At 51.2% G+C, this 70,250-nt stretch overlaps 2 protein-coding genes and 1 long non-coding RNA gene across 3 annotated transcripts; 1 reads left to right on the top strand and 2 right to left on the bottom strand.

Annotated features, from left to right (window-relative positions):
* Positions 1–20,795: 20,795 nt before the first annotated feature.
* Fgf4 (fibroblast growth factor 4) lies at positions 20,796–23,772 on the bottom strand. Its single transcript, XM_034487900.2, has 3 exons — positions 23,362–23,772; positions 22,869–22,972; positions 20,796–22,416 (listed from the first exon to the last, which is right to left on the bottom strand). Exons 1-3 carry the CDS (start codon positions 23,687–23,689, stop codon positions 22,240–22,242), a joined length of 609 nt encoding a protein of 202 aa, XP_034343791.1. The 5' UTR covers positions 23,690–23,772; the 3' UTR covers positions 20,796–22,239.
* LOC143434731 (uncharacterized) lies at positions 23,651–42,864 on the top strand. Its single transcript, XR_013104462.1, has 3 exons — positions 23,651–23,737; positions 29,442–29,711; positions 38,492–42,864. It is a non-coding gene; the product is annotated as an uncharacterized LOC143434731 (long non-coding RNA).
* Positions 42,865–42,878: 14 nt separating this feature from the next.
* On the bottom strand, positions 42,879–47,326 carry Fgf3 (fibroblast growth factor 3). Its single transcript, XM_034487736.2, has 3 exons — positions 47,107–47,326; positions 45,193–45,296; positions 42,879–43,300 (listed from the first exon to the last, which is right to left on the bottom strand). The coding sequence occupies exons 1-3, from the start codon at positions 47,324–47,326 to the stop codon at positions 42,887–42,889; spliced, it is 738 nt and encodes a 245-aa protein (XP_034343627.1). The 3' UTR covers positions 42,879–42,886.
* Between the last annotated feature and the right edge of the window lie 22,924 nt (positions 47,327–70,250).

Below are 70,250 nucleotides of genomic sequence, written 5' to 3'. Positions count from 1 at the left end.
TGCTTGTCCTAGAACTCACTCTGTAAACCAGGCTGGCTTTGAACTCAGATTTGCTTGCAGTATATATGTAGGTAGAAGTCAGAGAAAGACCCTAGGGGGTGTTCTCAAGAAAGTTGCCAACTTCCTGAGATGGGGTCTTTCACTGACCCAATGCCAGGCTGCCCAACAGAGAGCCCTAGGCATCCCCCTGCCTCTGTGTGTGCCACCACGCCTGGCCTTTCCAGGTGGGTTCTGGCATTGAGCTCAGGGTTTCATAGTTGCCTTACAACCACTTTACCCCCTAAGCCATATCCTGAGCCTAATTTTACTTTTCAAAGATCTTCATGCAAGTATGGGGGATGGAGGAAGACAACTTAAAATCAACATTTGGCATTGTGAGGTACACATGGCGGTCCATTGGCTCCGACTGCCACCACAGACACGTCCTTCACAACCGAGGAATCCCAAGTTCTGACATCACTGTGACCCCAAATGGGTTCTTAGAGGAAGCAGAGAGAAATAGACAACAGCAGTGTGGAATACTACACAACAAAGAACAGGAATAGTTTTACACCCATAGGAGTGACTCTGAGAGATGAGGAAAGGGCAAAATATGCACACACAGACAGACATACAGACACACCCACAGACACAAAGATATACAAACATATAGACACACATAGAGAAATACAGACACAAAGACATACAGACATAGATACATATGCACAGACACATGGATATACAAACATACAGATGCACACACACATAGAGAAATACAGACACATATAAATACACACAGAGAGAAACACACATAAAAACAGACATACTCACACACATCACACACACAGACACCGACACACAGAAATGCATAGAGACACATGCACACCACACACAGAGACACTGACACAGACACACAGATACACACACATACTACACACAGAGACATAGATGCGCGCACGCGCACGAGCGCGCACACACACACACACACACACACACACACACACACAGAGAGAGAGAGAGAGAGAGAGAGAGAGAGAACATAAAGATGAAAGGCCACTCTCTAGAGAGGTGTGTCTGGGCTGTTAAACTACAAAGCAAGCTGCAGTGAAAGGGACAGAGGAAGGTTCCCTGGGGCAGGGAGGCCAGGCTGGGGTCAGGAAGGGCACAGGGTAGGGGGCTCAGGTCCTTCCTGGTGTTGGCTGCTGTTGTCCTGTGGGCATCTGCTTTAGATGACTCCCAGAGTCCCCCTCTGTGCTGTCACCCTGTGCTCTGACCTTCCTTCTCAGTGTCCTGAATGCTGGGTGAGTACAGAGGGGTGGGGCCAGTACTTTCCACTTGGATGTTAATAGATTGGAGACCAAGCTTTGCAGGGCTATGGCTTAACAGCTGGCCTCTAATTCCCACCTCCAAACAACTCTGAAGAATGTCATTTATGGTCCTTGGTCACACCTGGAGGTCTGAATCCAGGGAGGGGGGCCTCTTTCCTGGCCACTTTGCTCTGAGCAGTGCAGGACAGTAGCCATGCTTGCTCTGGTCTTTGGTGCCAAATGGCTGGGCCACTGGGGCTCTGAGGTTGTCCTGGATGAGGGACTGCTCTGTTCTTCCGGGGTGCTACAGGCCAACTTTAAAGCACTTGAGGCCACCCACATGCCACCAGGAACAGAGTCACAATCTCAAGAGGGTTCAGAGGCCCAGAAGCTGCCCAGCAGTGATGGCAGCTATGGACACTGAGGGCCAATTCATAGGGGGCTGCTACTTTTCTGAGGTGTGGCATTCCACAAGGTGATGGTCTCAGGGCCCCTGGATTGGGGACCTGGACTGGTCTTGGGCTTTAAATGGGTTAAAGGTTGGGAATAGGTTGAGATTTCAGAAGCAGCCATCAGAGGGGCCATCCAGGCACCTTCCAGGGGCTGAGTGGCCTCTGCAGTCTACCAGAGTGGATGTTGGCTGACACCTGCCTACCCCCAGCTCTGGGCATAAACACCATGTGAGACTGTCACCTTCAGTCCCACAGGGATCACATCTTCAGGCTTCTTCTGCCACTTACCTATTATATCAGAGTTTCTGGGAGTTTACACTATACAGGGAGCCTATGTGCCATCAGGAGAACGGGTCCTGCATTTCCCATGGGGAGGGAACTGAGGCTGAAGCAAGGCAAACCCACCAAAGGCCAGGCAGGGCCAGGAACCAACTGCTTTGCTCTTCTCTGAGCTCATCCATAAAAAGAACTTGTGGGGATGTTCCAGGGGACACAGTCTGTGACATGCCTCCTCCTAGGATGGCTTCTGGTGGTTCTTGTTATTTATGTTATGTAATGTTTGTTTCTTTTCACTGTTGGGAGTCCAACCAAAGGTACAATACCACTGACGTAATCCACAGCCCTCGTTCCATTTTATTTGAGGCAGTCTTACTAAGTAGCCCAGGCTAACCTTGAACTTATCCCGTTGTCCACACAAACGTTCCATCCTCCTGCCTCAGCTAACTCACTGGGATAATATGGCCTGCTGGTTGTAGGTGTTTTTTTTTTTTTTTGTTTGTTTGTTTTGTTTTTTGATTTTCTTTTTTTTCCAAGACAGGGTTTCTCTATGTAGCCCTGGCTATCCTGAAACTCACTCTGCAGACCAGGCTGGCCTCGAACTCAGAAATCCGCCTGCCTCTGCCTCCCAAGTGCTGAGATTAAAGGTGTGAGCCATTACTACCTGGCTTGGTTGTAGGTGTTAAAGGAGCCTCAAGTTGGGTGTTCATCTCTAGCCAGCTCAGTGGTCACATGACTCCTTCCTCAGTTGCCTAGTAGGCCACCTGCTGTAGTGGTCAACTCATAGGTTGGTGCCAGATGGATCTCTGCAAAAACCTTCTTGTTCCTGTGGTCAGCCTGGCCTGGTCTTGTGGGTCATGCTCAGGGAACTGGAGATACCATGAATTCTATCTGTGTGACACATCACTATCTGCCCCTGCCTGCCTCTGGTTGGGGCACACTGTAAGAGCTGACAGCCCCAAAATCACCATAGTTGATAAGAGAGCTGGAAAGAGGGGCTGGAGAGATGGCTCAGTAGTTTAAGAGCACTGACTGCTCTTCCAGAAGACACGGGTTCAATTCCCCACACTCATATGGCACCTCATGACTATCTGTAACTCCAAGATCTGACACTCTCACACTGACAAGAAGGCAAAACACCAATGCACAGAGAATAAAAATATTAGAGATGGGGGGGAGGGGTGGAGAGAAGTGGAGAGACAGGTGTGGGGAGTAGAGGCAGACAGCCAGCACCAGCCTTTCAACATGGTAGGCACTAGCCCAAAGGGGGGGAGTTGACAGCTCTGAAGTCTTGCCCACCGCCACAACATCTGTCCTGCAGGGAAGAAAGCCACTTGCACTGGGCTCACAGCATGTCAAACAGTGGGAATGCTGGGCAGAAGCCAGGAGTCCTGTGCAGGCCACAACCTGCACAGCTGTACAAGGCCTGCCTGCCTGAACAGATGTGTGGGATCTTGCCCATCTGTGTGCATGCATACAGATGCAGACTGTGCAGAGACACATAGGCACATGCACATACATGTACACGCATGCTCACACAACCTTGTGCTGGGGTCCAGGATGAGGGCGGATAGACAATGAAAGCCCTGGATGTTCCCTGGGCCAATTAAACCTGGTAAATCTCCCTAGAGCAGTGGTTCGTAACCTCCCTAATGCTGCAGCGACCCTTAATACAGTCCCTTATGTTGTGGTGATCCCCAACCTTAAACTTATTTCATTGTTCCTTCATAACTGTAATTTCACTACTGTTAGGAATCATAAATATCTGATATGCAAGGCAGCTGATATGCCACCCCCAAAGGGACTGCAATTCACAGGTTGAAAAATGCTGTCCTAGAGACTGGCCTGAGGCCTGGGAGACCCAGCTGACCACCTAGGTAGGAGCTGGGTATAGCTGTCTCTAGGACAGCATTTTAGCACTGTGGAGGCTATAGCTGACCCTATTGTCAAAGCATTGGTAGGCTTGTCCAGGTCCCAGTAGCAGGCAGGAGAAGTGTTCTAGACATAGTATCTTTATGTTGCCTCTGGCTGGGCTGCACCCTGCAGAGCCCAGGACATGGAGGCACAAGAGGACCTGACAGAGAAGTCTGTCTACCACTCCATTCCCTGGCACTGTCCCGTGAGCCACTGCCCTGAGTCTCTCCAGTCTCAATCTCCACAGTCAGGTTTACAAGCTGAAGTCAGAGGTCATCCAGACTTCTTTGCCATGCCAGAGGGCTGACCTTTTTGTAACCAAGTCAGAGAAGCCCTAGGACCCCAGTGAGGAACTTCAGACCCCTTGGCCATGTCTGAAACACTGCTTGAGGGTTGATCCTAATCACCCCTAATTTAGGGGACAAATGGCCAATTAAGGGACCATTTGAGAATCAGAGAAGCAGAAGGCTAGTAAGGAGACAGAAAGACTCGGACACAGCCACCCCACCATCACATGGTCAGAGAGTCTGCCCACCAGCTGTGAGGAGGGCATAGCCTCCTCTCCTGACATCAAGGAATGGGGAGGGGGTACCCTTAGGGCCACCAAAGTTCCCATTACAACGTCTTCCAAGAGCCCTGCAGCTCAGATAGCACTTGATTCTGCCTCAGACACTCAGTAATAGAGATGCCCACTCAAGGTCCACACTGGACACTTGGCAGGGAACAGCTGAGGTTCATGTGCAACCTTTGTATGTGTAGGGCTAGGCTGGAGGACAACAAAGAAGAAATGAACAAGCAGGTAGACAGATGCAGGGCTGGAGCAATGGCTACTGCAGAAGTGTGAAGACCCAATCCCAGTGCCAAGTTGCCATATAAAGGCAGATGTGGCGGCTGTGTCTGTAATGCCAGAAGCTGGAGAGTCTTCTGGACAAGACCAGGAGATCTGGGAAAGGACTGACCACTCCCCAAACAGGCCTCTTTTAGGACGACTCCATAAGTCCTTCAGGCCCTCCCAAGACTTTATTTTAAGTGCACCTCTGTTCTCAGGTCAGATGTCCACTGTGGACAGGTGACCTTTAGAAATGCTCCTACCTTCTCACTGATCTATGAGGTTCTTCACAGTAGGATAACACTTCTCCCTCTGATGTCTCTGGCTGGGCCCAAGGTCGACTGGTACCTAGAGTGCCTGCTGAACAGATGAATAGGGAGCCTGCTGTCCACTGAGGTCTGTCTAGAATAGATACAGAGCAGTGAGGCAGGAGGCTAGCTAGAGTAAAGTCTCTTTTCTCCTGGAAACCCAGGCAGGTATGTGGGCAAGGACCCTCACAGGAATTTGCACACCAGCTCACAACTGTCTATAACTCTAGTCCTAAGGGATCCAATGCCTTCTGAAAGCATAGACCTGCATGCAAGCAAAACATACACACATAAAATAAACAATTAAAAGGAAAAAGATGAGAGGGAGGAGAAAGAGAGAGAGACAGGCAGAGGGAGACACACAAAGGGAGACACAGAGACAGAAAGACACACAGACATAAAGACACACATACACACAGAGAGAGACAGAAAGAAAGAGCGAGCTGCCTTTAGCAGTGCTGCACTGTGTCTGGAGAGGAAGAATGGGGACTTTTCATGGCCTTTGATGGCAGAGCCTCAACAGAGGAATTCCAAACCAGTGACCTTTGCGGGAACATGCCACTCCTCAGCTGCCCAGGACTCTGCGGACCTTCCCTGTGGCCTCTCCATTCCTAGACCACTTGTTTCTCCAGCCCTGGCATCTGAGGACAGCTCCAGCCAGGGGTCAGCCGTGGCTCTCCTTCCCGAAGGACGGGATAAAGTGATGACCACTATGACCTCTCTATCCAACAGACTGAGCCCTGGCTCGGCTGCTCACTTCTACCCAACCCAAAAGAGGTTTGGGAGGGTCTGTGACTGAATCTGCCAGTGAGCAGGCAGGACACACTAAGTGGCAATAACGAGACTTTGCTTTGATTTCATGACCAGTCTTTTGGGGTATTTGCAGGGTGGTCAGTTTTTTTCTGATCTCTTGCTATGTGGCCTGCCCCCCACCCCATGCTTGGCTCTAGACATCCACCTTGGGACTGAGGAGATGGTTTACTCAGCAATGTGTTTGCCACACACATTTGGGTCCCCTGCGCCCATGTAAGACTCTGGGAGTGATAACGTACACCTGAACTCAGCACTGGGGAGGTGGAGGCAGGAGGAATCCCTGAAGCTCATTGGCCAGTCAGCAAAGCTGAATCAGTGAAATCGGGGGGGGGGGGGTCAGAGAGAGAGAGAGAGAGAGAGAGAGAGAGAGAGAGAGAGAGAGAGAGAGTCTCTCACTGATCTTTAGCTCCAGTTCCAGGGAATGTGATGCCCTCTTCTGACCTCTGTCAGTACTGCTTCATGAATATGGTGTGCAAACTTACATGCAACACACATGCACACACACACACGCACACACACACACACATGTGCACACACGCACGCACACACACACGCACACACATACACACGCACACACACATGCACACACACACGCACACGCACACACACATGCACACACACATGCACACAGAGCTTGTGTTTGCTTATCTTTCTACAGGGCCAGTTCCTCACTCCTTCTGCCCCAGGAGAAAGTTACCATAAACACTGGGATCATTTGTATCTCAAATGCTGCCCATGGGCTCATGTTTTGAACATGGGTTCCCCAACAATATTGCTATTTTAGGTGGCTGTGGAACTTTTAGGAGATGGAATCTAACTGGAGGAAGAAAGTCACTGGAATGGGTCTTTGGGGGGACATATTATCCCTGACCCCCTTCTTGTCCTCTCTCTGCTTCTTAGCCACCATAATATGAACCAAATTGATCTGCCTCAGTTTCCCAGGTGTTAGATGACAGGTATGAGCCACCAGGCATGGATTCCAAAGATGACATTCTTAGGCTCCATGTAGACATGAATTTGAAGGATCACAATTCAACTGAGGTTTCGCTTGGTGTTTTGCCTGTGTGAAGGCCTGTGTTTCTACACAGAGCTGCAAGCTTCTCTGTTATTCCTGACCACAGTTCAGAAAAGACCTAACTAGACAAAGCATTTGATTAAGAGCTCACACCAAACAGGTAACCGACAGAGATGAATTAGGATTCTCACGCAGAAAGTGACTCTTGGGCAGATCATCCTGGCCTTCACAGTCATGGCCTCCACTGCAGGCCAGGGCTACTGCTGGACAGGGTCCTGGCTCCCTGGAGTGTCATCCCAGAAAGAGGTGACACTGCAGGTGTCTGCCCTGCAGGCCCCTCCAGGTGGGCTCCATGGCCTTCAGAACACAGTAATGATCAGGAGTGTTCTCTATCACATCCCTCTTAATGGTCCATTAAAAGCAAGTTGGGGCCTAATGATTACAGGGAAAGTTGTACTGGCTGTGCCTTTGAAATACACAGAGGCTTACAGGCGCTGGGCGGGACTGGGTGTTTGAAGTGGCGGTCTGTCCAGGAGCATCTGGAAGGCTGCGTTGCCCACACTACAGACACACTGAGCACAGCCAGCCCTCAAAGGGGCCCTGGCCCAACACTGGGCCGGGCAGGCTCTGCTTTTCTTTCTGGTTTTGACTTGCCCCAACCCCCAGGATCCTCCTTTGCGCCTTTGTGTGTGCGTGTGCGTGTGCGTGTGTGTGTGTGTGTGTTGAGTGGGAGGCCAGGGAGTGGGTAGGGGAGAAGGAAAGGGTTCTTTTCTTTTCTTCTCTTTTCTTGTTTCTGAGCTGAACAACAAAGAATATTAACTTCAAAAAGTCAGTCCTAATTTTTTTTTCTTTTCCTTCCTTCCTCTTCTTTCTTTCTTTCTTTCTTTCTTTCTTTCTTTCTTTCTTTCTTTCTGGCTTTCAAGACAGGGTTTCTCTGTGTAGTCTTGGCTGTCCTAAAACTCATTCTGTAGACCAGGCTGGCCTCAAACTCAGAGATCCGCCTGCCTCTGCCTCCTGATTAAAGGTATGTACCACCACCACTTGGTTTATTAATTCAGATCAAGTCAAGAGATTACTACAGATTCTGGTAACAGTTTAAAACAAATGAGGCATCCCCACCTTGATTGAAGCCCTGGGGCAAGAGGTTGTATTTTGGAGACCCAAAACTTCCATTTTCCTACTTATCCCATCCATTCCAAAACTACTTATCTAACACCTATTCTGTGCTCTCTGATGGGGACAGTGCCACAAGACACTCTGGGGCTCAGTGCTTGGGGGAGTCAGTTGGTCACTATGAGGAGAACCTAGGTGAGTGCTGACTTGGGGTGCAGACAAGAGTGCTATGAGGAAAACCAAATAGGCACTGGCCCAGGTTGTGCTGAAAGTTATAATCTAGGGAGGAAGGTAAGGGAAGTCAAATGTACACACAGATCTCCTGGAGATGGTAACCTGCCTTGCAGAGTCGGGAGAACCGTCAACAAGTGCGAAGGGCCTAAGTGCATGGAGTGCTGCATATCAGTCTGAGAGAGCCGTGTGACTGGGAGGAGACATCACAGGAGGGGCCTGGCTGCGGTCCTGTGCCCGGGCACCATGGGAAGTTTGGGTGGATAACCACGTGGGTTGGAAGCTTCTTCCTTGAAGTGTCTACTCTCCCTGCTTGCTGTTTTAGGGAGCATCAGCAGGCCAGAGCTCACAGCCTGGTCTGGCATTTTCATGAAGTTGAACCCAACCCTATCAGGTCCCGCTTGCTGCCAGGGAAAGATGTTGTACTGAGTCCTGCTGGGGGTCTCCCGGGATGACAATGGTCAGATGGGAGAAGACACAGCCCTGCCAGGAAAAAAAAAAAAAAAAAGACCCCTGCCGCCAGCACCTGCTGTCGCCACGTGGGAAATCCAGCACCTGCTGCCTCAAGACCTAGGGTCTGGGGAGGGATGGCGCTGATTCAAAGAGCCAGACCTCCCCTCCCCTCTCAGCCTTTCACAGGAGCCCGTGTCTGCACAGGTGCCTGGCAGGTGTGAGGCCCCACCGAGTCACACGGGAGTGAAGTCAGATTGGCCAACAGGGGCGGCTCTGAGCTTCTCCAGTCTGGTTCTCTAACCCTTCCTGGAAGAAGCAAGGTGGCTGGGGGGTGGGGGGGTGGGGTTGATAACAGATGGGGATGGACAGAACAACCCGGTTCCCCAGAGGTATCTGGGCTCCAGGGCTGGGACTTATGCTTCTGGGGCCTATGTGGGAAGTTATTTGCTATGTGATTTTGGCAAATATAAGAAAAATTGAACTAGGCCCCACAGGTGTGCCCAGGAAAGCCCTCTGCCAACCAGGTACTGAGAGGCTCTGAGTCCAATTTCCACCTTTCAAGTACCTTCTCTTCCCCCATCAGACGCAGCCACCCTGCTTGTTTACTCCTTCTGTCCCGCACCCCCCAGCTTCCTTTATTCCTTACTCCCCTTTTTGTGTCTTGTCTTGTCTTGTTGTTTTGGAGACAGGGTCTTACTATATAGTTCTGGCTGGCCTTGAACTCACTATGTACACTAAGCTAACCTCGAACTAACAGAGATCCACCTGCCTCTGCCTAAGGAGTGCTGAGATTAACTGTGTGTACCCGGTGCATGGTGGGTCTCCTTCTGTAGCCCAGGTCTCAATTTTTAAATCCTCCTGCTTCAGGGCCTTGCCCAGCAGCTGGGATCACAAGTGTGGGCCACCATTCCCAACTCTTGGTTGGGAGCATTTACTTTGCAGTTGTTTGAGTTTGGGGTGTTTTAAGACAGGGTCTCGGGGAGCTCATGCTGATCTTGAGCTTGCTATGTAGCCACTGATAGTCTTAAACTGGCTTCAAAAGACAGCAGGAATTAGGAAGGAACAGAAGTCAGGACACCAGAGCGGGAGGACAGAGGGAGGGACAGCAATTCAGGCAGGGATCTGTAGTCAACAGTGGTGACACACTGCAGTTCCAGTCTCTGCAGGAGGCAAAGTGAGGGGACAGGAAAGGGGTGGCTTCAGGTAGTGTGGCTCAGAGACACCTCTTAGGGTTTGACACTGTCCCCACCTTGTGTGAATGGTCCCAAGGCCCAGCATTCTCTAAGTAGAGCACCCGTCTCTCTTACTGACTTGCAGCCCTGCCTGGGCCAGTGTGCTTTGTACTTCAATCAGCCTTTCATCTGAAACCCTACGACCATGCCAGCTGGCTTAATTAGGGGCCCAAGCCACCTAAGTACTGTTTTGTAGCTGGACAGAGCACAGAAGAGAGGGATTAAGTGATTTGTCCAAGATTATACTGCAGAGATTCGAAGACCTCTCTTTTGGGGGAGAAGGGTACCCCAGCTTCTGCCTGCCACCACCACTTTGCCTGTTGAGTCTTGTCCTATCAGGGCTTTGAGCATTCAGCTGATGACTGGAAGCCTAGGGATATCGGGGAGGGTCCCTGATTCCTGGCAGCCACCTCAAAGCTGAAGAGTGACTGCCCAGTGATTGAGGGATCTCTGAAAAGGTAACTGTAAATGGCAGAGTCCAGAATCAGCCCTAACGGGACCCTAGGGACCTCCGTTGGGGCTGGTGCTGGCTCTAACCTCGGGGTGTTGAGCTGGCAGGGATGAGGGGGCCGGATGGAGCCGCCTGGCTGTGAGGCTGGCTGCCTATGGGCCCTTGTCCTGCTGGGAAATTCCTATCGTTCTTTCTTTGGTTTGTGAGCTCATGACAAGGGAGGTGGGTGCCTGTTATAAGCTGGAAAATAAACTGCTCATTGCAAAGAAACAAACAAATGCCATTCTGAGCTGAAGCAGCGTGGTCCCTATTACCAAACTGGGGCGGTGGTGGGAGGGGTTGTAAGGGATTCGGGGTGGGTAGGGGGTGTCAATTGTCCTCAGTGGTACTTGTAAAGTCCGGTATGGCCACTCCCTACTTGCTTCCCTGCATTTCTTCCAGGGAACCAGGCTGGTCTCTTTGTCCTGCCCACAAAGCCTGATCTCAGGGCAAACTCTGCCTATGAAGTAATCAAGACCCCTGCCCTGCTTCAAACAGCTTCACTCCTGGCAGAGTTCAGGGCTTGCCAAGCCCCAGACCCTTGACCTCACCCCAACATCCCTCCCGACTGCTGTCCTGGGACTTTTCTGATTCAGCCCCACTCAGCAGGCCTTGACTGCTCTGGAAGTGCTTGCTGACTCCCCACTGGTTTCCAGACCCCTCCTGAGCAAGGCCCCTTGGAGCTTTGCCTTAAAGCTCCATATTCTCCTGGCCATCCAACACCGGAGCATTTCCCAGAAGCCCCCTCTCTCCTTCCTTGATCCCTTTATTACCTTCTAAGACAATGCCTCATTTTTTTCGTTTTCTCTCTCACCACCAGATTGCTGCCAGGAGCTCCGGCCCCACTCTGGGAGCAGGTGTGGCCACTCCTCAGCTTATCACAGTCACAAGCTGGAAGCAGAAGGGTAGAGTGTGCTCTGTGGGCCATTATGTCCAGTGTCAGCATCTAGATGCTTCTACTAGACCTGTTCCTTCTGACCTATCCTCAGATGGCTCCACAGACCCTGGACAACAGGAAACAGCCAACTCTCCTAAGACTGGACAGACACACACCCCCCATACACATTTTTCTGGGCTCCCTAGAGACGCTTCGTTCCCAGTGCCAGCCGGAAGTAGCCAGATATCACGACGACCCTATTCCTGCTTCACCACCACCTCTTTCTAATTTTTTAAAAAATTAAACCAAAATGGGTGAATGTTGGCATTCTGTCTAAACTCCACCCCCACAGTTACCTGGCAACAGCCAGGTAGGACTGGCCCACTATAAAAGGGGCTGCTGGGCCCTCCTATCTCTCTTACTCTCTCTTGATCCCTCTTCTTCCTCTCCCCTTCCCCCTTCCCTTCCCCCTCTCTCCACATGCTCATGGCCTGCTTCTACTCTACTCTCTCCCTCTCTGCCTCTCTCTGCCTCTACTATCCTCTTAACTCCCCTCCCCATGCCATGAATAAACTCTATTCTATACTATAAGGTTGTATGACTGGTCCCTCAGGGGGAAGAGATGCCTCAGCATGGGCCCGCTGAAACATCCCATTCCCCCATACCTCACCACACCCCCATAGAACATATCCCATATCTCTTTATCTTTTTATAAACACATCAGCGACTGTCCATGAGAATCATAGATCAGGCAGGACAGGACTCTAAACCCCTGCAGGAACAGGTAGCCAGCCTCAGTTATTGGGGGAGGAGATCACAGAAGGAGGCAAGAGAGATGCCAGGGCCTCAGCCTAGGTAGTGTTGGCCACCATGCCCATGTACCCATGCAGGAGGCACCTTCCAATCCCTCCCATGTCCCCATGAACAGTAGCATAGCCCCTCAGCCATGACTAAGCTCCAGCTGGGCTTCTCACCACTTCTAGCCCCATCGGGAGGGTCACTATCCCTCAGCAATACAATCCCTGGAACAGGAGCGTGGGAGAATCCTTGACTCCAGAAAGAAGAGTTGAGAAACAACTTCCTGGAGGCTGGAGGGTGCGGGGAGAAGTATCAGGAGGCAGGGCTGTATGTGAGCCTCTGATAACCCAAGCAACCTGTTAGCATAAATGTGTCCCATGGTGGATTGGGACATGTTTATGCTGTTTGGTGTCTTATGTAGCCCAGGGCAGCTTTCCACTTGCTAGGTAGCTGAAGTTGACCTCAGATGCTCGAACATCCTGTGTCAGTGTCCTGGGTGATGGGACCCACATCAGCAGCTTGTTAGAGCTAGACCACTGGTTTGAGTCAGCACTGACAGCAGTGGGTGGAGCAGTGCTGGAAATTGGGGGCCACTTCTCAAAACTCACACAGCCAGTCACTGAAGACAAAGCAAGTGGGTTCGTTTTACAGGTAAGAAAAGTGAGGCTGGCTCATGGACCTGGTTGTTATCAACAGCTAAATTGGGGCTGAAATTGGGCTACTTGAGCACCATGTGACAACCTGGCTGGAACAACTAAGGCCCAGAAATCAGTGTGAGGGACCAGAGATCTGAGACCCGTGGGCTCCCTGCAGGGCAAGCGCTTGTGGAAGAGAGGCCTCAGCCCCCTAGCTGGCTTCCTGGCCAACCTCAAGCCTCTCTGTGCCCCTTCTGGTTCCTGGTGTGGCAGCCATTGGGGACTAGACCCTGTGTTAGCACATGAATAGCCAGGGATTTCCTGGGTTGAGTTGCGTGAAAATGCACATTTCTCGCCAAAAGGGCCCTAGTTGGGCACTGCACACATCAGCAAACGGTCAGCCTGGCCCCTGCACCAGGCGTGAAGGCAGCTTGATGCACCGTGGGGGTGGGGGTGGGGGGACTGCTTGACTCTTACCTAGTTGGAATGAGCCAGCCTTAGCTCTGCAGGAACAACACCCTGAGTCCCCAAACAGACCTAGGCCTCCCCGCCCCCCCCCCGCCCCCCCCAGGAAGGAAGGCAAAGTTTAGAAATACTTCCCCAGACCTGCCTGTGACCGGATCCTTGGCCTCCTGTTCACACTCACTCTTTCACTTCACAAACATTTGTCCTGTCCTTCTTGCATGCTGGGTTCTTTTCTTGACACTGGGGGTGTCTCAGAGAAGATGACAGGTAATATGGGATCTCATTCTTACAGGCTCAGAGTCTGTGGTATAGACATAAAGAGTAGAGAAATGGCTGTGTGGGCTTGGGAGAGCTCAGGAAAGGGAGCTTTTGAGGCAGTGAAGTGCAAAGGCCCTGGGACCAGGCTGAACCAGGAGAATTGCACAGCCTGCTCTGGCCCTCCTGAGTCCACTGTTTTGGGATCCACTTGAGTATGGTGATGTCTCTGTTCTAATCCCAGGCACTTTCACATGGGACCAGGTCCTCTGTCCCTGTGCCTGGTTTATCACACTGGACAGGGCTGAAAGGCCAGTGCCATGCCTGATCCATGCACAGCCCAGCCAAGCCTGTAGAGCTGGGGGTGGGCAGTGTTTCCTTCACTGTCAGAAGCAGGATGTGCATCCTGCTGCCCCTCCACCCACCCCCCCAAAGATGGGTCTACCTTCTAGCTTCTGGAACCTTCCTTGGAAATGGACTCTCTGCAGAGACAGCCTAGCTAAAGTTCTCAAGAGGATCATCTTGGGTTCAGAGTGGACGAAAATCTAGCATCAGGTTGCCCTTTTAGAGAAGAGGAGGGGACAGAGCAGAGGACTGGAGGACAGCCACCATCACCCACTGCCCAGAGCCCAGGAACTGTAGGAAGCAAGAAGGAATCTGCTTTGAATCTAGGGAAGGGACATGCCCTGCTCAGCCTACTGCCAACTGCTGGCTGCCAGAACTACGAGAAAGTTAAGTGCAAGTGCGTGTTCTTCAGAGCCACCAACCAACTTGAGCTGCTTCATGGGAAACACACACATGTCCTCAGAGCCCTGTTCAGCATGGAGGAGCCCCAAACATCTGGTAATCTCTTTCAGCTACCATTTCAGACACACATCACACAAGTCCTTTACCTACTAGGAATGAGTCTCAGGCATCCGCTGTAGGCCCCACCTGCAGGGAAGAAGAGGAATTGGTGTTGGGTGGAGAAGACAGTGCCTCAGTACCTGCTTTTCCAGGGTCTTTCAGCCAAGCTGAAATGCTAGCTGAGCCTGAGCCCAGGTTCCTACATCATTTTGGAGCCCTCAGCAGCACTTCTGTGTCTGGGGGAGGCACAGCAACCTAGGTTGGCCTCTCATTGCCCCTCTGTCCATCTGGAAGGTAATTAGGAGCCATTTAAGGCCATCGGCATATTCTGGCAAATGTAACCTAAGGGACATTAGCTCTGAAGTACAAATAAGCCTGGCCCTGGAGAGGTTCAAAGGGCCTCTGGAGGCCTGGGGTCTTCTCCAGGTCTGCTTGCCCCTCTGTAAATCTTCAACCTCCTGGGCTGGAGTCAAGAGGCTTGGAAGAATCAGAGGCTCCCTGGGGAATGGGAGGGAAGGTAACACCACTCCAAGGCAGGTCTGGGGGCACTGCCCATTGGCCCCAGGGCCTGAACCTGTTTTCATGGCTAGTCCAGGCTGGCCTGGATTGAAATGTTGTGTTGTTTTGTCTCACCTTTCACATGTCCGCCCTCCACTCTGCACGTCTAACTTGGGATGTGGGCAAACTAACAAGCTCTGATGGCTTGAGGAGAGACCAGAGGGTGACTCTGTGTATGACAATGTCCCCACACTGCTCATAAGAAGGCTTTGTTATAGGGGACTTCATCCCCAAGTCTGTTGCTGCTCGAGGCCTAACCTATAGTAGCTCAGATCCAGGTAAGAGGAGGTCACTATTGTGAGATTTGACCCCACAGGGCTCATGTCCTTATAAGTAGAGAGAGATCAAGGCACAGATACAAAACAAACAAACAAACAAACAAAATGAACATATGTGGACACAGGGAGAAGACACAATCTGGGACCTGTGGAGTGAGGAGCCAGCCCCAAGGTAGGGGCCTCAGCTGTGAATTTCCAGCCTGAAGAAATGGGACAGCTGACAGTGGCTATCAAAACCACTGCCTGTGGAGAGCTGCCACAGCAGCCTGAATCTTCCTCCAAATCCCTTTCTTTTCTTTTTCCTATTTTATTTTATTTTATTTTATTTTATTTTATTTTAAGACAGGGTCATACTATTTAGCCTGGGCTGGGCCTAGAATGCACCATGTAGAATAGAGTTGACTCAAACTCGTTTTTTTTTTTTCCTCGAGACAGGGTTTCTCTGTGTAGCCCTGGCTGTCCTGGAACTCACTCTGTAGACCAGGCTGGCCTCGAACTCAGAAATCCACCTGCCTCTGCCTCCCAAGTGCTGGGATTAAAGGCGTGTGCCACCACTGCCCTTGACTCAAACTCGTAAAGATCTTTCTGATTCTGTTTACCAAGTTCTGGGATTAAAGGTGCTCACCACTACTCCTGTTCCTTGTCTTTCCTTCCTTCCTTCCTTCCTTCCTTCCTTCCTTCCTTCCTTCTTTCTTTCCTTCCTTCCTTCTCTCTCTCTCTCTCTCTTTCTTTCTTTGTTTCTCTTACTCTCTCTCTTTCTTTAGGTTTTTTGAGACAAAATCTCATGTAGCCTAAGCTACTCAGTTTCTGGTTAAAGATGACAGTGAACTTCTGATCCTACTGCTTCCAATACGTACACACATATATACATTGTTTTTTTTAAAAATCTAGCCTGGTGTGGTGGCTCACACCTTTAATCCCAGGACTCACGAGGCAGAGGTAGGTGGATCTCTGTGATTTGCTAGGTCACCCTGGTCTACACAGTGAGTTACAGGTCAGCCATGGCTACAGACTGAGACACTGTCTCAAAATCAATCAACCAGCCAATTAGTTAAGTAATACTCAATTAATCAGGAAAAGGTAGTGGCTTAAAAATACAAGTACAGGGCTGGCATGTAGCCCAGTACAGGGTGCTGGCCTAGCATGACAGAGGCTCTCTGAGTTGGATCCTGTCTTAGTTTTAACAGTTAATTTGACACAGCCTAGGCTCACTTGAGTCTCAATTGAGGAATTGCTAAACTCATCATGGAGTGTAGTTATGTCTATAGGGGACTATCTTGATTATTAATTAATGTTGGGGAGCCCAGACCACTGTAGGTGGCACCATTCCCTGGGCAGGTGACCCTGGGTAATTTTTGTTTGTTGTTGGTTTTTTTGTTTTGTTTTGATACAAGGCTTCATTATATAGTCCTGGGTCTCCTGGATTTCACAGTGATCCACCTGCCTCTGCATTCCTAATGCTGGGATTAGGCCTATCCCACAGGGCCTGGTGATCCTGGACTGTATAAGAAAGCTAGCTGAGCATGACCAAGGGAGTCAGCAGGTAGCTAACCCTCCATGGTTCCTGCTGCATTTCCTTGGCTGTTGGTGGTGAGTTTTCTTCTTAGAGGTAATGCCATGTGGAAAAGCAAGCAGGCTTGCCTTCAAGCTTGTGCCTGAGCTCTTGTTCTGACTTTTCTCACTGACTGGACTTGGAAGCAGAATAAACCCTTTCTGTTCCTAAACTGCCTTTGGTCAGGGTGTTCAATCACAGCAATAGATTCTGCTTCTGCCAGAAGACCCTGCATGTTCCACTTGTCCCCAGAACAGCCATTATTAGCACTGGGCTGACACACAATAGCTAACCAGGAGCCAAAGCCAGAAGACTCCCATGGTATAACACCTCTAAAAGTTCCTTTTTTTTTTTTTTTTTTAAGTCTTTGATACAAGGTCTCAAGTAACCCAGTCTGGCCTTAAGCTTACTATGTAGCTTTGAATGACCTTGAATTCCTGATCTGCCTGCCTCTAGCACCTGACGGTGTGCATCACCATACCTGACAAGCCCTGACTGGCCACCAACTCACTGTATAGGAAGATAACCTTGAACTCAAGAGCCTCTTGCCTCTACTTCCCCACTGCTGGATTTCTGGTTTGTTTGGTTTTTAAGACACAGCCTGAGTGAAAGCCGGGCTGTCCTCATGTAAAACTCCAGCTCAATAAGGGCTCTTAAGAGAGCACTCACCTCCTGAGCTGCTCTGCATAGATCTACTCCCTCCTGGGACAATAGACACAGGACCTTGGTTGCCCAACCCTGTTGTAGCTCAAAATACTGAGGGTAGCCTGCCTCAGAAGTCACATAGAGACAGTTCTGCCAATGATGCCATGAAGCAGAGGGTCATGAGCTGTGCCTAACACTGTAGGACTCCAGCAACGGCCCACACATGCAGGCTGTTCAGAAAGAGATGCTCTGGGCTTGGCCAGCTGCCCAGGGCCCCTGTTTTTACATGCTACAAGTGGTCCTTTAAAGGAGTGAGGCCACCTGCCAGGTGCCATCTTCCTTCTGAGTTACATGCTTTCCAGACTCCTCCAGAGAAGGATGCCACACCACTTTGGGAGGTGAAAGTGGAGACAGCCTTGGCTGACCACACCCTGTGGTGTGTCTCTTCCACCCACCATTTAAGTGACAGTTGAGCACTCCCAGTCTGGCTCATGTGGTCACTTGGGGAAGCTTCAGGTGGCCTACAGTTCATTATGCCTTCTGGCTTCTCTTATAGACACTGTCAGCAGGAGAAAAGTCTCTATTTGGCTACAGTAACTCTTTAACATTTGAAAGTTTCCCCGAAGAAAGGGAGTCGAAGAAAGGGAGTTGTAGGAGCTCCAGGCTCCTCCACTGCACCCTAGATGATCCCAGCAATTTCCCCAAATGTGAGAAACTGGACCACATAACCTGAGATAGTGAGGACTGTGTCAAGAGCTCCCCATAAATTAAAACCCCAAAATTGCCAGGTGTGGTAGTGCATCTCTTGAATCCCTAACCTTCAAGAGACAGAGGCAGGCAGATCTCTGGAAGTTTGAGGCTAGCCTGGTCTATTTGAGATACTATCTCAAATAAAACAACACACTAAAAACAACCCAAACCCCCTAAAACCAGGGAGAGAGACAGAGCTTAGTGGACAAAGGCAGCTGCCAAACCTTATGTATGACTGGAGAGTGATGGACAGGAAAAAAAAAAAAAAAAAGATATGGTCTTACTTGACTGGCCTGAAATTCAATATGTAGACTGGGCTAGCCTCAAACTCAAGAGCCCCACCTGCCTCTAAATGCTGGGATTAAAGTGTTCTATCATGCCTGACCAAGAACTGACTTCTAAATTGTTCTTTTGGTGCGTATGTCCTATCCAGAAGCTCATACACAACAAATAAATGTAAGAAAAACTTCAAAACTAAAACAGAACAAAGACACACTCAGCCCCACTCAGTGACTGCCAGAGACTCCTACTCCCACAATCTTTCTGTGCTAGAAGCGACCAATCCAAAAGCACCAGTAAGCCAGCAATGGTCACCTTGTTTAGCTAGAACAGCATTGCTGAGGAGCCCAAGAGCCAATAGGACAGGTGAATACGCAAGCTTCTAGTTGCTTCCGACCATCTATGAATAACACCTGCACCAGTCTCTTGGGGTACTGTAATTAGGTGGCTTAAGGCCTGGGTATGTGGAGTTAGCCTGAAGGCTGGGAGTTTGAATGGGCCAGGTGGATCCTTCAGAGCTGAGCATGCTTGAAGAGTTTCTCTGGAGCCTGCCCCGTGCCTGGCCTCCTTTGCATGGGAACATGTCATATAGTGGCCTGCCCAGGTCACTTACTTCTGCTATTGAGAGGGGTTCTCACATAAGCCCAGGCTGACCCCAAACTCACAATGTATTGAGGATCACCTTGAATTTAGGATCCTCTGCTTTGGCCTCTCAAATGCTGGGGTTACCGGTGTGTACCACCACACCCTGCTTACAGAATCGGGAGACCCAAGGCAAGGCTCCTGTGTGCTAGACAAGAGCTCTGTGCCTACTGAGCCACATCTCTAGCCTCTACTTGCTTGTTTTCTTTACAAGACAGGATTTCTTTGAATCAGCCCTGAACTCTGTAGACCAGGCTGACCTCAAACTCAAGAGAGCCACCTGCCTCTGCGAGCTGAAAATAATGGTGTGAGCCTCCACCATCCAGCCTACTACTTGGGTTAAGTAAGAGATAGTGTCTCATGTACTCCACCGTGGGCTAGAATCCCATCTTAAAAGCAAAGGGCAAAACAACTCCAAAAATCTAAACACATCCTGATACAGACAAGTTATAAATATATAAGGAAATTTAAGACCAACTTTCAACCAGGTGTGGTGGTACAAACTCATAGTCTTAGAATTTAAGAGGATGAAGCAGGAGGATTAAGTTTTGAGAGCAGACTTTGGACTGGAATACTTGCCCCGTGAGATCCCATCTCCCAAAATAAATGAACAAAAACATTACAAATCAGTCAACCTGTGATCTGGTACCTTTTATGGCTTGTAATTTGATCCCATATCTTCACTGGGAGCAGTTGGCTGAAGTCAACCACATATATTGACTGTTCTCATCCTGACCAGCTTCTTTCTGCCTCATGGTGCTTCATGGGGCAAGTATTCATGGCACGGACAAAACTTATAGACCCGGGTTAGTGACCGGGTAGGCAGCAACAGCACCCCACTGGGGGAAGACACTAGGATGTGGTGAAACTCTGACACCTTTGCCTCTGGGACTACTTTCCAAGTCACATTTATGTGGACACAGCTGACTAAAACTAGGCTCCCCGATCCCATCCTGCTCAGCTGCAAATAGAAAAAGATAAAGCAGACACAGGTGCTTCCAGACGTTTTCCATTTTAATATCTTTCCCAACCATTCCCATCAGTCTGTGGGGCTCTCTATACAAGATTGGATGCTTCTCTGGGATGGAGCATCCAGTGTGCACAGCACATACTATCTCTGGGTCGACACCTGTACTAACTACGGACCAACTCGGTAACAGGGGCGGACACAGAAATCTCAAATTCATTCCCGTAACAAAGTTTCAAAGATACAGTTTTGTCCCTGGGCACAGGAAAGGAAGCTAGTGGGCTTAAGACACAGGTAATAGGTGCCAGGTAGGACCACAGTCTGACTGAGGCAACATAGCTGCAGAGAATCCCCCACATTTCCTCCCCCACTAAAAGGAGGCATAGCTCTGTGGAGTGGCCCAGCGTGCACTTGATTTCCATTCCCAGCACCTAATGAGTGGGTGTGGTGGGCAATGCCTGTAACCTTAGCACTTGGAAATGGGTCGAGGATCAGAAATTCAAGGTCATCTTTAGTGACACAGCAAGTTCAGGGCCAGTCTGGGCTATGATACCCAGTCTTTTTTAAAAAAATAATAATAATAACAAAAACAAAAGACCTTCAACTATCTTCTCCCCAACACTCTTGGAGTCTAGGGCCAGACTTTAAAAACACAAAATCTGTGTTGTCCTGTGAGCCATCAGTCAGAAAGGGAAGTTTGGGACGTGCTCCCACCTCAGCCTTGGGGCGTGGCATCTTCCTCCTTGGGCTGTGCTACAGAATAGTATTTTAAGTATCCCATTAGCATTCAAACAAAGAGTTTTCTAAAGGAATGTGAAAGACAAAAAAAAAAAAAAAAAAAAAATGCCAATCAGATTTTCCCGTCTTGCTGTCTGTAGCCTCCCATAAAGTTAATTCGGGAGGCGGCTCAGAAGCCTCCCAGCCCGGTCTTAACGTCTTGGGGAGAAGCATTCAGGGCATTCGCTGTAGCAAGCTAAGGTCATTTTGTATAAACTCCAAAGTCATTCATTAAAATTGCATGTTCTCCCTCACCTCGGCCCTTTTTTATAAATGCCACCGACCCTGCTCTTCCATCTTGGTCTCAGTGACAGGGGTTATATTCGTAAAATATATAAAGAAAAATATAAGGGTTACTTGACTTGGTGACCATATAGTGCACTCCGACAGCTGGCCGCGCATATTTTCACCATGAATACCCCTTACTAAAAGTAAATCATTGGGTAAAGATAGCTGGAACGTGACAAGAGTCCAGCGGGGCGCGAGATGTTACATGTGGAAGAGAAGCAGGCAGACGACCCAGCAGAGCCTCCAGCTTGGTCACCAGGGACTCAGGGACTGAGGTAGATGAGAACAGAACGCATTCACATTAGGGCAGCACCGGAATTCGGACTCCTGCGGTCTGCTTGCAGAAGGGCTGCCCGGGATGCGAAGGACAGCTCACCCTTAAATTACGGAGTTCCAGCACAAAGCTCCCCAAATTCAGGGAAGCCTGTTTTTCTCAGTTTGATTTTTGCAAAATACATTGTCATTTAGATCCCAACAAATCATCCTCTATTACCAAACAGAACTTCACCCCTAGAGTTCTGACACACACACCTTCTTGTCCTTCTAGTTCCTTTCCAGAAAATTGACAAAAGTTCCAGGGGCTGCAAGCCACGTGCCCTGTTGGCCAGTCCAAAAAAGGCAAGCAGGAGTTTATAAAGTTGTCTAAGGGTCTCCCATCCGGTAGGTCCAAGAAGATTGACTGCAAGAGAGTTCAAAGATCAGTCTTGGAGATCTAAAAACAGAGGCGGGAGGACTTCCAGGACTTCTGTCCCTGGAGTAAACCGATCCGACGGGGTTCATACCAAAGGGAGCAGAGGGAGCGGCTGCTGCGGGATGCTCCCGGACAGGAGGGAGCCCAGGGTCCTTCTCACTGGCTCAGAGGTCCCAGGCAGGCCTTTTCAGACAGAGAGGCCAGGCACCCTTGGAATCTGATGTCACCAAGATTTAGAGACACACATGAAATAGCATCACACCCTGATCTTTGAAAGTGAAGGAAGAAGTTTGTCCCACTGTACCAAAGAGGTCCGAGTTGCGTTTGTTTGTTCATTCTTTTGGTAATTTTCCCCAGAAAATGAAAATACATAGAATTATAAATAATTAGGTGTCCGTATATACATATTTAAATAACTTAAATATCTTAGACCTGTTTTTTTTGCAAACAATTCTCCATCGAGAGAAAGTGCTCCTCCTGAGGGGTAGGGTATGCTTCCGAGGCTGAGGCAGGGCTCCGGAGGGTCACAGTCTAGGAAGGAAGTGGGTTACCTTCATGGTAGGTGACACTCGGTTCCCTTTCTTGGTCCGTCCGTTCTTACTGAGGGCCATGAACATGCCGGGGTATGCGTAGGATTCGTAGGCATTGTAGTTGTTGGGCAGAAGTATTTCTTTGAATTTACACTCGTCGGTAAAGAAAGGCTGGGAAAGAGGACATGGGATGAGCCAGGGACCTGCTGTAGTCGGTGCCCAAGAGGTCTTTCTTAGGTAGGCAGAGTGTCAAGACTGTCCCAGACTTCGAGGACGTGTTGTAAGTCCACGCTAGTGGGAACATAGCTCACCTGCCTGCCGCTATCAACTTAGTATCTCCTGCTGCGAGTCCTGCCTCCTGGAGCCCACCTCTCTCTCTCCCTGGATCAGTAAGTACCCCACTCAGGAGGGAACTGGGTGGGGTAGTTAGTTCCCTTGGTCTGGAAACCCAGCCTGCCTCTGGCTACTTTGACTGAAAACCTTGAGACCTGGCCACCCTACTGCCAGTCCTCTGTGACAAAGACACAAGTGTATGTATATGTATGTAGGGTGAAGGGTTTACAATCCCACTAGTCTTGCACACTGTCCCCAGCAGGTGCCCAGCCAGATCCGCGGGTACTCACCACACCGAAGAGCTTGCCCCTGCTGCTCATGGCCACGAAGAATCGGCTGGCCACTCCGAAGATGCTCACCACGCCCCGCTGCACCGGAGAGAGCTCCAGAAGGCCTGGGAGGGCGGGACGCAGGTCAGAAAAGCTTAGGTGACCCTGGGCCCACACAGACCCTCCGACTCTGAGCCTCTTGGGGTCTCGATGCTGGGGTGAGTGGGGAGTGAAAAGCCCAGGGTTCCCAACGCAAGCATTAAGAGCTCGTCTCCTGTCTACCGATAGCCGGCCCCAGTCTGGGCGCTTGTCCCGGGCTCCCATGGGTGCGGGCGGGTGAAGGCGCTGGAATTCCGCAAGGGAGCCCAGGCTTCCGAAGGCGGGAGGCGGGGCCCGGCCGCCGGGTGCGCTCACAGCCCTCGAGCCCAAGAGGTCGGAGCTCGAGTCCACTCAACTCAGCCCCAGGGACTACTACTGCCCAGGACCCCACCCTCTCGGCGCGCCCCGAACTCACTGTCCCTCGTGTCCGCGTGCACACCGCCGATGCGGCCGTCGGGCAGCACCTGCAGGTGGAATCCGATGCCCACGTTGCAGTAGAGCCGCCGCAGCCTTTTGAGACCCAGCAGGTAGTCCCCTGCTCCGCTGCGGACCGCCGCCTGCGGGGGCTGCGCGGCCACCGGCAGGCGTGCCAGCGAGCGGGCCACCAAGCCGTCCCAACCGTGCCCCAACTCGGCGTGCCGCGTGCCGTTGGGTGCGGCGGCCCCTCGGTCCGCCAGGGCCACCACCAGGGCCAGCAGGACCCCGGGCAGCAACGTCCCTGTGGTTGGCCCGCACTTCGCCATCCCGGCCCGCGGGCCGTGCGTGAGCTCGAGCAGAGGGCCGTGAGTTCGGTGAGTGCTGCGCGCAGATAGAAGCCGCGGGAGCAAACGGGCTTGCGACGGTGGCGGGACGGTCCCCGCGCGCCCAGCCCAGCCGAGCAGTGGTATATATAGCCGGCGCCCCCTCCTACTCGCCTGCCCGCGGGGCGTCGGTCGCCTGGGAGCCGGGGCGCAGGCCGCCTGCCAATCACCGCCGGGGGAGGAGGCGCGGGCCGGGCGGTGGCTACTGTCACCTGGAGAGACCCCAACCCCTCACTGTTGGCTCCGCCCAGCACTCGAACCTGTTGATCCCGCCGCTTGGCTCTTTGCTCTCCAGAGCATCTGTACTCCTTCCTTGCGGGACCCTAGGTGAACCGCCAGAACCTGGATCTTTCCTGCTGCTCCAAGGACTGACTTACGCTGAGGGTGGGGGGCAGCAAGTCACACTGTGGCTTGGCTAACTCTAAGGAGGCCGGGGAGTGGGGTTCGATCGGAGGTTGGCAAGGTTTGTTCTGGCCCTAGAAGCTTGGGAATTTAAGGGTCTTCCAGGTGGTGGAAAGTCTGAACTACGGAGTGGGCGCTTCTAAGAGATCTCAGGTTAAGGACATGCAGGGACAGCACAGACCCGCACTCCCTCCTAGGTACCCCAAGGCGAGGACAGAAAGCTGGCGGGACATGAGGCTCTTAGAGTCATCAGTTCCCTACCTCTGACTCCAGAGCAGGGATTTTCAAGTGTGGAGGCCAGACCTTCCTGCTCCAGGAGCACGCCAAACTAAGGATCCGTAACGGTCCCGCCCCCCACCGGCACCCCACCCCCAACTGTGGCCATTATGGCCTGATGGGGGCGGACTGGGCAGAGCCCTGGTACTGCTCACCTAGGTGTGAATGTCCCTGTTCTGTGGTATCTGAGGAGCCTGGAGCCAGCAGGTGACCTGGCCACTGATGGAGGAGCCTCAGAGCCTACTACTGCATCCCTCACTGAGGAATCAGTAATTTGGATCAGAGCTTCCGGGACCTGTGTGGCTTCCTTCTGCTCTCTGTCATTGGGCTTGCATCAATCATTCCTGGTCCTTACTCAGAACACCAAAGGGAATGCAGGCAGGTCCTGGGACCCAGAGGGGACACTTGAGCACCTATTTATCCCTTAGTGGGGCTTGTAACATGTCTCCAAATCCCTTAATGAGGCATTCTGATGCACCTGGCAGCCTGGAGTACCTGGGTCCTCCAGTGGCTGGTAGAGCTGCTGCTGGCCTTGCTGGCCAGGGAGCAAAGCCAGCTACACACACACACACACACACACACACACCCTGCAGAGAAGCATCCCTTCCTGTCCCAAGGTCCCTTAATTCCTCTGTGAGTGTCACCAGAGGAGGGCTGCACAGGCCTCAGTCTGGGCACTCCTGGGTGTTCCTTTCCGGGGCTGGGACACAGGCCTGGCTCAGATCTAGGTCATTGCCCTGCACTACGGCTGCTGCTGGTGGTAGGTAGGTTACCCCTCCCCCCCCAACTCAATTTGGGAATGCTTCCCTCAACCTGTGACACTACAGAAGGAGCTGCTGGCCACCACACCCTGTGGGTACTGTTGACAGTGGAGAGTAGTAGTCGGGAGGACCAAGATTGGGCACTAATCATCCAACTGCTCTGGGGTTCTTGCTCCAGGCTGTGGCCCCAGAACCTCCAGTAAGTGCTTCAGGCTCCTCTTCCATGTTCAGTAGTGTTAGGGGGAAGATGGGAACATGTGTAAGGATGAGACATTTAAGGCTAACCCAGTCTATCACCAGACCCTACTTCATGCCTGTCCAGCTTCTAGCCCTTTCCCTGGAAGGAAGATCCAGAGATCTTTTGGCCCAGGACTCCTCCCCCTTAGGCTGCTCTAGGACCACAGTTTCCCTGATGCCTGTGTGCCTCCACTCACGCCACCTGCAGCCAAGTCACATCTTTAAAGAATCATTGGGGCCAGCCTTGGTGTCCCACACCAGCATTTGGGAGGCAGAGGCAGGTGCATCTCTGTGAATTTGAGACCGGCTTGGTCTATTTAGTGAGTTCCAAGCCAGCCTGGGCTGCAGAGTAAGACCCTGTCTCAAAAGGAAAAACAAGCTAAAGAAAAGTCTTCATTTGCCAGGTGGTGGTGGTGCACACCTTTAATCCCAGTAGTCTGGAAGCAGAGATAGGAGGATCTCTGAGTTCAAGGCCAGCCTGGTCTACAGATTCAGTTCGAGGACAGCCAGGGCTACACAGGCCAAAACAAAACAAAACAAAACAAAACAAACCTCTATTTATTTTCTGCCCCTCCCCCTGCTGAAATTGCCGCCATCATGTTGTCCTCACAGGTCTGGTTCTTTCTCAGTTCTAGCTCCAGGGCTTGGAACACAGTAAGTGTTCAACGGTGCTTGTGGACCAGTGGCTACTGGCTAAGACAGGCCTAGAGCAAATCGGTTGATGACTTCAGGCTAGGTGCTGAAAATTTTAAGTGCCTGGGACAGACAGAATGGGATAAGGTGACTTTGGCTTATCTGAGTTGAAGTCCTGGGCCCCTCTGCCCTGACACACACTCCTGAATGTCTAGTCTATTATAAACTTGGGACACAGGAAGATGCTGCAACCACCAGCTCTGGGTTCAAGTCTAGCCTCCAGGCTGTGGTTACATGTGACCTTTCACTTTTAGATTGGTCTCATAGTCTACAAAATGAGCACAAGAAATGGTGCCCATTATGGTCTGTGGGTGTGACTCGTTTGGTAGAGTGTTTGTCTGCTATGTGTGATGATGCCCCAGGTTTCATCCCCAGCCCTGAGTAACCCAGGCATGGTGGTGCACACCTACAATCCCAGCCCTAGGGAGGTGGGAGCAGGAGGAGGATCAAAAGTTCAAGGTTACCCTCAGTTACAAAGAGTTGAGGGCCAAATGTGGGCTACAGGGTTCCAGCAAAGGCAGAAGGGGGGCCTCTGAGAAGAGACTGAGCAAAGTCTGGAGGTAGGGTGCCTCAGATTGGGCCTGCCTGACAGCAAGTGCTGGTCTCTGAGGAATAGCCAAGACCTGTTCACAAAAATCATCCTCCAGTGGGCTGTGAGTGGAGGCTGGCAGGTGAGTCTGTGGCAGGACACCTTGAAGCCTGCAGTCCAGCCTAGGCCAGCCCTCGGGAGTGTGACCTTGCATTGCACCACCTTTAAAAGTCCCAGTGTCATTCCCTTGAATAACTACTTCTCCCTAGGAACAAGACTTCACCAAGCAGTCAGCTTAGCTGCTAAGTGAGTTCAGAAGCTTCATCGCCATAAGAATAAGAATGCATAAAAATTGGGTTCTGGGCCTGAGGGGGGAGGAGGCTCTCCTCTGGGCAGGGCCGGGGTAAACTTTACAAATCACCACTCTGCTTTCCCAATTTAAATCCCTCTTCTGGCCTCAGCAAAGTCTTTATGCAGAAGGATGGGGGTGGGGGAAGGCCTGGCAGGTGGGTCTGCTAAGAGCTTCAGAGCTGACACGTCTTCACTGGGCCTCCAAACTGTGGAGGAGGTCAGCTAACATTTTAGTATTTAAAAAACAAAAACAAAGTCAGCCTGGCTTGGTGGTACTTGCCTTTAATCCCAGAACTCAGGAGGCTGAGGCAGGTAGATCTCTGCAAGGCTACATAGGGAGACTCTGTCTCAACCCTGTCCAAAAAAAAAAAAGGATGGCCTTTCAGATAAAGGCATATTGCAGGACCCCAAGCCTGACTTCAAACCCAGCAACCCACATGATGGAAAGAGACAACTGACTCCAAGCCAAGCACAGCCAGTATTGAGCTGTAGGCACCTCCATCCAGTTCCAGAATGTTCTCACCTCCCCAGACTGAGACTATATTCTCCTCAAATGCTGACTCATCCTCCCCCACCCCTTTGAGCCCACATCCTGTGGTGCTCAGGACTCTAGGGACTCCAGGGATCTGCCTAGCAGTGTGTGGCCCTTTGTGCCTGGGCTGGCTCACTGCTTGGAATCCATTCAACTTATTCAACAGGTACAGGTGCAGTGTGTGTCTGAATTCCCTTCTTTTTGAAGACTGAATAATATTCTACCACTCAGCCTGCCACATTTTGGTGGCCCCTTGGTTTGTCTGTGGACCCTCAGGCTTCTCCCTTGGGACTGCTGTGACACACAGTGCCACTACCTCCACCCATGTACTCTTGCTTATCTGACCCCTTTTAGCCCTTCCTTGGAATGCTGGGTTACATGGTAATTCTACAATGGAGTTTTAAGGGACACTGCTCTCCTTTCCAGGCCATTTCAGATTTCTTAAAAACTAGATGTATTTTTATTTTATGTGTATCAATATTTTGCTCGTATGTTTGCATGTATGTGCATTACATGCAAACAATATCCACAGAGGGCAGAAGGGAGTGTCAGATCCCCCTGGAACTGGAGTTACTGATGGCTGTAAAACTGTCACATGGGTGCTGGGAAACGAACCCTGCTCCTCTGCAAGAGCAAGTGCTCTTCTTTCCAGAAGTTGGCTTTGGCTCAAGGGATTGAACTCAGGTTGTCAGGCTTGGTAGCAAGTGTTCTTACCCACCGCGCCATGTCTGCAGCCCTCCAGGCTTTCCTGGCTCACACAGTCTCCAGGTAGAACAGGCTGACTTGGATTCCATCACCTGCAGCTCAGCCTTAAGGGATGGAATCACAGGTAAGCCCTTGAGCTTGGATAAGTTTTTTTTGCTTGTTTGTTTATTTTGTTTTGTTTTGACTTCGGTTTTTTGAGGCAGGGTTTCTGTGTAGTCTTGGCTGCCTGTGCTAGACTACGTTGGCCTCAAATTTCCAAGATGCACCTGCCTCAATACTGGGAAGAGCACCGGCACCACCCAACCTGGCTAAGGACATTTTAAAAAGCTGTATTGAGGTTGGGGCAATTGGAAGAACAATCACTTAGCACTCAGGAGGCTCTGTCTTCAATCCTCCACGACTCATTAAGTTGGGTGTGGTGGTGCTAGCCTACCATTCCAGAACTTAGGAGGTGGAGGCAGGAGAATCTGAAGTTCAAGGTTATCCCTCCTTACATGTGGAGCTTGAAGCCAGCCCGAGTCACACAAAACTCTGCCTGTAAATAAAATAACTATTGTTTCTTGGCAACCACACTTCTATGTTATGGAGGTCTTCCTCTTCTTCTTCCTCCTCCTCCTTCTTCTTTTCTAGACAGGGTTTTTCTGTGTAGCACTGGCTGTCCCGGAACTCACTCTGTAGATTAGGTTGTCCTTAACCTCAAGAGATCTGCCTGATTCCGCCTCCCCGAGTGAGTGCTGGGATTAAAGGTTTGCATATGGCTGTTTATGAAGTTCTTTTGTGTGTGTGTTTGTTTGTTTTTCAAGACACAGTTTCTCTGTATAGCCCTGGCTGTCCCGGAACTCACTCTGTAGACCAGGCTGGCCTTGAACTCAGAAATCCACCTGCCTCTGCCTCCCAAGTGCTGGGATTAAAGGCATGTGCCACCACTACCCATCTTGTTTATGAAATTCTTGTGCACAGAAATGCCTTCTGTTTCTTTGCCATTTTTGGTCCTGGTGCTTGTCCCCACTAGGGACTGACTATAGCAACTCCTGTGATTGTGGATCAGTAAAGCAAAATCCCCCAGGAGCAGGTGTGTGGATCATCTTAGAAGCCCATGGCATCAGAGAGAAGGACCTCAGTTTGCACATCTGTCAGATTGTGATGTTGAATCTGTCATTTTGGAGATTTCTCTAAGACCTAAGTGGGCCCATCTGTGCTTGGTTCTAGAAAGGACAGGATACCAGGGATGCAGACACATCCTGCCTGTGCATGGGGTCCAGGCCACATGTTCCACATTCTTCTCACCTGCCCAGGCCGACTGCCTGGCTGGCTAGCAGCAGTTTCCAGGCCCTCTGACTCTCTGGCTTCTGATCTGCTTTCTTGTGTTCCTGGGGGACATGGAAGAATTCAGAACTAGACACTGCACAGCTGAGGACCAGGTACCTTTCCCAGTTGCTGAGGACCAGGTGACTGGAACTCTGAAGCCCTCTCTTACAGGTAAGTTCACTGGGCTAGGTGTGGGTGGCTTAGCTAAGCTTGTCACTGCCTTTGCCTGGCCAAGCTCTGTCAGGTGTCTTCATATTCATGACAGGAGAGAGTTTACTACAGTGCACAGCACTTGACAGCTAACTCAAGATCACAGGTCATAGAGCTGGCTAGTGGTAACAGCATAGGATTCAAGTCTGCTATTGGGTGCCTAAGACAGGCTCCAAGCCAGTGTGTCCTTGCCTCAGTCTCTCCTCCTGCACTAATGATCTGAAACTATATTTGCTACATGAACATTAGAGTTCAAACTGTGCAGGTCTGAATGGAGTCAAGTCCCATGAGGTGACAAGACCACCAGGAACCACCTGCTCACTAGGAGCCACAGATGTGAGACCCAGTCCCCCCATCCTTAGGCAAGTCACCAAGGCCAGAAGAGACTCCTCAAAGCTGGAGATGGAGATGTACTTCTCCCCACCTCCATTCTCAGAGAATAGTGGTAAGCAAGACCAGGAAGGAGGCGAGATCTTCTGCCCAGAGTCCATCCCCATCAGTGGGACAGTCTTTATTACAGAGCAGCCATGCTGACAGTCCTAGAGCAAGACCTGAGACTGAAAAAAGAGTGGCCTTCAGAAAGTAGGTACTCCAGGTGCCTGAAAAATGGGGTGTGGGGCTGTGCCAAGGCAGTTGTGGGGAGCCCTGTGAGGAGTGGGGGGTGCCACAGCAGATGTGGAGAGGACCTATGAGAAGTGAGGGGTGCCAGGGTAGATGTGGAGGTGCTGGGGAGGGTTAGTGAGGAGTGTGTATGTGTGGTCTTTCCAAAGGGAATAAAAAACCTGGATTCCTGGTCTCCATTTACCACACGGATGTGCCTGGAAATGACTTCAGGCCTCAAGTCCCCAACTGGGTCTCAGTGAAAGAGGAGCTGTACTAGTAAGACAGGGAACAGCATAGTCTAGAGGTGGTTTCTCCGTCTCTTGTTTCTCCCCACAAGCCTAACAATTGAGGCCCTTAGTTTCTCCTGGAGACCCAAAGAGTCTGCTCCCGGTGTGGGCACAAGATCGGTGAAGATGCAGTTTTAGCATGTGTGTGTAAGGGTGTGGGGTGGGGCAAGTAGGAGTGAGGACCCACCCACTCTTTTGCTCACAGCCCTGGGAGACCTCAGAGGAATTACGATGGGGATGGGAAAAGGTCATTTTAAAGGTCAGACTTGGTCACTGTGTACCCTGCTCCCAGCCCCAGATGGATTGAGCCCAAGGAAGGTTCCAGACAAGTCTCTGGCTGGGAGTGACATCCTGCCACACATGGTTCTTTTGCCTTTTCTTCCTCAAAGGGGGGAGGAAAAAGGATGGAAAAAATACAGAAAAAAAATCATGCAAATTTCCCTGGCTGACATGACTCTCTTCCCAGCCTAGAGGAGCATTCTCAGGTTCCAGAGCAGAGACTGTGCACACAAGCTGAGCCCCATCCTTCCCTGATGGGCTGTGTGGCTTTGGGGAAGTCATTTGTTCTCTCTGACCCCACTGGTTTACTGTAAACTTGGAGCTATAACAATATTCCCAGGTAGAATTTAGGAAATGTGTCATGAGACAGGTTGGCCCCCATCAGATGGAGAGACCTCACGCACGTGACTCGGTGGCTCCTCCTAACCTCCTGCCCTTCCTTTCTTTCTCTGAGTCAGAGTCTTATATCGTTATTCAAACTGGCCTAGAACTCACAACAATTCTCCTGCCTCAGCCGCCCACCACGCCAGGCCTCCCTTGCGCCATCTAAAGTTTAAATCCAACTTTTAGTATCATTACTACAAACCCCATAATTTTTAGTGCAGCCCAGATACTGGAACTATAGAAGACAACTCTTCCATAACTCTTCCACAGTAGGGGTGGAATTCGATGCAGTGATTTCCAGAACAGAGCGCCTCATCCACAGATGCTGAGCAGACAGCATTAGTATTGTATCTGTGGGTCTGTCTGCATGTGTGTACTGTGTGTGTGTGCAGGCCCTTGCAGGCCAAAAGAGGGTGTTGCACTCCTGAGACTGGAGTTACAGATGGTTGTAAGCCACCTTGTGGGTGGTGGGAACTGAACCCAGGTCTTCTGCAAGAGTAATAAGTGCTCTTAAGGACAGAGCCCACCTCTCTAGAACTTTGTTTTTTTGTTTGTTTTGAGACAGGGTCTTGCTGTATAGCTCTGGCTGTCCTGGAGCCTGCTCTGTAGACAGGACTGGCCTTGAACTCACAGAGCTCTGTCTGCCTCGGCCTCCGAGTTTGGCTCTGCAGAACACATACATACTATGGTACCTATGTGGAGGTCAGAGGACAGCTTATGGGAGTCTGTGTTTGCCTTCTGCCAACAAAAGCCATGTGGGTTTAAGGGATCAAGCTTTATGGAGAGAGCATTTATTGGCTGAGCCATTTTGTCAGATATCTCTCTTCTCCTCTCCTCTCCTCTCCTCTCCTCTCCTCTCCTCTCCTCTCCTCTCCTCTCCTCTCCTCTCCTCTCCTCTCCTCTCCTCTCCTCTCCTCTCCTCCTCCTCCTCCTCCTCCTCCTCCTCCTCCTCCTCCTCCTCCTCCTCCTCCTCTTCTTCTTCTTCTTCTTCTTCTTCTTCTTCTCTCTCTCTCTCTCTCTCTCTCTCTCTCTCTCTCTCTCTCTCTCTCTCTCTCTCCAGAATCTCAATACATAGATCAGGCTAGGCTTGAACTCCCAGAGATATGCCTGCCTCTGCCTTCTGAGTGTTGGGGTGATAGGCACAAGCCTCCATTCCTGTTTGTGTGGTGCCAGGGTTGCAACCCAACACTTCTTGTGTTAGGCAGGAGCTCCAGCGACACTCTGCTTTAACTCTGCTTCTTTAACTAAGGTCCCCTGAGCAGGGACCCTAGGGGCCTCTTTTAATATTTTGACAATGCAGACAAGGACTCCCTCCTGCCTCAGGCATCAGATGGACCACCAGCTCCAGGTGTTGCTCTTGACTCTAGACTGTCTATGCACACACTCATTTGGAACCCATGAGGGACACTAACTGTATCCACCCCTTCTCCCTGGGGCCCTCCTAGACTTGAGCAGAGAGAAAAAGAAGGTGGCTGGTGGCCCTGTTCAGGGACAGTGCAGGGTCCTTTCTGTGGGTTCTGCACAAGGGCGTCTGCCGCCTGCAAGCTGCAAGGAGACAGAAGACTTTTGTCCAAACTACAGTCAGCTAAGTCAGCCCTCAGGGAAAGGGTGTTAAATAGAAGAAAGACGTCCAGAAAGGGAGAGTGGAGAAAGGGGAACTCCTAAGCCTACAGCCATTCTCTCCAGAGCCCCTCAGGGTGCATCTCTGTTCCCTTTCCTGACAGTAGAAGGTGTGGGCCCTGCTCAGCAATGGCAGGCAGGGCTGGAGAACCTTCCCTTGACCTCTGGGGAGAAACTGGCCTGCCCTTGGGCAAGCTCATCGCTGGAGACCAGGAAAAGTCAACCAGAGCCTCTTTTGGGACAGGATTGGTGCAAAGTTTACAAATGCTCTTCTGGGACAGGGTTGAGTGCTCTGTGGGGGAGCCTTGGAATGGCTCAAGGTCACCTGCCTGTTTCCCTGCTTTTGCCACTTGTACCCATGTCCCCAGGAGCAGCCCATGGACCAAGTATATTCACAGCTCATGGGAGGAGGGCTCCATAGACACCTGCTCCTCCAGGGCCTCAGTTTACCTGGTGATCTGCCATCTAGCTCAGAGACTTACTGGGTGACTCAGCCATCCAGGCCAGGGTATCTCTGTTGGCTCATTGGACCAGAACCTTTATGGCCCCTCCTCACCTGGAGGGGACTGGAGCTCAGAGGGAAGGGAGCACTTGGAAGTGCAGAGCCAGTCTTGGAGGCAGAATGTGAGTACATTTGGCAAAATGGGGCCTCACTGAGCCACACTGGTTCTGGAAAAGTCCCTAGAGAGCTACAGAGATGGGTTAGTCGTTATTTGCTCTGTGGCTCTTGCAGAAGATCCAGGTCAGATTCCCAGCACTTACATTAAATGACAGCTCACAAAGGTCACTATAGCTCCAGGGACTCCAACTACCTCTTCTGGACTTCGAGGACGTCTGCCCTCACTATGCATATGCCCACACATGTGACCTGCTGCAGAGGCCTGTACCTTTGTTTGTTTGTTTGATTGTTTGTTTTTTGAGATAAGCTTTCTCTGTGTATCCCTGGCTGTCCTGGACTTACTTTATAGACCAGGCTGAACTCTAACTCACAGAGACTGGCCTACCTCTGTCTCCTTAGTGCTGGGATCAAAGGTATAGGCTGGGCGATGGTAGTGCACACCTTTGATCCCATCACTCAGGAGACAGAGGCAGGAGGATCTCTGTGGTTTCAGGCCAGCCTTGTCTACATAGTGAAAGCCTATTTCAAAGAAACAACAAACAAAACCAAACTTTTTTTTTTTTAAAATAGTTTCCAGAACCTAGCTTGACACTGGCTCTCCCCAGACTCTGGACACCCCACTAAGCCAGGCCCTGGGCACCCCACTTAGTCAGGCCCTGGGCACCCTACTTCCCTGGAACCTCAGAGACTCAGGGAGCCTTGTAAGGTGACAGACACTTCATCTCACACCTTGAGTGATGTCCTGACCTCTCTGTCCCCTTCAGGGAAAGGGTTATGTTCTCCCTTCCCCATAACCATAATCTAAAAAGAAGGAAACAACCTAGGCTCCATGAAGCCCAGGGGCGGCTAAGAACATCAGCTCTGAGGCCAGCTCCTTGGGTCCTCAGGACCTAGCCAGCCCTCCTATACTTCCTCCTCCCTGATGTCACCCTGCAGGGCTAAGGACACTGGCCCTGTGAGACAGCCCAAAGGCCATTCCTAGGCCCCTGGCCTGGGTGACAAGCAGTCTCTGCTGCCTGCTTGCTGACAGGCCACACGCCTGCTGTAAGCCTGCATGTGATGCTGTCTAAGCCAGGGCAGACCCGGATTCTATTTTGGGGGTCTTCTTTCAACTATTTTGGCAAAGACCAAATGGCAGCCTCCTTTAAAATAGCTGCTTCAAGCCTAGGGGTCACCCCACTAGGAACCAGGTTGCCCAGGCCACTGGCTTCTCTGCCACTCATTTGAGTTAAATACAGACCCAGCATCTGGATCTCCGAGAAACTCAGAAATCCTGACAGCAAACAAAACAAAACAAAAACAAAAACAAAAACAAAAACAAAATAAAGCCTGGTTGACTGTAATGACTCTCAGGATGCTCAGCTACACAGCCACTCCTGCATCCTCAGGAAATCACCAGGGCAGTCAGAGGAGGTGCTGGAATGTCAAGGAGACAAGTCCCTGGCTGCCCAGCTGATCACATGTGTGGGTCCCTTGTGAAGCTGTCTGTGGACAAATGTGTCTGTCTCAGAGGTGGGCCAGAACCCCTGGCCCAGGATCAGGGAGCCAGGTTCCCCAAACACAACATCACTCCAACTAAGGCTGTAGAATTTGTTAAGATGTCAATCATTGCTGACCTGGTCCTGGACACTGGCCAGCCTTAGTGCAGGCAGAGACTTAGCCCATGGTGCTTTGCCACCTCTCTTTATATTCTGGCCTCTTCATGATCTGTCTACCAATGTAGGACTGACCTGGGGTAGGCATAAGCTCTTGGCTCCCTGTCCTAGCTCTGTGAGCCTTAAAGAAATCCCCAGGACGGCAGAGGGTTGGGATAGCCCCTTACCCACAAGGAGGCCTGAGATCATTGTCTTTTGTGTCTTGGGCCTACAATGGTATCAAGTTGAGAATCTGGGAACATTTGACTCAAACACTCAGCCATTCTGCAAACACTGGCTGCTCTGCCATTTATTTACTTTCAAAGATTTTATTATTTTTGTTTATATGTATGTGTGCATGTGTCTGTGCGTGTGTGTGCATGCGTGTGCACAGGTGTTCAGGTGCCTGCACAGGCCAGAGGGTGTTGAATTCCCTGGAGCTGGAGTTCCAGGTCACTGGGAGCTACTCCACCCCAGTGCTAGGAACTCTGGGCCCTTTGAACTACTGAGCCTCTTCTCCAGCCCCTCCCTGACCCTATTTTCAACTTCAAAATAGAGTCTCAAGTAGCCCAGGCTGTCCTCAAAATCACTGTATAAAGTAGGGTGGCCCTGACTGGATCCTGCTGCTTCCCACCTCCAGGGTGCTTGGGTGAAAGGTGTGACCTTCTTTTGGGCTTTGCCCACCTCATAGATTGTAGGGGAGTTCTTGTTAGTTAGGGAAACTGAGGCACACTGAGACTGGTCACAGGCAAACTATACTAATACTATGTCTCATACTATACTAATAGTAACACAATAAGATGTGTTGCTGGCACAGGAAGGTCAACCAGGCTCACATCTGTAATCATGGCCTCTGAAAGCTGAGGCAGGAGGATTATTGAGAGTTAGTTCAAAGTCAACCTGGGATACATTGTGAGACCCAGCACATCACCCATAATCCTGCAGACCCTCAGGGTGACTCTGGGACTCGAAAGGTAAATCCTGTTGATGTCATGTTCCTTTGCTCTGCAGCAGTGAGGAAGGCAGTAAGGACATGAGCCACCAGGCAGCTTGTGGGGAACACGGTGTGGAGTGAGCTCTGTACCTAGCCTCAGCCCTGTCCCCAACCATACAGGGGACAAAATGCTGAGACCCTGGCCAGGCCTCGCCACTTATTGCCAGGACCTTCCCACCCTCCGGGGCCTCTGTACTTGTGGCCACCTTCTTCTCATTGTGTCTTCTTGTCCTTTGGGTCTCAGCCTGGACACTGCCTCCCCACACATGTGATCTTGGTCAGAGCATCATCTGTTGTCCCTGCCATGTCACTTTAAAAGCATCTCTTCGCTTTACCTCTCTTGCTGATGTCTGGATGGTGTGGGCTTCCTCTCTGCTGGGTGCATGGTGCTGGTGTTTAGGGGCAGGTGGGAAAGCAGAGCAGCTGTGGGTGGGCATTGTGTGTGGCAGCATTCAGGCCTACCCCACCACCTGGGAGACAGCCTCATCTGATTCTGGAGGTGGCCACAGTGCCAGCCATTACAGCACCACTCTGGTGGGCTCAGAAATGCAATACACCAAGATAATCAGGCCTAAGCAGCCATTTTGTGCCACAGCTGAGCAGATACCACACAACAAATATAGAGGGAAAGGGTGGGAGATTTCTTGGTCTCTGATGGGTATGGAACAGTCTCTTAGATCCAGCCTTCTGCCTGATCCCATCCCAATGCCTCAGTTTACCCATCTGTAAGCAGAGATCATTGCAGCTAAGCTTGAGGGTCACCAGGAGAACCCACAGAATGATGAGTGCAAAGCCCCAGTTCACATGAAAACTCTTGGTGGGCTGCTGAGCTCGTGAGCATTAGGGTGCGTTTTAACAGCCAGGTGTGGCGGCACACTCCTCTAACCTCAGCACTTGGGAAGCAGAGGCAGGGGGAGGATCTCTATGAGTTTGAGTCTAGCCAGATCTACATAACAAGTTCCAGGCCAGCCAGGGCTACATGGTGAGACCCTGTCTTAAAAAACAATCAGGGGCTGGAGAGATGGTTTATCAGCTAAGAGTACTTACAAAAAAAATAGATACATAAATAATAAATTAAAATAAGATAGGGGTTCCTGGCTAGAAAGGCTGGCAAGCATTGTCAGGCAGTCCGGGTCATTGGCATTATATCCAGGGCCATCTAGGGAACACAGCCTGGCTAGGGGCCTGTATTTTAGAGCCATGTTGTTTGTTTGTTTGTTTGTTTGGAAATAGACGTTACTTTGTAGTCCAAGTTGACCTCAACCTTGTCATTCTCCTGCTTCAGCCCCCTGTGTCTTGTGATGATAGGCCTGTACCATCATGCTTGACTAGACCTGCTTGTCAGGGTCCTAGACAGGAACCTGAGCACCATGTGAGCTACTGTGAGCCAGCAGGGGTCTAGAGCCCACAGTGGGCCTGACCATAGCCCTGCCTATCCCACTTCCGAGCAAACAGCTTCTCTTCTTTGGGCCTCAGTTCCCCTTCTGTCCCATCAGGGAAACTGAAGCACTCAGCCACCACAGCATTGTGTGAAAAATGTTTCCAGCCCCACTGTTCTTCCAAGCTCAGTCACAACCTTGAGGTGTGGCAAGGGTGGACCCCCGTTGTATCCCTATCCTGATTCTCTTGGCTACAGCATCTGCCCTGCCAGGCCCCACTCCTGTGCCTGTGCCATCTTGTATAATCCTGAGCCTGTTGGAGTGGCCAACCATAACTCACCCAGGTAGCCATCACCTGCAGAGACCCCCACCAGAAAATAGTGGACCCCCCCAACCTGCTCCACACCTGAGCTCATCCCTGAGGCCACTGCCACCTGCTGACAGGTAGTAGTACTGTATGGGGTGGTCCTAACCCACAGGACTGTCACAGGAAGACAGGGAGCCCCCACAATTACAACTATCCGGATGCAACTTGGGAAACGCTCAACTCGGCCAGGCATGAGGGTTCACCTCTAACATTCTGATACTCTGGAGTTGGAGGCAGGAGGATGGTCAAAAGTTTCAGATCAGCCTTGGGCTTGAGTCCCAGCATCAGGTCCCCATCAAAACAACCTGCACAGTCCCCTTTTCTGAGGTGTGACCTTGATGGATTAATATTGAGCATGCTGCTCTGTCACCGATGCCCTTTCTAGAACATTTTATTCACCTGGAGAGGGCCTCACCTACTTACAGTCTCCTGGCTCCCTGTTGTGGACCTGCTGGGACTCTTGTTGGTGTCTGTGTAAACCTCTGTCTTGTCTCCTGGCACAGTTTTGGGGTGACCTCAGAGTCCCATGCAGCTCATGTTTGTTTGTTTGTTTTCCTTCCCTTTTTGTTTTTCAGACAGGATCTTTCTACATAGCCCCAGCTATCCTGAACCTCACTATGTAGACCAGGCAACCCCAGCGTTGGGATGAAGAGTGTACACCACCACATCCAGCTCCGCTCTGGGGTTTTAAGAGCCACAGGCTCTCGCCACTAGGCTCCACTTCCTTGTGTCCCTTCTGGCACCATACAGGTGGCAAGCCAGGCTTTAGAGTCCCCAGATCTTGTCCAGTAGGTCCATCACTGGCTGTGTGGCCTCAGGAAAATCACATACCCTCTCTGAGCAGGTTTTCTCATCTATAAAAGGCCTCTAGTGACAGAAAGCAGCAGCCTAGTCTGCTCTACCTTCAGCCCCACTGTTTACGAGCAAGTGTTTCGATCATATCACAAGCTCCAGGCTTGGAGCCACAGACTGGAAGTTCCAGGGACTCAGTAATTAAATAGCCCAGTGTCTTTCCCTTAGTGGGTGATTGGCAGAAGATGGCCACAAGTGAATAATTAGAGAAGGAAAGTTGCAAGGTACTATGGGAAAAATGCTAGGGCATGAGTGGTCATGGAAAGACGCTCAGACGTGAATATTGAGAAAGGGGTAATTTGGGTACCAGCGGAGGGAAGAATGCCCTTGGCACATGCAAAGGAGCTTGGGACCAAATGTTGTGTTTGGAGTGGTGAAGGTGAGCAAGGGTCAGGGGCCATAGGGTGAAAGGACAGTGGCCAAAGAGGTGCTGGTGCCCATTTTGGTGAGATTGAAGTATTCTGTTCTTCCTTCCTTCCTTCCTTCCTTCCTCCCTCCCTCCCTTCCTTCCTTCCTCTTTCTCTCTCTCCCTCTCTCTTTCTCCTCCCTCCCCTTTTCTTTCTCCCTGTGTGTGTGTGCATTTACATGTGTGTGAGTCTTGCCTGTATGTGTGCACATGGAGGCCTGTGGTATTTTGTATCTTTCTCTATCCCCTTAAATTTTTTTAAAAATTAGGATAGGTTCTCTCTACAAAGCCTTGGAAGGTCTGGAATTCTCTGTGTAGGCCAGGATAGCCTTGAACTCACAACTCACAGAGAGGCTACTGCCTCTGCCTTCTGAGTGCTGAGATCCGTTTTAATTTTTGAGACAGGTTTTCTTTGAACTTAGAGTTCACTGATTGAACCAGGCTAGGCAGCCAGACCTGGAGATCCTCATATCTGTCTCCTCCGCACAGAACTGGGGTTGCAGGAGGACACCACAGAGCTATCCTTTCAAATGGGTATTGGAGATTCGAACTCAGGTCCTTAACCTTGTATAACAAACACTTTAATCACTGAGCTATCTCCCCAGCTCCTCCCATCTCTTCATTTTTTTGGGGGGGTCTCATTGAGCCCAGGCTGATTTCAGACTCACTTATGTACCTGGGGATGACCTTGAACTTCTGATCCTCCTGCCTCCACCTCCTGAGTGCTAGGCTCTCAGTTGTGTACCACAACACCCAGTTTATGTGGTGCTGAGAATGAAACCCAGCATTTCAGCATGATAGGCAAACATTCTGCCCATTGAACTGCATCCCAGCCTGCTCATCAGTGCCACCCAGCCACTTCTGGAAGGGACGCTGCAGCCAACCATAGCCCTATGTCACAGCACTCCAGGTGTCCACCTGCCGGGCCTCTGGTGGATAGTTTCATGGCATTTAGCCATCCCTGCATCTATCTGCAGAACCTCTCTCCCAAGATGGAAGCTCTGACTCCACCAAACATTCCCCACCTCTCCTGACTCTTGGCAGCTTTATCCCCTTTTGTCTCTGTAGATCTGACATCCTGCACATGTGACTTGAAACCTGTTTATGTCATTCAGAATCAAACCCTCTTTCAGAATTCCCCCCTTTCCAGGCAGAGTAATATTCACTGTGTCTGGCCCCATTTTGTCTGTTAGGATGGGGATAAGAACTCTGGTCGCATCCCCTAGGGGCCCTGCAGTGAGTCTAGGTGTGTCTGTCTACTTGGCCTGGAATTCTGCTTTCACTAGATTGTGGCATACTCCTGTCAAGGTTGCTATGGTTATCCTGGGTCCAGCTTTATGTTCTCAGAACTGCCATCCTTAGGACAGCTAGTCCTTAGGACAGCTGCACTTTAAATGTTCACCCCTGACCTCAGATCCCATCTCTAGCACTGCAACATACATACACACACACACACACACACACACACACACACACCAAATAACAACAGAAAAACAAAACAATTAGAAACAAACAAAATATCGCCAACCATATGGTGCCTTAAACAGCAGAAATGTATTGTCACAGGCTGAAGGCCGGAAGTCCAAGGTCAAGGTGGTGGGCAAGGTTTTCCAAGGCTTGCTTGTGGTGCCTCTTGAGCTTCTGGGGCTCTGGCAGCCTCCAGCCACTTAGCTGTGGAAGCTTCATCCTGACTTAGCCCCACCCCCAGGTTCACATGGACGAAATCTCACTTCTCTGAGTGTCTTTGTGTGCCTCCCCCATGGGTCTCGTGTGTGTGTGTGTGTGTGTGTGTGTGTGTGTGTGTGTGTGTCCTGGCTTATACCCAAATCTCTTCATAAGGACACTAATGGTCCCTGAGCTTGCATGGCCTCCTGTAAGTCACATCTAGCACAACTCCTTTCAGAAAAAGCTGTGTTGTGTCAACCAAGGTCAAATGGTCAATATGAACTAAGCAGGATATGAATGTGTTCCTGCCTCCCTCCTAACCCAGGCCCAGTGTGAGGCCACTAGCCTCTGACCAAGGGCAAGGGACAGATCCCCTGGAAGATGGTCAGCTGCAAAAGTGGCCCAGATTCCTGTTTGGTCAGCTTTAAATATTAGCCAACAGACACTACCCAGTCCCCAACTCCTCCCCAGGAGCTGCTGAGGTGCTTGGCTCATTCTGAGGAACATAAGCCCTGTCATCACTGTCACCTTGGATGGCAGTTCCTCAGGGAACAATCCTGGGGTCTGGGGCCTGCTGAGGGCCTGGGGCTGCATCTACCTATCCTGAGGCTGAGGGTAGCTCTATGCCAAGGTTCTCATCACAAAGATGCAGAGGAACCTGGGCCTGTCTTGGGAGAACCTGGAGCTCTGGAGGTGGGTAGCAAGAACAAAGGAAGAAAGGGGCCCCTGGTTGAAATACTTCACTGAAAAAAACAGTTCCCAGAGAAACACATAGCTTCCAGAGTGGCATACTTCATCTCCATGGTCAGCCTGACTGGGTTTGGAATCATCTGGGAGACACACCTCTGTGCTTGTCTGCGAGGGTGTTTTCAGAACAGTTCAACTAAGGGAAGATCCACCCAGAATGTGGGGGGCATCCATGGACTGGGGCCCCAGACTGAGTCAAAAGGAGGCAGTGAGCTGAGCACCGCCATCATCTCTCTCTACCCCGACTGTGGATGCAATGTGACCAGCTGCCTCGGGCCCTGTGGCCATGGCATCCCCACCATGAGCCTAAAGGGAGAAAGAGCTAGGCACCATTCTCATCTCACTCTGCTGAGCCCCAGCTGTCCCCTCTCTGCTCCTGGCTTGTGGAGACGTGAGCAGGCTCTGCCACCACAGCCTCTATCCTTCCTCATCATCCTGCCTTCCCCTCTCCACGGCGGACTGTGTCCCTTCAGACTGTGAGTCAAAGTAAGTCCCTTCTCCCTTGAAATGCCTCTTGTCTGGTGTTTGCTCATATCAGTGAGGAAAGTAACACAGGGAGGGAGAAGATCCTAAGCAGAACAAACCTCTTTTCTTCTCTGGATCCACACAGACTATACACTTCAGACACACACACACACACACACACACACACACACACACACACACACACATAGGCTTGGAAGTGAAAAAACCAGGGTCAGTTTGTGTGCATGCCTCTCACACACATCATCTCAGGAATATGCCAACACCCTTCTACACACACACACGCTTGCAGGTGTTTGCAGACACAAGAACTTACAGACACATGTATGCATGTAGCACCCCAACCCTTTCTCAGGTTACAGCCTGCCTGACACCTTGCAGTGAAGATCACTGCCTTCCCCACCCTTGACAGAATATCTCAATTGAAGCCTCAGAGCATCTCAAGCCTGTATCCTAGCTGTTAAATAGCAAGACAGAAAGACACCTTTAATGTTAGAATCACAGCCCCCTCCACTGTCTACTGCCTCAGGTTGTCAGGACTGTCTGCCATTGGCTGGGCTCCACCCAGGGTTAGAATGACCCCTGTAACAAGAATTCCCTCTCATGTCACTCCACATACATCTTGAACTTCGAGTCTTCCAGAGTTTCTGACTCAAGCCTCCTAGCAGCTGGCACTTGCTCTTTGAAAGCCACAAAAGGCATGCAAGTTCGTGGTCACCAAGCAGCCAGCCCAGAGACAAGGGTGGGGAGGCCAGGGCTCCAAGTGGATTATGGGTGCCTGCTGGGCTTGGTCTCAGAGGGCTTTCCAGGTGGCCACTCAGGCCATAGCCAGTCCACCTGTATGCAGATGGGTGCTTGGAGTGGCCCTGGTAGACAAAGGCTCCATCTTGCTATGATCACCTGGGCTCTGCTTCTTCTGCCTCCGCTGCCTGGGCTGGCTGCCCTCTCCTGGGACTCGTGGCTGGCCACTCTGCAGCAGCCGCACCATCTCATGGTCCTTGTGGCCCAGCACTCGGGGCAGGAAAAGAGAAGACTTCTGTGTGCGGCGGGTCTTGAAGCCCCTGCGTGGCCGACCCTTGCCGTTCACCGACACGTACCAAGGTCTTTGGGCACCAGGCTGCCGGCGAGCCCCTGGCCCACTGGGCCCTGTGCGGTACAGGCGGGAAGCATATGTATTGTAACCCAGCTCGTGGATCCGTTCCACAAACTCACACTCTGCATTGTAGTGTTCCTGTGAGACAGAAGCCACAGTCAACAGCCTTGGAGGCCATGATGTCAATGGGACCACACCTCCCCAATGCCTCCCTCTCTCCTGAGGCTGCCTGGACCAGCTGTCCACACCTGCCACCGTCTAGGCAGCCTGGCTATCCTACCTTTCCAAGACTGTGCCCTGCTCCTGACTTCCATCCACTATCCCTTTTTGCTGTAGCCTTTTACTTGGCTCAGTGCTTGGTGTGTGGTGGACGGAGCATGCTGAAGGAGGCTGGCTGGCTGCTGTGTCAGAGGGTGGATGAATGGGTGCGTTGGTGTGTGGCTGGACAGGTGGATGGATGTGATAGGTGGGTGATAGATGGATGCGTAGATAGATGAGTGGGTGGGTAGCTAGGTATGTTGCTGGGTGGATCAGTGACTGTAGGTGGAGGACAAATGAATGTATAGGTGGTTAGATAATTGGGTGTAAGGATGGTCCATGGGTGGATAGATGGATGGATAATGGCTTGATGAGTGGATAGGTGGGTGGATGTTTGGGATATAAGAGCGAGTGTATAGATGAAGGTGTGGGTAGATGACTGAGTGTGTGGATAGATGGCTAGCTGAATGGATAGATGGATGGATGATAGACAATGAATGGACAGGCTGGGGGCAGAGAGGTTGCCAGCCAAGTCAAGGAGTGCACATGGACTTGGAGGTGGACTGACTGTGAGGCTAAGAGAGGAGGAGGGCCATCATGGCTCTTGGTTGACTCTCAGCTGGATCACCATGGAGGCAGGAATGGGGGATACGCTGACTTCACCCAGCCTGCTCTTAGAGTAGAGGGAGTTGTGGGCAGCTGTGGTCTACAATTTCCAGGAGGTGGGGATTGACTGTGGAGTGTCACTGCCCCATAGATACAGCACATAGGCAGCTACACTACTCACTCAGGACCCCCAGGGACAGCAGGAAGAGCCCGTAGACACCAGCTGGCAGCTGAAAGAAGCTGGGGTCTGTTAGCAAATCTGTGGGTCATCCCAGATGGGTTATCTGGAAACTTCTACTCCAACCAGCTGGATCCCTGACCTTATCATTCTCTGCTCCCTTGAAGCCAGGAGAGCACAGGCATGCACCCCCCATATTCTTCCCAGTGGGCAAGAAGATATGATCTGTCAATGAGGACACCCGAAACCTCACCCTAAAGCAGAGTTTCTGGGTGAGAGTCAGGTTCATTGTAAAGTCAGCTGAGCCTACTCACTAAATGGGGACAGGACCCAGAGTCTAAGAGGCAGGGAAATCACCAGCACAATTCTGCAGCACTCAGACAAGAATGTGTTTCCGTCAGACCTCAGGAGTGTGGAGACACCTGAGCTTCTCCTGCTGCTCCTCCATGAACAAGGAGCCCGATTCAGCCAGGTTGGCTGGGGAATCCCGAGGACCATCCTGTCGCCCCCCTGCTGTGGGATGACAACACTTTGGCCTATCTTTGATACATGGCTGCTGGAGACCCACGGAGCTGGAGAACCTCAGGATCTCATGCTATGCAGCCAGTACCAGACTGACAGCCGTTTCTCCAGCCTGTTAGTCCCCTGCTAAGCCAGACAGTGTTGCCTTCCCACCCTGAGGAGAACAGGCCAAACACCAACCTTGCTCCTTCCATAGATACAGGACAAGTTTGCCCTGATTGCTCTCCCTCAACTATCATGGCTACTCACTCCATGGAGGTTCAGACAGGTGGGAAGAGCATTTTCCAGAGCACCTAAGGTCTGTGTTGGGCAGGCACCCAGAAGCCCAGCAGGGATCTGGACAAGTGTGAGTCTGGCATGACCTTGGGCCAAGCATTCTACCACGCATGTCCTCAATGTTCCCCAGTCACATGCTCAAGCCAGATGGCTATTTCATCAGCACCTGCCCACTAGTGATGGAACTCACCGAAGCATACAGCCGTCCTCTCTTGTTCATGGCCAGGTACCGCCCAGAAAAGAGCCCTTTGATGGCCACCACGCCTACTTCCACAGCAGTAATCTCCAGGATGCCTGGGAAGAGTCAGGAAGGGTCCATCAACTTCTCTACCTAAGCAGAACCTCAGCCTGAACAAGCCTCCCCACACCCCAGGCTTAGGAAGCTGGGACAGGTAGGCAGCCATAACCACAGGTGGAGGTGCGGGTTGGAAGTCCTGGTAGGAAGAAAACATTGGGCAGGCGGTGAGAAAGGAGGCGTCCAGCCACTGTGTCCAAGGCATTAATCCTAACCTGAGGAGAAGACATGATGGGAATGTTCTGCCCCTACCATGCACTTGAGTGCAACCTGGGCAGATGACCCAGTCTGTATTTGGTGCAATCTTGTGAATGACTGTCCAGCAAGCAGAAGCCTAGGACACATAATTTGCCCAAGGCTACACACAATGGTTTGGGGATCCAGACCCCAGAGCAGATGGAAACCCAGAAGGGGAGGTGACTGAGACTCTGGGAAGCCAGGGCTTGCAGCCCAGTCATAGTGCCACCCTCACTGGCAGCAAGGGATCCAAAAGATGGGTGCTTAAAGGTAGCCTGCCACAGAAGGGCCTGGGTGCCGAGGAAAGGTGTCAGGGCTCATCCCGGCCCAAGAGTAGGTACAAAAAGTTAATGACCTCTTAGTCTCTCAGCGCAGATGGCAGAGTAGCTGCCAACACTGACTACCAGAGTTTGATCCAGGGACCCACATGATGGAAGTAAAGAACCCGCTCCAGCTAGTGGTTCAATGACCTACACACAGACACACACACACACACACACACACACACACACACACACACACACACACACACTGTGGCACACAAAACAAATAAAATACAAAACCAACCAAACTTCTACCAGCGCCTTGCTCTTGGGAGGGGAGCAGAGGTCAAAGACACCCCCCACCACCACCACCACCGCATAGTGGGTTGAGGATTCACTCCCTTTCCAGGGAGCGCCCGCTGGGACCCAGAATGGTCCAGATTACTGGGACCAGTTGAAATTCTGTCCTAGCCAAGGTTTGGAGGTGTGCATGATGAGGCCTCTAGAGCTGGCGCCAGACGAGCACCCCACTGAGTGCCCCTAGGGGTGGCAGCAAAGGTGCTCCTCCTCTGTGCTGCCCAGGACCGGCAACTGGGGAGGGATGCGCATGAGGAGCCCCGCGCTCCAGGTCCGATAGGGGCTGGTCCCCAGGACGCCCCCGCGGGGCTGTGGCTTTGCAGGAGGAAGCTGCGGTTCCCTCTGCCGCCCGCGCCCCCCGCTCGGCTTCCTGCGCCCCGGGCGCGGTGAGCTCTGCGCGGCTTCCCTCCCACGCGGCGCGCAACGCTCCTGGTCGAGCTCCGCTCGCGTGTACCGAGCCCACGAAGTCAAACCCTGCAATGCTCCGGAACTGGCCCTGGGTATGATCGAGCTGCGGGCTGTGGGTGTGTGCCAGCTGCATCCGGAACACGCGGGGACGCCTGTCTGTCCTGTCGCGCTCTCTTGCAGGGCGCAGGACGAGGGACATGCCTGTCGCCAGACGCCGCGTTGCGGAAACCGAACTCTGCCTAGTGGAGTGTCCTCGGCGCATCGGCTGAGAGCAAGGAGGACGAAAGGGACTGGCCATGCGCCCCGGGGTCGTCAAAACAATAAAGAGGGCGATAAATCCTTGTCCAACGGCTTTTCACTGAGAAATACAAACGTGTCAGAACCGGGGTCGCCTCCCGCGCAGCTCCTTGGGGAGCGAGACGGGCGGGGCAGCTCGCTGAGATCAGTAGCTAGGACCGCGGCGTCGTCTTCGGACCGACCTCAGCTCGGCTCCCACCCGGGACTTCCGCCACCCTCCCCTCCCTGTCCCGACCTGAACACTCACTATAGGCGCTGTTCTCCAGGCTGCCGTTCACGCGGCCGCTCGGGTGCAACTGGAGGTGGTACTTGGTAGCGCAGTAGAGCTTGCGGCGCCGGGGCGCCCCGCCGAGGTGCTCGTAAACGCCGCCACGGCCGCTCGCATCGCGTCGCAGTCGCGTCCCGGGCCCCGTAGCTGGCCAGCCGGGTTCCAGCAAGCTGAGCAGCAGAAGCCAGATCAGGCCCATCCCGGCATCGCGCTCGCCCGCAGCGGCGGCTGCGCCAGCGCGGGGCTCACGAAGGCGAGGCGCTGGGAGCACAAGCCCTCGCGCCAGGCCGGCTCGACTGTAGCTAGAAGGGGTAGGGAGGGAGAGGGGGACGGGGAAGAGGTGGGGGACAGGGGAGGGAAAAAGAGGAGGGGAGACAGGGAGAGATGGAGAGAGGTAGAGATGGAGAAAGGGACGGGTGGAGAGGGAGAGATAGATGGAGAGAAGAAAGAGGAGAGGGAGATAGAGCGAGAAGACTGAATTTTCACCCAGGAATGGGGGTCGTGTTTCTTTGCCGAACACAGTTCTGAAGAAAGGGCGCTTGGCAACAAAAGGCGGCCGTGGTCCCTGGCGGGGGCGCGGGACTCAGGCCGGGCGTCGCCTGCGTACAGAGCCTCGGCCAGCGCCGTCGGGCCGCCGCTCCTCCGCCGTGCGCCCTGCGCCCCCTCCCGCCTCTGAAAGGTCCCCGCCCCGCCCCCGCCCCCAGACCAATTATGCCTCGGAAAATTATAGAGCGAGGCCTAAAGGCAACCGCCCCCAGGCCCTGTCACCCCCTCCCGCCTTACATCAATCCTGGGTGCACAATGGGACTGCGGATGACTGATGTCTGCGCAAACAACTTGCGGGGAAGTCTAGCTGACAAACGCTCATGAAAGGCGGCGCCTAATCGAGAGCGATAGCGGAGGGCGGTGCGTGGGGAGCCCGGGGTTGGGTCCGTGCAGGTCGCTTCTCACACCACAGAGCGGTCCTCAGGCGTCCAGTCTTGTGGCCCAACGGCCCTGGGACGCTATGTCTCGAAGCTACCTGATTGACCAGAAGGCACCAAGGGAAGTTTGCACACCTTGAGCGGGAGTGGTCTGTCCCAAGGGTGGTCCAGAGAGGGGACTTCACAGACAGGAGCAGAGACAATAGAGCCCAGGAGATCTAGGCAGAGACAGAAATAGGGGTGGGAGAGGCAGGTGACAGATCCAGTAGAAGAGAAAGAAGGAGGAGAGCAGTGGGAGAGGGAGAAATGCGGAGATAGAGAGAGTAACAGAACAGAAGGGAGAGAAGATCCCACAGAGGCTCCAGCATGCGCACCTGGCAGGCTGAGGAGGAAACTAGGCTCAGGGACTAGCTTCCTGAACCCTGAGCTCTTGACTTCAGTTACTTGTCTGCCAAGGGCCTCAAAGAAGGACTTCCAGAGGTATCAGAAAAGGTCCCACCCCACATCCTTGGCTTGTGCCGCCAACGGCCCCCTGGCCAGCAACTACCCTTGGTCGTGCCTGAGGGCCCATTGACTTGGGTCACAGCATTAGTTCCTAAGTTGATCCGAGCTCTTGGGAGGAGTCTGGTGGGAAGCTGTTGTTGATGTGAGATCCTGAGAAGTGTTGGGGTGGGGGACCTCCACACTACAGAAGCTGTTAATAGCACACACTGGGGCATTTTTCTACCCGGAGACCTCATTTAGGGCAGCAGGTCCTCAGTGAGCAGTCTCCAGCATGCTGAATACAGATGTCCCCCACAGCTGAGCACCCAGCAGTCTCCCAGGGCCTCTGTTCTGGCCAGGGTCTGCAGGGTCTCTGCCCCACACCTAGCCCCTGAGAACCCTTAAGCAGTCCGAAGACTAAGCCACTGAACTGCTAAATCCCTGGAGTCATTGATGGAAACTGCTTTATAGGGAGCATCCCTATGTCTTGATGACCAGCGTGGGCTGGCAGCCTAAGTTCCTAAGGGCATAGGAGAATCTATCTAGGAGACGCTGTCTCCTCCCTAAATGCCTCTATCGTAGCATCTGGATCCAGCCACTTCCCTGTGCCTGCTCAAGAGAAGTGCAGGAGCCAGGTGTATTAGAACAGGCTTTGTGCCAGCACTGGAGATGTGGAGGCAGAATCCTGGGGTCAAGGTTAGCTGTAACCAACCACAAAGTAGATCTGAAGCCGGCCTCAGTCTTGAGACCCTGTCTTAAAAACAAACAAATCTAAGAAACAGACTATCGAGATGGCTCACTGGTTAAGATCACTGGCCATTCTTGCAGAGGACATGGGTTCAGTTCCCAGCACCCACATGGTGGCTCTCAAATGTCTGTAATGCCAGTTTTAGGAGATCTGACACCATCTTCTGGCCTAGGAGGAAACCAGGCACATATCTGATATAAATACCTACATGCAGGCAAAAGATACTCATACACATAAAAATAAATAAAATTTAAAACTTACACACTGTGGTGGTTTGAATATGCTTGCCCCAGGGAAAGACACTATTAGGAGCTGTGGCCTTGTTGGAGGAAGTGTGTCACTTTGGAGGTGGGCAATAAGACTCTCCTCCTAACTTATTGCCCAAACTGCCTTTTCTACATCTGGAGCAGAACTGATCCCAAGTTCTCAAGCATGTCGGGGAAGGGATCCACTCAGTATCTAGCACCTCCTACTGTTCTTGAGCACATGTCAGCTCAAGTCCCACAGGCGCAGGAGTATTCCCTACTCAGAGTTCCTGGGACACGGGGGTGGGGGTGGGGGGGATGAAGAGCCCACAGGATGTAGCCACCAAACTTTGGGAGAGTCCACTCTGCCTCATGTGGGTTATGGGTGAGGCTTAGAACTTGTATCTACTGTATATGAAGACACACCATTGCCATTCATGGTCCTGGGTTGGCTAAAAATGCCCATCTGCACCCTCGTGTGATCCTTCCTCATCTCCCATGTTGCCCCACTCCACTTGTGGACGGTGTCTGGCTGGCCCCCCACAACACGCAGGAAAGGCTCCACTGAATTGGAGCCTGGGCTTTAGGGTACCAGAGGCAAAGGCCTAGGGATTCAACTGAAGGCTGCTTAAGTCAGCCCCAGCCTACTGAGGACAAAGGGCAGATGCCTCCAGGTGGCAGGTGACTCCAGCAGACTGCCTCCATCTTCTAGTTGTGTGCTCCTGAGCCAGTTAGCTCACCTCTCTGAGCTTGGTAGGGCTCGAAGATGGGCCACTTTTAGGATTTCAGCAGTACAGTGGCTCCAGGTCAGTGCCCAGCAAGCAGGCTAGGTCTATTTCCCCTGTTTTTGGTGGTGGAGTAAACAATGAGTTTGGGGCCAAAAGTTGGAGACATGACAGAGCACTCTTCCCTGTCTCTCTTCTCCCAAGTTTTTCTGTAGGTGTAGGGGCTGGAGGTGGGCCCAGGCCCAAGAACCAGAGAGATCAGAGGAGGGAACTTCCGGAGCAGAGGCCCTGGGAGCAGTGTTAAGAAGCCTTCGGCCAGGTCTGGGGGTGTCCAGGCGGGGAGGTGGGGCTGGAAGAGACCAATTAGTCAAACGGCTACAATTGGCCATTTGGAAGCAATTAACAGGGTCTCCATTACCATATTATGCCCCCTCCACCTCTCCACGCTCTACTAGGCTCTGCTCTGTATGGGAGGGGAAGACAGAGGCTCAGCCCAGGCCAGGGAGACTAAAATGAAGGCCCAGAGTTTGCTCAGTACAGCACACACTCAGGCTCCCTCTGTGTGAGGAGGGGAGACCAGTGTAGCATCTGAAGCTCTGGCAATGGGTCCATTCACAGCCTGAGAGGGTGGGAGCAGGGACTTCCAAGGCCAAGAAGGCAGGTGGTTAAAAATGCAGGAAAGCCTCTCTGGGTAAGAGAGGGCTGAAGGAAGCAAGCTAGGGCTGTACACAGGAGCGTGCAAGCCCGTCTATAAGGCTGGGGCCTGGAGTAGAGGTGAAGAGCTCCTTCCAACTGTATGGTGGAGCGGGCAGAGGAGGGGCTATGGATGCTTTCATAGGGCCCAGAGGAAGACACTGGGCCAAGAGTGTGATGCCTTAGGGACAACTGAGGAACAGGCCAAAGTCGGCCAGGACCGCAGGTGCAGAAACTCTTGGACACAGAGGTTCACCCTATTGAGGGCCTACTTTAGTGAAATTCTGAGGGCCAGACAAGGAGTGCGGGCTCCAGGGTCAGGGTCTGAGGAAAGGCTGGAGCCTGCTAGGTGAAGTGACACACACGTTTAATCCCAGTACTCAGAAAGCAAAGGCAGGTGGGTCAAGGCCATCTAGGCCCTCATATCTATACAGTGAAACAGCCAGGCTACATTTGAGACCCCATCTCAAAAACACAAAAACAAACAAAACAAAAGAAAACAAAATACAACACAACAAACAAACAACTCAGAAGAAAAAAAAAAACAAAGCAAAAAGTGGGAGGGAGCTCCAGTCTTGGAGGTGGGCGGGAGAGCAAGCCTGGGAGTGACTGCTGTTACTTCAATAACTAACAAGACAGTCTCACATTCCTTGAAGCCCAGATGCAGCCAGGGACAGGGTTCTGCCCTGGCCACCAGATGGGCTCTCTGGCCCTGCTAAGCACTGCATAAAACTGGACAAGGTACACCAAGGGTTTGGTCTGACTTGATAGCAGGACTTTCTCCTGGGAGCAGAAGCTGAGCCTGGGGCCGTCGTGGAGAGTCTTCTAAGCAAATGGCCTAGTATGAACAAGAGCAGCCTTTCCAGGGCCTGGGGAGATGGCTCACTGGGTAAAGGGCTTGCAGCACAAGCCTGAGGACCCAAGTTCAATTCTCAGCAGCCACATCAAAGCTGAGCTGCAGAACTGGGGAGAGAGGAGGATCACTGGGGCTCCCTGGACAGCCAGTCTCTCAGTTCTAGTAAGAGACCCAGTCTTAGAGCAATGTGGGGTTTGGGCTGGAGAGGTGACTCAGAAGGGAAGAGCATAGTTGGCTCACAATCCCAGTCCCAGAAAGTCAAGTCTCTGGGTTCCCAAAGGCATATACACACATGCACACACACACACACTCACACACATGCAAACACACACACTCACACACACACTCACACACACACTCACACAGTCACACACACACATTCACACACACTCACACACACACATTCACACACACACATTCACACACACATGCACACACACACACAAACACACACACACACAAACACAAACACTCATGCACCCCCTCTCCCTTCCACAGTTGGACATGATAGATGTCCACGTCTGGGATGGAGTAAGGGTTTCTCAGAGTCCCTTGCTCTGGGTCACATCCCAAATCTACAACAAAGCTGACCCTAAAAGATGAATTCAAATCTAATAACTGGATGGTGGATGGCTTAAGCAAATAAGTAAAGCTCCACTTGACTTCAAGAGGGGCCCGGGACATGGCTGCTCCATGCACAAGGTAGCTAATTGGCTGACATTGTTCTCTGTCAAATCTCAAATCCTTTGAGCCCTGAATTGTGCGGCAATGGGCTGAGCTCAAGAGGTCCTTAGGCTGGAGGCAACTGCCGGAGCCTCCCAGGCAAGTCCTCCTACAGGATGTTCAGAGGTACCTGTGGCCTTTCTGCCATAGGCTGTCTGGGAGACATTGTGATGGCAGCTGCCACCCTGCTTCCAGCCCTGGCCCTGGAACTCACAAAGCCCCAGCAGGACTAGATTTGAACGGAAGCCACCAAGCCTTGCTTTGCTCTCCAGGTAAAAAGGAAAGCCATAATCTAAACCAAACATCCTGACCTTTGACCCCATGTCATACTTGATCTCAGGGTGGGGGTGGGGTGTTCCCTTGGGGTGCAGTCCCCCAGAGCATCCCTGTCAATCTCCTTCCCTTTTGTCCCTTTGTCCCTACAGCATTTGATCTCACCTGGGAGGAAGGAGTGGCCTCCTGACCTCTACAAATTGGCTGCTGTCCCCCCCCCCACCTCAGGTCCCCTGCAGTGGCCTTTAACCCTTCCCTTGCCTACCCTACTGGGTCTGTACCAAAGCCCATGGGACATTAGGGCTGATGACTGTCTGTGCAAACATCCCTGCCAGATCACAGGCCTTCCCCCCCCCCCCCCCGCAGTGCCCCCTGCCCCCTTCTCCCCTCCCACGTGTGAGTGTTTCATAGGAAATCCTGGGAGACATACCTCTATAACATAGAGTCACAACAAACACAGAAGAGAAGGGCTGGGCTATAGGGCCTGGACCTTGCTCCACTGTCTGGTGGCTATGTCTCCTGAGATGTCATGTTCTTTGCTGCATTGTGCGAGGGAGCTTGTGGCCTCCATCATGATGTGCCCCCACCCTGTTTGTGGCCTCCAATATGGTGTGCCCCCACCCTGTGTTCCCAGATCCATTTTGCTTATAGCTTTTGACTTTCAACTCAGTCTTTTCCAAACATTGAGAAAGCCCAAGTTTTATAGCTTGACACTCACCGGCTGGGTGCTCAGCCCCAGGGATGGGGACACTCAGGCACCAATGGCCATTGCATCTCCTCAGGCGGTTCCTTCCACACAGACAAGCATATTTATTTTTGACAGCAGCTTTGCTGAGGTGTAAGGTCCTGTGCACACACTGGCCAAGTTGCTGCGCAGATAATCCCAATTGTTCAGCACTCTGCAGCCGACACCACTGGCCCAATTATAATTTTATTTGTTTGTTTGTTTGTTTTGTTTCTGTTTTTGAGGCAGGGTTTCATGAACCCAGGGTAGCTTCACTGTGTAGCTGAGGATGACCCACCCTGAACTTCTGATCCCCCTGCCTCAGCTGCTGATATTAAAAGCACAATCATGTCCCACAGTGATGTAGTGTTGAGGGTCCATCCCAGGGCCTGGCCATGCACTGCACCAACTGGGCACAGACACAGCCCCTATGAGAGAACTGTTTAATCCTTTCTCCCCCCGCCCCCACCCTAATCTGTTAATACCATCTTTTCTCTCCTGACCCCAGCAGCTCTCAGTGCCCATTACCACTGTCATGCATTTGCCTGAGTGCACAGTTCATTCCAGAACTGACCTCCATAGGGCCTTTTGTGAACTTGACTGTTCTTGAGTCAAGGAAAGAGTACACTCTCCTCTCTAGCCCTCCTCTCCGCTCCCATAAATCACCCACAGTAACTGGTGGTGGTACTGACCCTTACCTGAGGCTCTCAGAGCATTTGTACTGAATTCCACAGGGCCCAGCCAGAGCTGGGCTGGCTTCATTTGAGCTGGACTCTGAAGCCCAGAGTTGAGGCTCTTGAGAGCTCCAGCTGAGCTGACCATAACCCTAAGTGAGCCAGCTGGTCCATCTTCACTGTCATCCGGACAGGATTTGGAATAACCTAGGAGACACACCTCCATGTAAGTCTGCAAGGGAGTTTCTGGAAAGGTTTAACTGAGGGGGAAAGACCCACCCTGAATGTGAGTGGCACCATTTCACAGGCTGGAGTTCCAGATAGAACTAAAAGGAGGAAGAGAGCTGAGCATCAGGGTTTATCTCTCTGCTTCCTGACTGTGGATGGGATGTGACCAGCTCCTTTAAACTCTTGCCATCTTAACAGACTGTGCCCCCTTCCTTCCTTACAGAGGTGAGAAAAGTGAGTGCTCCATTGACAGACTGCAGGTACCCTTGAAGGGCCCGCTAAAGGACCTCAGGTTGCCCGAGATCCTGTACTGCACAAGGGTCAAGGCCACTTGCTGAAGCCAGCAGGTCCGCCACAGGGTCCTAGGCCTATCTTTCCCTTCAGAATCTTCTGCACAGCCCCGGCTGGGGATGAGGCTGCTTTCCCTGACTTAGTGTCTCCTTCTATGTCTAAATATGGGGAGCTGGGGAGCTCTAGAAGCTTCTCCACTCATAGGCACATCTTCTCATTGATCCGTGTCTGCTTTCTGCTGCTGTGATAAACACCGGCCAAAAGCAGCTTGGGGGAGGAATTATTTCAGCAGATACTTCCAGATAACAGTCCATCCGTGAGGGAGGTCAGGATTGAAATCTGGAGGCAGAGACTGTAGAGAGATGTTTTTAGGCTCTCTCAGAGGCTCACTCTCAGCCTGCCTTCTTTCTTTCTTCCTTTCTTCCTTTCTTTCTTTCTTTCTTTCTTTCTTTCTTTCTTTCTTTTTCGAGACAGGGTTTCTCTGTATAGCCCTGGCTGTCCTGGAACGTACTCTGTAGACCAGGCTGGCCTCCAACTCAGAAATCCAACTGCCTCTGCCTCCTAAGTGCTGTGATCAAAAGCATGCACTGCCATCACCATTCGGCCTTCAGCCTGCTTTCTTACACAGCCTTGGCACACCTACCCCTACGGTGGCCTCCCACCTCAGTCATCAGTTAGGACAGGCCTTCACAGACATGGCCAAACCGATGGAAGCAAACCTTCTACTGAGGCGCTCTCTCCCCAGCTGACTTTAGCTTGTGTCAAGTTGATAGTAAAAACTAACCAGGGTACCACCTCAATCAACCTCATCAAGATAATCTCCCCCCACAGCTGACAAATGAGATTTGTTATGAAGCCTTCTGCCCACTCAGGTCGAGCCTGCCCAGAAGCCATGGGTAAAGCTGTCTGTCTGTCTTTAGAGCTCCCCAGAGTCTCTCAAGCAGCTGAGGAAGGAAGGCACTGGTGTGAGTACTCAGCTCTGTATAAGCTGTCTGTCCTGACATGAGACTCTGTCACTAGCTCCTGGGATGGGGACCTGACTGGAAAGCCACAGAACCGAGGCTTTCCTGTTTGGTGAGGGTGCATTTGTTTCTCCTGAGGCCCTGAGTGCCAGGCAGGGGCAAAGTTCACCTGGGAGGATGCCCCAGAGAGGAACAGTCTTTCTCTCTATGACCCTCTAGCATGAGCTTTCTCTATACACCCTGCCCTTTCTTTCTTCCTGCCTCCAGGACGGCTCGCTAAGAGCCCACTCAGCACCTGCACCTGTCCAGAGTGACCTGCCTCTCTTCAACTCTCCCTAGGTAGAATCCCTATGACTAGGTGGTTGTCAGGGGCTTGGGGTTGGCAAAGTCCACATTATCTAAAAGCTTGCTGTGTGCTGTGAAAGACACAGTGTCCCCACTGTACAGATGAGGAAAGTGAGCACTGAACTGTCTAAGAATGGGTCATTCTGAGATCAGAGTCTGTTTTTCTCCCTCTGAATATGTATACAGGCCCATGTGTGTGCATATGTGCTTAGGTACACAAGCATGTTGTGTGCTTACACATGTGGAGGCCAGAAGTCAACATGTGGTATCTTTTCCAATCACTTGTCTCTGCAGACCTAGAGTCTCTCACTGAATTTGGAGCTCAAGGATTCAGTTACACCAGTTGACCAGAGAGGTATGGGGATCTTTCAATCTCTGCCTCTGCAGGCAAGCTCCACCTTGCTTGGCTTTTTACATCCATTCTTGGGATTTGAACTCAGATTGTCATGTTTGTGCAGCAAGCACTTTACCAACTGAGCCATTAAAGTCTGACCCACTGCACTGTGCCAACTGTATGGAGGACCCCTGGGCACTCATCCATGGGAGACAGATGTCCTATCCATCCTCTCAACATGGTAACTACAGTGTACACTCTCTTATGCATACCAGGACTCAGTAGCCAAGACCAAAGGTCCTTGGTAGACTGGGTCCTCAGCTGTTCTTCCTCAGCCTTCACTTCACCCCCAGGCTGCCAGCCCTGCCCCAGGAGGATTTGAGTCAGTACTGGTAAACCTTGCAGCTCAATGCATTTTCCTCTGGAGGTTTGCAGTAGGCTGGCCTTTGAGCAACTCCTAGACTCTAAGACTCTGGGAAATGCTCGATTGAGTTACACACCACATAGCCCACTAGCCAGCTTCTGCCTTCTGTGTCACGTGAGCTCACAGTGTCCCTTTGCGTGGGTCCGGTTACCCACCGGACATTCCTGTGTGCCCAGAGAAATGCCATTCTTCTTTTAGGGACCGCCGAGCATCAAAGCCCCGCACAGACGACTCTTATTCCCTGGGAAGAGATAAAGGCTTCTTGCTTCCAAGCAGGCACCCGACCACAGCTCCAGAGAGTCCAGCAGGAATTTGGAAGTGACACTTTAAAGAAAGTCATTCATGGGGAAATGAGTTATTTTTGTTGCAAAGACAATGGGGTCGGGTGGACATTAGAGTGAAAAGAGAAGAAAGGTCGTTCCCACCCCCACCCCTCCCTGCCAATCAATCTGGCTCCTGGGTTTTGTGTCTTCTTTGGCCGCAGGTAATGGATGGTGTCATGTTTTCAAGTGAAGATGTATATAGGTGTTGTTCTCCATTTCGGGAGAGCCACAGACGATTCCTAGTGCTTCTGGTTTTTGCTTTTACGTTTCCTGAGGGGTATACAGTCCTTATTCTCTGAGTCTTCAGCGAAAGGTCCTGAAGGTGGCAGGGGCAGGGGTGGGGGGCACCTCTGCTAGGAGCACTGCCCTCAGCTACTGAGTACCTGTATGCAGACTGCTTGATCTCTCTGAGCTTCAGTTTTTCTGAAAAGGAGCTGTGGCTGGTCCCTACCTATGAGGGTGGTTATGGGATGGACTAATGTTTGTTTGCTTGTTTGTTTGTTTGTTTGTTTGTTTGTTTGAGATCTACCTGCTTCTGCCACAAAAGTACTGGAGTTAAGGGCATACCCCACCATGCTCAGAGGTGTGTCTCTATTATTATGCATTTATTATTGATTAATTATGTGTGGGTGTGTGTGGGAACCCAAACAAGCATGCCACAATGCATGAAGAGGTCAGAAGACGATTTGTGGTTTGGTGTGGGCTGGGAGGAGGAGTCTTCCTGCTCTAGGGACTCATGCATGCAGCATGTATCTCAGCACCCAAGAAGATGAGGCAGGAGGATTGTCATAAGTTGAAACTTAGCCTCAGCAACATAGAGAATTCCAGGCCAATCTAGGCTAATGTGGGGTCCTATCTTAAACCTGCTTAAATCCAAACAAATTAACTAAGTATTCATGGTCCAGAGCTGTTAAATGTCTGAGAAGCTGGCGTGGACGTGACAGGCTCTCTCAGCATGAGTGAGGAGCGGAGGTGGACCTCCATCCAGAAACCTTGAAAACTAGGAGCCCCTTCTGCATAAATCCTTATAGTTGAAGCCAGACGCTCGGAGAAGTGAGGACTTAGGAAAGTCACACAGATACCCCCAGGCTGATGATCCTGAGGTCTATAAGAAAGCGGGCTGAGCAAGCCTCAAGGAACAAGCTAGTTATAGGCACCCCTCCATGGCCCCTGCCTCCAGGATCCTGCCCAGTTTGAGTTCCTGCCTTGGCTTTCCTTAATGGACTATGACTCAGAATATGTAAGCCAAACAAACCCTTTCCTCCCCAGGTTACTACCCACACCACCGGTCCTGATGTAGGGAGCCATGCTTTTGGACATGGTGTTTCAGCACCGTGATAGTAATCCTCACTGAGGCAGGGAGAAAGGACTTTTAGCTCATAGTTGCAGTTCACAGTCCATCACTGCTGGAAACTCAAGGGAGCAGAGCCTGAAGCAGCTGATGACATCACACCCACAACTCATGGGCAGAGAGAAACGAGCTGATACTTGCATATTCTAGCAGTTTTTCTGTTCTTCCTCAGTCCAGGATGACCCAGGGAGTGGTGCCGTCCATACTTAGGATGTGTCTTCCCACCCCAGTTAACCTAGAAATATTCCTTACAGATGAGACCACAAGCCAACCTGACCTAGACAGTCCCTCACTGTGATGCTCTTCCCAGTACCAAGTTGACAGTTAAAATTACCCATCATGGACAATTTAGGAGGCTCACACAGCTGGGTCTGGCTCATCCCTGGACTGCTGTCTATACAGCCTGCTTTCTCCTGAGCTGACTCTGCTCACCTTGAGTATCAGGGCTGTTGTGTGAACTGTCTGAGTGATTGTTAAGCAGCCTCTGGGAAACATTGTCTTGTCTCCCACAGCTGCTACCAAGCCAGCTTGAGACTCAGAGTGACCGTTCAGCTCACCACTCTCTGATCCCACCAGTTAGGAAGAACCAGGGAGGACCAGGGATACTGCCATGTGTGGGCTTCCTCAGGCTGCTTGACCACAGCTGAAAAGACAGGAAGGCTGAGAGAACAGGATGTTAGAAGGTGAGGATGTGACTTAGCTCCCATGTGCTGCTTCAGGCTTGACCAGCTGGGGCTGGGGCCATCGGGCTGGACTCCGGGGCATAGTGTGCCTTCTGGAAGGAGGTGCCTCTGCTGCTACTCTCATCCTCTCATCAGTCACTCTCATCCAGTCCCATTTGTTACAAGCAAAATACAGCCACCAGGGCTTGAGGGGATCGGACAAAGCCATTTCTCCATGGGAGGAAGAGCAAAGACCATATGGTAATTTTCTAAAACTCCACCAAGACTCTGCCAAAGGACCAGTGACAAGGTTGTCTTAGAACCCAGCACCTTGTCACCAGGGATTATGTGAGCTGATGGAGAGAATTCAGATGTCCAAAGATCAAGGACAGTCACTGTGATACCCCTACCTACTCTGTGTCATGTCCTACCAGCGCGTCTGTGGGCCCTGACCTCTGTGTTCTAGGTGGTAACCCTGTGTTCCAGGTCCTCCCTGATCCCAACCCCTCACCCGGCCTAGCCAGCGGAGCATCCTTTCCTGCTTAGGATATTGACTAAGACGAAACGAACCACAGGATGTCCTGGAATGGCCACCCAGACATGGGTTTTCCTTGTCCAGTTCGGCACCTTGAATTCTGACGCTTGAGTGCCTCACTGGTGATACAAGACAACCAGCTGTTCTGGCCAGCAAAGGGTCAGTCACCTGTAAGCATACTGTGCAGCATCTGCCTACTTGGTATCCACAGACACCATGAAAAGCGTCATGGGGCGAACAGGACAGTTTCTCAGGCACCCCCTGGAGCTGTTCTCTGTTCTATCTCCATGCTGTAGAGCTAGCCTCTGATATTCTGCAGGGGCTGTAGCCTCAAAGGCCATTCGTAAATGACTTCTTTCTGCCCTGCTTCTCCCCTAAAACTTAGCTAGGGCCAACCACCTGGGGCAGCAGGGGTGATCACATGGCAGCCACATGGCCATCCACCCGGAGTGGGAGGTGCCATTGCCTCTGCCTTACAGAAAAGGAATCTGAGACTCAGAGACCCTGGGTGACCCACTCAGGGCCACCGGGGCACCAGAAAGAACCCAGGATCTAAAGGCAGTGGAAGCTTCTCCCAGTCAGCAGAGACTTCTCCCAGTCAGCAGAGACTTCTCCCAGTCAGCAGAGACTCCTCCCAGTCAGCAGAGACTCCTCCCAGTCAGCAGAGACTCCTCCCAGCCAGCAGAGACTCCTCCCAGCCAGCCCTCGATCACTGTGTTTTTCTGCCTCTGCTATCCAGAGTCTGCTGGCCAACCCTGGACAGGTACTATGGTCATGGAGACAGAGGATGAGCCAAACCTGGAATGGCTTATTTTAGTTTGATGATTCTTCTCTTTTAAGATAGGATCTTATGTAGCGCAGTCTGCCCTCTGATTCACTGTGTAGCTGAGATGACCTTGAATTTTTGACTTGAGGCAGGCTCTCACTTAGTTTAGGATTGTCTGTGTAGCCCAGGCTAGCTTTGAATTCTGTCCTCCTGCTTTACCTCCCGAATGCTGGGATTATAGGTATGTGCTTCTCCATTCAGTGTGTGAGATGCTAGAGGACTGAGCCAAGGGCCTTGTGCACAGTTGGCAAGCACTCTCCCAACCAAGCTGCATTCCCAGCCCAGTTTTGGTTTTGCTTTATTGGTGCTACAGAGTGGCTTATGTAGTCAGTCCCTTGCCTGCTTCACTGAGGAACCTCTGAGGCCCAGGGAGGCAGAGCAAGAGGCCAAGACTCCCTTTCTTGGCCAGTGTTGGGCAGACTCACCTGGCCCCAAGTTCTTTATCAGAGGCTTCTCCTGCCCCAGGCAGAATAGGTAGACAAGTGACCACACTCAGACAGCTATCTCAGAGAGAGGGTCGTATAGCAGCTTCTACAGGTCCTATATGGCACCATCATTCCAGCCTCATGGTTCCTGGAAACCAAGGCATGGAAATCCCCCAGTTGACAGCAGGCCCTATGGGCCTGGACACTCACAGCATTTATTTCTCCAAAGGTCCTATACTGTGGTCAGGCAGGTGTGCAGGCTGAGAGTGAGGTGGCTCTGGTGGCCCGCTTCCAGGCTGACCCAGCTGGCTGAGGCTGGAGACCTGCCAAGCCATTCTGCCTGGAAGGCTGCAGAGGCCAGAGGCGCAGTTATAGTCTCCTGTGGGAACTCAAGAACTAAGGGCAGGTGAGGAGCCAGCCACCACTCTCTCCACTGCAGACCCCACTGGCAGCCCAGCTCAATATCATCCTTGAGAGTCAGGGTCACAGGCCAATCTTCTCTCCTGGGACACAGCCTTCTTTCAGAGAGTCATTGGGAGCCCACAGAGAAGCATCACCTTGCTGGAGCCCCGTGAAGCCCCTTTGTTTTGACGCTCACTTGTAATATCAAAGCTGGGAGGCCACAATGCCCCACTGAAAGCTGAGTCACCCAGGTTCTGTGACACCACCAGGTCCCTCCTGCAGCCGACGCTATCCCAGAGCCGGATGAAAAGGACCTGGCCAGCCATGGGTGGGACGGTGAGGCTTGCTGAGGCCCCTTAATGCATAAAGGGGCCTTGTTTCCAAATCAAAAGGGCTGAACAAAAAGCTGGGAGAAGAAAGGGCAGCCAGGGCAGCTGCTGTCTGGCGCACCTTCACAGCCCGGGTGCCAGGCTGGCAGGGAGCCCCTCCTTCTCCCTGCATCCCTTTGGGCCTATGCTGCTGCAGGGCTGTGTCCAGGAGAGGGGACTGTTAGTTTTGTGGGGTGGGGTCAGAGTCTGATGAGTGGTCAAGCAGCTGTACCTTTCAGAGTCAGTGACCAGGGAGATAGGGGGCCTGGGCAGCAGGCACCTGGGAGAGTCAAGGTCCTGGGCAGTCTGTCACCTGTCCCTAGCAGCAGCAGCTGTCACACCGATGATGGCATAGAAAGAGGGTCAAGAGCATCACTGTGACCTGAGCACTTCCTGTCTTAACAATAGCTAAGGTGTCCAGGCTGGATGACCAGTCTCTAGACATCCTCAGTGGTGGAGAGAGCAGGGGTGTTCAGGAATCATGCTCTCATGGCAGGGTCACTGACCTTTCTCTCAGACAGTGATATATGTCTAAATCTCCAGGTCATATGAGGATGCCTAGAGGGGTCAGGAGGACACCTTTAGCTGGAGAGCCAGACACCCAGAGCTGGGGTCAGAACCTGGCTGCCAGGCTGCCAGGCTGTTGCACCATAGATGAGGGAGGAGGTCAGTGTTGGGAGGAGGCCACACTGCCAGAGAGATGGCCAATAAAAAAATGTTTGTCCAAGTTAGACTAAAAAAATTATTTTTAATTAATTAATTTATTTATTTATTTATAGAAAGGGACTTACTATTCAATCTAGGCTGTCCTTAACTCGATATACAGATATGTAGACCAGGCTGGCCTTGAATTCATAGAGATCTGCCTGCCTCTGCCTCCTGAGTGCTGTGATTAAAGGCATGAGCCCAGCTGTTTATTTCTTTTGAGACAGGGTTTTTCATGTAGTGCAGGCTGGCCTTGAACTTGCTGTGTAGCCAAGGAGGCTTTGGATTTCTGTTCTTCCCATCTTAGCCTCGCCAGTGCTGGGATGACAGACGTGCAGCACCACACCTGGTTGGAACCCAGAGCTTCCTACATGCTAGGCAAGTGCTCTACCAATTGAGCCCCAGCCCCAGCCCCAGCCCCAGCCCCAGCCCCAGCCCCAGGCTGAACTCCAGATGGTCTCCAGCATGGATTCTCATGCAGTTACTAATTCAATGACCCAGAAAACCCAATGCAGGCCAAACAAAGCTTGTCTAAGAATGGAAGCCGGTGAATTCTGGTGACACAGGACAGGCCTCAGAGCCAGGCTTCATACCTCCACATCCAGTTTTGCTGGAGTCTCTCAGTGGATGGCCGTCTACACCCTAGATCCCAAGTCTGCAAACTCTGGCCATTAATCAGTGCTTATGGTTGAACTGAGGCATTGGGAGTCAGGAGGCAGCTGAACGGGCCATAGCTCCCAACACTTTAGCTCTAGACTCCTCAGGCGCCTTCTCTTCACAGGGCCTGAGGGCAACAGGCTCGGCCTCTTCCACAGTCACCTGCACCGCTGAGCTGGGTGCACACCTCATTACTCAGAGAGGAACACCAGTGCCCAGGTCTTGTCCAATTGTGCTGGTGATGCTGAGACAACTGGGCAGCAAAAGCCACGGTTCCCTACCACAGGCTTTTTGTTTTGTTTTATTTTGTAAATTGCCTTTCTGAAAGCATACTGGCCTGCTTTGATGTGGCCTTTTGATAGCTTACCCTCATCAATAGGCAGGCCCCGCCCAGGGAGCCACTTTGAAGAAGAGTCACAGTCCACAAGACAGACTGGGGCTGCAGTCTCAAGCCTGTGGAACAAAGGTGGAGGAGGGTCTCCTCCCTCCAGTCCCTTCTCAGAACAGCAGACTCAGCAGTCGGTGGGTGTGGGTGGGTGGCAGCTAAGAGCAGGAGGTCTGAGGCTCATTTCAGGGTGGCACTTTCCAACCATGGGCTGAGAACAGGCCACGCGGCAGCTGTGAGCCTCAGTTACTGCACTTTGAATAGAAGTTGGGAGGAATGGACATCGTGATGAAGAACGGAGTGGTACCCAGAACAGGCAAGTGTGGTGCCTGGTACAGGAGATGTTCATGGGTGCTGCAGTCATGGTGGGTGAGGACAATGGCCGTCCCTCTGTTGCTGGTGAAGGTGGGAGGCATTGGTGAGGAAGATGGTGGTGATGTTAGTGATAAAAATGGTTGTGTTGACTGAGATTATTATGGTGGTAGTGACAGAGATGATGATGATGGAAGTGATGATGGTGATGAAGATGGTGGTGATGGTGATGATGGAGATGGTGGTGTTGTTGAAGAAGATGATATGGTCAGTGTGATGGTAGTGGTGGTGATGATGGAGATGAAGACAGTGGAAGGAGACAAGAAGATGATGAGATGAACATAGCATCATTAGTGACAACAGGGAAAACCGTGACAACTTTATAGTTAGGAAAATAATGATGAAGACAGTGAAGCTGCAGGTGGCAAAGCTGATGACAGTTAGGAGTGCAGGTTGCAGGCTTGCGGTCCCAGGTACTTAGGGCTGAGATAGAAGGGTCACAGGTTCCAGGCCAACATGAAAAGAAGGACTTCAGTGTAGTTGCAATGGTAAAGTATTTGCCTGACATGTATGAGGCCTTGGGTTCAATTCCCAGTAAGTTAAGAAAGTTGATGAAGGTGGGGAGAATTGAGTTGAGGAAGATGGAGATGGGAAGGATGGAGATGAAGAAGATGTGGGTGGGGAGGATGGTCATGGAAACTAGGAGGATGGGAATATGGAGGATGGGCAGGGAGATGATGGGGACAGGGAGGAGGAAGATGGGTAGGAGGATGGAGGACATGGAAAGGGAGATGATGGGGAGGATGAGGGTGCAGAGGATGGGGTAGAGATTGGGAGATAGGGATGGAGATTAGGAGGATGGACACACTGCTGCTGGAGTCCGGTTACCACGCTCCCCTCATCTGAACAGGTCAATCCAAGCCTGTAAGGAGTGGATACAGGGCCAGCCCGGGGTCCCTGAGATTCCACGCTCCTTTCCCAAGCTCTCCTTCCATAATGACTTTCAGTAGGGCTGAATATAAGCAACTGGTCTAAGAACTCAGGGAGCTCAGGGTCCTCACGCAGTAGCTACCACCTGCATCTTCCGTGGGTCTCTTTTTCCCTTCATTCTGTGCGATAGAAACCTTTCTGTTTGGTGTGATCACTAACACAATTTAAGGGTTTAATTTGATTTTTTTATGAATGTGTATGTACATTTTCATGCATGTACAGATGCATGTGTATGTGGGAGCCAGAAGTCCATCTTGAGTCTGTTTCTTCAGGAGTCAACAACTCTGTAGCTTCGGATGCTTATTAATGTTCGCCAATTAGTTCAAGTTGATTGGCCAATGAGACTAGAGAGCCTCCTGTCTTCTCTCCAGAACAGGGTGATAAGTGTGGACTCTGTGCCTGTGTATGTGTGTGTGTGTGTGTGTGTATGTTTGTGTGTGTGTATGTGTGTTTGTGTATGTGTGTGTGTTTGTGTGTATGTGTGTTTTTTTGTGTGTGTTTATGTGTGTATGTGTTTGTGTGTGAGTTTATGTGTGTGTTTAAGTGTATATGTGTGTGTATATGTGTATGTGTATTTATGTGTGTGTGTATGTGTGTTTGTGTGTGTTTATGTATGTATGTGTGTTTGTGTGTGTTTGTGTATATGTGTGTTTGTGTGTGTTTATGTGTGTATGTGTGTTTGTGTGTGTTTATGTGTGTATGTGTGTTTGTGTGTGTTTATGTGTGTATGTGTGTTTGTGTGTGTTTATGTGTGTATGTGTGTTTGTGTGTGTTTATGTATGTATGTGTGTTTGTGTGTGTTTATGTATGTATATGTGTGTTTTATGTGTGTATATGTGTGTGTTTATGTGTGTTTGTGTGTATGTGTGTTTGTGTGTGTTTATGTGTGTATGTGTGTTTGTGTGTGTTTATGTATGTATGTGTGTTTGTGTGTGTTTATGTATGTATGTATGTGTGTGTTTTATGTGTGTATATGTGTGTGTTTATGTGTGTTTGTGTGTATGTGTGTTTGTGTGTGTTTATGTGTGTATGTGTGTGTTTGTGTGTGTTTATGTATGTGTGTGTTTTATGTGTGTATATATGTGTGTATATGTATGTGTGTGTTTTATGTGTGTATATATGTGTGTATATGTATGTGTTTGTGTGTATGTTTATGTGTGTTTGTATGTGTATGTGTGTTTGTGTGTATATGTGTGTGTGTTTGTGTATGTCTGTGTGTGTGTGTGTGTGTGTGTGTGTGTGTGTGTGTGTAAAATGCTAGGGATTGGATTCAGCTTGCACAGCAAACACTTTACCACCCTCTGAACTATGTCCACAGCTCTAGATTAGCTTTTAAAATATGTTTTGTGATTAGAGTTGTGTCTCATTAATCAGTGGCATGTATGAGGCCTTGGCATTGATCTTCAGTGTATACACACACACACACACACACACACACACACTAAACAAATATAATTTTAAAAAGTGTTAAAGACTACATCTGAGTTTCAGGCTCTAGAAAGGTAGTAGATAACTGGGGTCTACCAGGTGGGACCTGCACAACACCAGCCAGGAACCTTAGGGCTCCCAGCATTCAGCAAGGAGATTTCTGCGCCCTCCTCATCATGGAAAGGACTGGATGTGATCCTCCTGAAAAGCTAGAGGCAGAGTGGCTAGTGAGACACAGATATGGCACTGTGTGAATATTTGGAAAATTGGGTGAGATGTGTAAGTACAAGAACAAAACACGCTTCCTTTTCACACACTGATCCTTTGGATGATGAAGTAGGAATGCCCACCTGTTTGTGCATCCACTCATAGGCAGGACACTGGGTTCTGCAGAGCTCAAGTGGAGGGACAGGATGGGAAAGTGAGGCTTGTCCTAGCTTTGGTCCTTGCACCTGCACTCAGCTGCTCCTGCAGCACAAACCCTGGGAAATACACAAAATACCTGCTACCAATGGGATATCCCCAGGGACAAAAGCCAACTAGAAATCACAGAAGCCTAGCAGGTACTTGCTGCCATCCACTTTGATTACGGTTTGACATTAAAGGGCATTATAATTGGATATAAATGTCCCACAGTCAAGACTAGCTGCAAAGCCAGGTGTGGCAGCACAAACCTGTCATCCTAATATTTGGGAAACTGAGCTGGGAGAATGGTTGGTAGTAGAAGGCTAGCCTTGGCAACATAGTAATAGCTTATTTCAAACAAAACTAACCCCTTATCAATGGTGGTTGTATAGTTTAATCCCCAAATTTGGAAGGTAGAGGCAAGTGAATCTCTTTGAGTTCAAGGCTAGCCTGGTCTACATAGTGAGTTATAGGCCATCCAAGGCTACACAGTGAGATTCTGTCTCAAAAGAACAAAAACCAATAAACCAACCCAGTGGCTGGGGTAAAAGGCCATAGATCTTCATGCCCTGCTTCTCTTTGCAGCTTTGTAAATATCACATCTCTGTCTGATTTCTAGCTCTAGGCTGGTGGGTGTCAAAGTGGAGAGGAGATCTCTGAAGAGGGAGGAGTTCCCTGCAGTACCAAGCCTTCAAATCTTCCCAGAATTGTGGCCCCTTGCTGTTGAGCTTTTAAGGGCACCATTGTGCTTCCCAGCACTCAGCCTGCCTTCACCTATACTCTCAGCCACACACATCCTAAGGCCATCAGCTGCACAATGCATCCCTTGCTCTCTTTGGGCTCCACAACTCTCAGGCAGTAGAGTACTGTCCTCCAGGTAGGATACCATCCATGCTAGACTCCCATTGGGGCCCTGTTATGTCATTGTTCTTGCCACATTTTCACCAGATATAATCTGTGACCTTCCTTTTGCAGATGAGGAAATGGAGGCTCAGAGCAGTAAACTTTGTTTGCTTTTGGCCACGTTGTCTTTCCTAGTCTCTTGACATTTATCCATGTGATTTCCAAGTGGGTGCTTGGAAACTGCACATGGCACTGTGTTCCCACAGACACCAGCTCTGCCTCCTAGTGGGAATTCTGGTGATGACAAGAATCTCCTTCCTTCCTTCCTTCCTTCCTTCCTTCCTTCCTTCCTTCCTTCCTTCTTTCCTTTCTTCCTTTCCCTCATTCCCCTTTATCCCTTCTTTCTTTCCTTTTTCTTTTTCTGTTAAAAAATTTACTGTTTTGATTTGTGTGTATGTGTGTGTGTGCATGTACACATGTGTGTAAGTGTGCAGGTGCATCTATGCCATGGCATATGTGTGGAGGTCAAAGGACAACTTTTAGGAGTCGGGGTTCTCTCCTTCCTTGTGGCAGGGTCTCTTATTGCTTCTCCCATTTTGTTCTCCAGATTGGCTGTGGAGGCCAGGCTGCCCTCTAACTTTTTCACCCAGTGAACCATGCCTCCAGCCCTGAATTCTTTCATATCACAGGTTTTGTTGTTATGTTTTAAACAATGTTTTTTTTTTTTTTTCTTTAGATAGGGTTTCTCTGTATAGCTCTGGCTGTCCTGGAACTCACTCTGTAGACCAGGCTGGCCTCGAACTCAGGAATCCACCTGCCTCTGCCTCCCAAGTGCTGGGATTAAAGGCGTGAGCCACCACTGCCGGCTTTGTTGTTGTGTTTTAATTTAGAAATAATTTTCAAGTTAAAAAAATTTGCAAGAGACACAACTAAGAGCCTTCCTCCCAGTGCCCCCTAGCATTTCCACCTAATTTGAGCACCTGGCAGTGTGACTGAGAAAGAGGAGTTACACCACGCTTCTCCCAGCCACCAGCATTACTCTTGGCCCTAAGTCCCTTTTCATGCCCCTGTCTGTCCCAGGCAGGTTCCCCTGGCTCCTTACCCTGCCCTCTCTCTGGGGCACTTCTTTAACTCTTTCTAGACTTTTCTATCCTCTACATGGTTGTTCACTGGGCAGAATGTTCCTCAGTTTGTGTTTAGCTGTTTTTGTGCTGGGTTTGGAATCCCAGTCTTCACTTTCAGTCTTCAGTAGTAGGTGTTGCACAGTGCTATCCTTTGAGCCAAGCAGCTGATATCTTCTTAAGACCTGCTCTGTCTGCTTGCAAAAGATCTTCACTTCACAGCTGGGCTTGTTGGCTGTTGGCATCCTCTTATGGAAGAAGGGTTTGGAGAAGGCCCAGAGATCATCATCTTGTATACCAGCCACTTCTTCCAGACATTGGTATGCAATATTCATCCAATTGTGTATGACCTATTGCTCATAGGCTGGGAAAGACCAGGCTGGGAAGGGCGGCACTTCATCTATGTGGCTATGCTGGGTGAGGACTTTCTAGTGTAGCTGCTCTGGAGTCACCCATGCTCATGCCAGCCACCCTTCACCAATGATCTGTAAGTAAGCCCAATAAATGTCTTGCCTCTGTAGCAGTGCTTTGATGGAATTGGACTTCAGTTTGTCGCTGAGACTTTAGAAGGAAAGGGGTAGATGTCGTTACCTAGTCTTCTCTACACAGGGACTAAATTCTCAAAACAGTGAGTCATATTGGTGGTCATATTGGTGGTAGGGTATGTATACAGATGTCACCCCAGGTCTCTCATGACACTGATGTTTGCTGGTGTCTCGGCTAGAGACTTCCTTCTTCTCTTCCCTTCCTTTATGTTTAGTTTGTGTGTGGGTACATATGGAAGCAAGGGGTCAACTTCAAGTGTCACTTTTTCAGGCACTCGGTTGTTTTCTCTTGATGTACACAGAGACCCTGGTACAGCCCAGACCAAATTCACTATAATCACGAGCAGCTGGGGAGGACTTGCTGCCTGAACTCACCTCCTTTCTTTTTGACACAGAGCCTCTCACTAAACCTTCAGCTCTTTGATTAGCTTAGGCAACTGGCCAGTGTATGCGCAGCAATACTCCACCTTCCCAGCACTGAATTAACGCACCACCACATCAGGCTTTAAAAAAAAGAGTATTCATTTATATTATATGTGTGTGCCTGAGTGTATGTATGTGTACCACGTGGGTACAGAAGCCTAGGGACATCAGAAGAGGGTGTCAGCTTCTCTGGAATTGAAGTTTGTGGGACACTGTGCGGCTGATGGGAACTGAACTCAGGTCCTCTACAACAACAGGAAGTGCTTGCGACTGCTGAATGATCTTTCCAGGCCTAACCTAACTCTATGGTTTGTGTGTGTGTGGGGGGGGGGGGGGCTCAGGGGACACATCTCAACCTGAGAGTCATTGTTTTATCTGTCTTCTTTAGTTTTGAGACAGATTCTTGCTCTGTAGCCCAGGCTGTATGACCCTCATGCCTTAGACTTCCCAATGCTGGAATTCCAGGTGTCTGCCATCATGCCTAGTGGCTCTTAACCGCAGCCTGATGCTGAGCCCTGGATGAAACAGTGGCCCCAGCTGTGGGCAGAACCTCGGCAAAACAAAGAACAGCCTCCTGCGTGCTGCAGTGGCCAGCAGCCCTGGTTCCAGCATTTGCAGAGATAACAAGGAGCCAGTGACCCTTTCTTCAAGCACCAAAGAAAAGCCAACCGACCCCACAAAGACCTGAGTATGAATGGTTTCTGCAGCCAAGGCACTTCCTTTGAGGTCAGCACAGTTCGGGGCTGAGAAAGCAACTTGCCCTGTC

Source organism: Arvicanthis niloticus, chromosome 1 (genome assembly GCF_011762505.2).
Source record: "Arvicanthis niloticus isolate mArvNil1 chromosome 1, mArvNil1.pat.X, whole genome shotgun sequence".
In the NCBI taxonomy this organism is placed as follows: domain Eukaryota; kingdom Metazoa; phylum Chordata; class Mammalia; order Rodentia; family Muridae; genus Arvicanthis; species Arvicanthis niloticus.
Note: the sequence above shows the minus strand (reverse complement) of the source record. Positions and strands in the feature narration are given on the sequence as shown.

Excerpts from the sequence above, each read along its gene's own strand:
- Fgf4 (XM_034487900.2), bottom strand. The coding sequence starts at position 23,689 with ATGGCGAAGTGCGGGCCAACCACAGGGACGTTGCTGCCCGGGGTCCTG. Across the intron at positions 22,973-23,361 it reads GCACGCGGACACGAGGGACA|GCCTTCTGGAGCTCTCTCCG; the intron begins GTGAGTTCGGGG and ends CCGCCCTCCCAG. Across the intron at positions 22,417-22,868 it reads GGGGCAAGCTCTTCGGTGTG|CCTTTCTTTACCGACGAGTG; the intron begins GTGAGTACCCGC and ends CCTCTTTCCCAG.
- Fgf3 (XM_034487736.2), bottom strand. The coding sequence starts at position 47,326 with ATGGGCCTGATCTGGCTTCTGCTGCTCAGCTTGCTGGAACCCGGCTGG. Across the intron at positions 45,297-47,106 it reads CCTGGAGAACAGCGCCTATA|GCATCCTGGAGATTACTGCT; the intron begins GTGAGTGTTCAG and ends GACTCTTCCCAG. Across the intron at positions 43,301-45,192 it reads GAGGACGGCTGTATGCTTCG|GAACACTACAATGCAGAGTG; the intron begins GTGAGTTCCATC and ends TCTGTCTCACAG.